The 70,425-nt window shown below is 56.1% G+C and overlaps 1 protein-coding gene across 10 annotated transcripts; it reads right to left on the bottom strand.

The window, feature by feature from the left end:
* Window positions 1-1,259: 1,259 nt before the first annotated feature.
* On the bottom strand, window positions 1,260-46,257 carry KCNJ12 (potassium inwardly rectifying channel subfamily J member 12). 10 transcript variants are annotated; one of them, XM_077892280.1, is made up of 5 exons: window positions 25,487-25,628; window positions 18,440-18,613; window positions 17,645-17,809; window positions 13,058-13,179; window positions 1,260-6,551 (listed from the first exon to the last, which is right to left on the bottom strand). In XM_077892280.1, the coding sequence occupies exon 5, from the start codon at window positions 6,493-6,495 to the stop codon at window positions 5,173-5,175; it is 1,323 nt and encodes a 440-aa protein (XP_077748406.1). In that variant the 5' UTR covers window positions 6,496-6,551; window positions 13,058-13,179; window positions 17,645-17,809; window positions 18,440-18,613; window positions 25,487-25,628; the 3' UTR covers window positions 1,260-5,172. The 10 variants fall into 10 exon arrangements, with proteins under 10 accessions (XP_077748406.1, XP_077748405.1, XP_077748401.1 ...); XM_077892279.1 differs by lacking the exons at window positions 17,645-17,809; window positions 25,487-25,628 and adding an exon at window positions 45,223-45,310; XM_077892275.1 differs by lacking the exon at window positions 17,645-17,809.
* Between the last annotated feature and the right edge of the window lie 24,168 nt (window positions 46,258-70,425).

Here is a 70,425-nt window from a genome sequence, read left to right on the forward strand (position 1 = left end):
AGAGAGTGGCCTGGGTCTGAGTGAGGGTCACAGCCAGGACGGAGCATAACTGAACTGAAGACTCCTGAACTCCAGTGCCACCAAGTTTGGGTCACAGGTATGTATCAAGCGCTGACAGGGGCCCCGTAGCTATCTGTGGGAACTCGTGCTTGGGGGTGGGGAAGCCAGAGTTTGGTGGCCCCAACTGGCTTAGATTCTAGTACTAGGGTACTGAGGAGGGCTCCGGGGCTAGGGGAGTCCCACCCACACCCCCGAGCCAACCACCTTTAGGGCCTGTCCTTTCTCCAGGTTCAACCCATAGGACCAACCTCCAAGAAGCCTTCGTGACCTGCCCCCCGTCCCTCCTGACCTCCTGTCCTTCATCATTGCCTGTCACCACTACCCTTGCTTCTAATCCTGTGGTGTGGAATCATCATCTGAATCCCACAGAATGAAGGTTCCGGCTCCTTCAATGATGCAGAGAAGACCTCCAAGTATGGAACTAGTTTGGGCAAAGGAAAGAATTTTCTCCCAGTGGGCCTCTCCCGGATGGCCACTGAAATCCCAGAGACTGGGCCCTTGGTACAGAGAAAATTCTGCTTTCCCCAGAATGGGCCTTGCCTGTCTTCCTCCCTGCCTGTGCTCCTCCCCCTGCCGGTGGCACCTATCTGCCCTCTGGCCCTTGTCATCCCAACCTCACTGAGCAGGACACCCCTCCAATTCCTGTCACCAGGCCAGGCTGGCGTAGGGCTCTTAGGGCTGCCCTACCCACCCGAGCTTCGTCTGCTGTCACCGTGGTGAGAACCAGGGCTGCTGGTTCTGTTCTCTTGCAGGGGTTCCCCCACTACCAAGTCCCAGGAAAGAGTAGCTGCCCTCCTCCCCTCAGCACATGCCCATGTGGGCATGCGCTCACCAAATCCTTGCAGAAGGGATGAGCAGTGGGCAGGTGTGCCCCCAGGGAGGCCAGGGCAGCGGCTCTGGGTCACACGGCTGGGGAAGTGTAGAATCCAGCTGCAGTGGGTGGTACAGCGCACCCGGAGGCCCGTGCGGGAGAGGGTGTGTGGTCCCAGGTTGTGAGGGTGTGTGCGCCAGCTGGAAGAGCACCCTGGCCTGCAAGCACGGGGTGTTCTGTGCTTTCTCCCAGAGCTCCTGTGCTGACCCACCCCCACCCCTGCCCCCCAGGCCCCTGGGGAGTCCCATGGCCCCAGGCTACGGTGGGCTGAGTGAATCCCAGAAGGCCAGGCAGGGATTTTCAAACACACATCTCCACACGGTGGCACTCAAAGAGATCAAAATGCATTTAATGTGGTCTAGTCTCGTGGCCTATGTCTTTAGATACCGCTATGTATTGAAAATAACATGAAAATTCTCCAGTTTCACCATTTAAAATAGATTTGACATTCTATGACCTCACGCAGGGCAGACACCCCTGTGCAGGGCCTCCTTCCCATCAGGCCCGCTCCCGCCCCCGGCCCCTCCCAGGACCCTCGGGCAGGCAGGGACCGGGCAGCACAGCACCAGCAGGCACGGGGGGGGGCGGCCACCGTGTTCGAGGCAGCACGCGCAGGCGTGCACACGGACACACCGTTTCCACTGAAGTTTCTGTGTACACAGCCCTGGGACCTGCACACGCTCGTGCACTCCCATACACACTGCCCCCAGCAGGCAGGCACCAGCCCTACTCACAGAATCCGGCACAACTGCCACACACAAACGCACCACACGCACGACGTCTTCACTGGGCCAAACACACACACACATACGCCATCCATATGCAAGCACTCACCTCGGATGCCATGTGCTCACACACACGGGAAGATATTACCTCATGCCCAAGTACACAAAAGCCTCACACTGGCACACACATTCCATGCATTCCCATATGGATGTAATCCGGGCAGAGGGCAGTGGGGCTACTGGGTTCCGCTGTGCCGATGTCCCCAGCCGGCATCCATCCTGAGTGGTGTGTGCCCAGCCTTGCAGCCTGGCAAACATTTAAACCAATGCCCGCGTGTAAAACACACACTCACAAACATACCTGTGGGTAAATATACATACAACTCTGAGTCTGTGTGTATATGCACACACGGACATCCCACGTGTGTACATCATCAGCCCAGATTCACACACATATGGAGATCATTGTGGGCACACATTGGTACAGCATGCCCACGAACGGTGAATCCACACGCTCATGCACTCAGGCAAAGCCACAATTGCACATATTTCCTTGAACAGTGATGAGATGATTGCCCATGCAAATGCACGCACTTGGGTGTTCACACACTCACACTCACACACACGCTGCCAGCACGGCCCCTTTCCCACATAAGCAGTTCCATGTCTCAGGGAGGAGGGCACCCAGGCCACCTTGGCTGGCTCCAACAGCCACACCTCTCGGTTCAGGTTGTTAAACTTCCTGGAAATCCCATTGCCTGAAAGGGCGAGGGTGGGAGTAGATTGGAACACACACCTGCACAGCACACAGACCACACTCCATGTACACACAGATGCACACGCAACCAAACACACACCACACACTCAAGTGCACAAATGCTCCCTACTCGCCTGTGCTCGGCACACGCACCGCACGTGGCATGTGGCACACTCAGAGGGCTAACATGCACACACACACACACACACACACACACGGGCACCCCCCCCCCCCCCCCCGGCACACACTCCCCAGGGACGACGTAATCCTTGCTCTGCGAGCACACACGGCTCCTCCCATCCACCCTCCCGTTTCAAGTGCACTAAAGAGGGAGACTATTTTGGTCTTTAGCACAAGCAATAAATAAATAAATAAATACAGGGAAGGGAAAAAAAAAGGGCAGAAGAGTCTGAAAACGCAGCATCTGCCTTTGGCGAGAGATGAAAGGCAGCCCAGGGCTGCTCTCCCGCAGGGTCTGGGGCTAAACCATCCAGCCTGGGCCTGAGAGGAGGTGCACCAAGTCACCCAACGTCCCTGGGCTCTGCTCTGCATGGTGGCAGTGGAAGCCTGGCTCACAAGCCCTGGAAGGATCTCCAGCTGCTGGGCAGAGCAGGACACAGGCCCCTCTGCCAGCCTCAAGTGACTGGGGTCCCCTCATCCCTCCCTGGCTCAGCCTGACAATCTAGGGGGTGGGCAGGGAAGCCGTCCCACATCAACTCTACCCTTGCCCCTCCCACCCCCCCAGAGCTAAGATGGAGAAAGGCAGCCAGGCTCAGGGCTGGGAAGCCAGGCCCCGGGCTGGGAAGGACTAAGGCCCCTCCAGCAGATCCTGAGAGGAAAGAGCTGACTCCACTGCTGGAATTCCCCCAGCCAGAAATGAGGGTGGAGTCTGAGGCTAGGGCACAATGCTGAGAGTCTGACACCACTCAGGGCACGGTCCCAGGGCGCCTGTGTGTGTGTGGAGGGGGGGCGGGACTGATGGCTCATGCCCAGACCCTCGAGGTCCTCTGGCCTCAGACCAGGTCTCCAGCTGCCCTGGGGGTTGGTGGAGGAGGAGGGGAGAGGTAACAGCCCCCACCCCAGGCCCCTGGCTTCTCCCTGCCTCCCAAGACCCACCACTCACTTCGTGACCTTGAAGTCTCCTTCCATTTCCCCGTTTGTGCGAGAGTCCTTGGTGCCTAGCTGTCTCAGAGAGGGCACAGGTTGGAGTGGCCTAGGCAGGCAGGCTGAGGAGACACGTATGGGCTTTCTAATTAAGGACTTCCTTACAGGCCTGGTCATTGGAGAAGACAGAAATCTTAGCTGTCCTGGGAAAGGCCTGGCCAGCTCCACCCCTGCCAGCTGTGTCCTCTGCCAAGAACAAGCCCATGTTGGGCAGTTCCTGGTCCAGGGCCCTGCTTTGGGGCCAGCAGAGCCAACAGCTCCGAACTTCCTCCTGACGAGGGGGCCTGGAAGCAAGTGCCACTCCCAGTCATCTCAGCTGACAATTCCACACCTCTTCTAAGATCCTCTGCCATTCAACAGCGGAGAAGAGCCTGGCTGGGACCTACCTGGGCTCCCTTGTGCTGTCCCAGGTGCAAGGAGGATAGCCCAGCCTCTGCAGACAGACAGGCTGGTGGGGACTTCATGGTGGAATCGGGGGCAGCTGGGAGGACGAGCGAGTCCGATAACAACAGAAACAGCTGGAGCTGGCCCACCTGAGGTCTCTAAGGCACGACTCACACTGGGGTCCCGTGGGAATGGGGCTGATCTGCTTCCTTGTCGTCCGGGAACCGGCCCTCCCTTCCCACGGAGCCATCTACTCCAACATTTTCCAAGTGTCCCTCACTATGGAAGGGTGGAGGCTATGAGGCAGAAAAGGAGAGAGAAGTAAAACAGGAAAATCTGGTGGATGGGGGGAGAGCGGGCCCTCCACGGCAGGCAGGTCCCATTTCCAGCCCTGAGACGCACCTCTAAGGTACAAAAGTCAAACCCGAAAAGCTCAAAGTAGTTTTTTCCCAGCCCCCACCCCCCACCTCTATGACTCTGGAAAGCTTTTATGATGATCATTAACATGGTCTTGGTTTTTCTAGCGCAAATATCACCTGATCCGCCGTGAGCATAAGGAACCACGGATGAGCACCGTGCTTGCGCTTGCGGACTGTGCCACCTGGCACGCGCGCGGCCTCCACAGAGGAGAGGCCTGTCCAGCCTCGGGGAGCCTCGTGGGGCCTCCATCTACCTGCCTGCATCTCGGAAGACCAACGGAATTCTAACTGTCCTTTTTTTTTTATAACCCCCACAAATCAAATTGTTTTAAATCACATGTTAAATTTTTTTTTTTTTTTTTTTTTTGTAAACAGTCTTACTCAAGCTAAGGTTGAGAAAGCCAAAACTGGTGTTTCTCCCCAAGTTAAAAACCAGTGAGGTGCACTGCAGCCTGCCAGCATTGACCCACAGAGGCTGGATGGCTGTCCAGCCACTTCTGGGCAGGCTGCTGTTCTGTCATCAGGCAGAAGCCCCTGGCTCCTGGCCCGGACCCCCAGAGGTCACCTCTCTGCCCCTGCACCTGCTCCGGCCTCTGAGGCCAGGGGCGGCCCACTTTGGCCACCCACTCTCCCGCCAACCTTTCCAGGCCACTGTGAAGGAACATAAAACATCTAAAACGCTACTGAGTCTGCAACCGGGGCACCAGGCCCATTCTGCTCAAACCCAGGGCCCTCGTGGGACGCCGGGCCTCTCCCTGGCGGGGCGGATGCTGCACCTTGGCCCATGGTGGCTCAGATCTCTGACTCCCGTCTGTAAGGCCGCTGCTCAAGGACACCGACACCACCACCACCACCACCACCGCCACTACCACCACCACTGGCCTGGGGTCTGTCAAAGTCATGCCGAGCCTGGGGGCTACGGCCATCCTGGCCTCCATCGGCCTCGTCTTCCTCATCGCGGCTCAGGAAGGCTAGCTCGTTCTCATAACAGAAGGAGTTGGCACTGGGCAGCAGGAATTTGTTCTCCACCAGGTCCTTGGCGCTACAGCGGGGTGTGGAGGGCACCTCGTAGGTCTTGTGGAAGTGGGAGTAGTCGATCTTGTACTGGTTCTTCTCCTCGAAGAGGACAGGCTCGAAGCGATGGCCCCACAGGATCTCGTTGGCCAGGTAGGAGCTGCGGGCCTGCGTGGTCATGGCCGTGGCCTCCACCATGCCCTCCAGGATGACCACGATCTCGAAGTCGTCGGTCTCCAGGTCCTGCCGGCTGATGCCAAACAGCGGGCTGGCCTCATCAATCTCATGCAGGATGGTGATGGGGGACACGAGGAAGATGCGATCGAGGCCCTTGTCGAAGCCAACGTCGATGTCGATCTGGTCCAGTGGGATGTACTCGCCCTCCTCGGTGACCCTCGGCTTGATGAGCTGGGCACGCACGTGGGCCTCCACAATGTGGCTCTTCCTCAGGTTGCCCACTCGCCACATGAGGCAGAGCTTGCCGTCGCGCAGCGCCACCACGGCGTTGTGGCTGAACAGCAGGGTCTGCGCCCGCTTCTTGGGCCGGGCCATCTTGGCCATGATGGCGCCGATCATGAAGGAGTCGATGATGCAGCCCACTATGGACTGCGCCACCACCATGAAGACGGCCACCGGGCACTCCTCTGTCACGCAGCGCAGCCCGTAGCCGATGGTGGTCTGCGTCTCAATGGAGAAGAGGAAGGCGGCCATGAAGCCGTGGACCTGCATCACGCAGGGCGTGCGGCCGCGGCCCTCGGCCGGCTCCAGGTCGCCGTGGGCCACCGCGATCACCCAGAAGATGATGCCGAACAGGAGCCAGGAGGCGAGGAAGGCCAGCGAGAAGATGAGCAGCATGTAGCGCCAGCGGATGTCCACGCAGGTGGTGAACATGTCGGCCAGGTAGCGCTGCGACTTCTCGTCCATGTTGGCAAACTCGATGTTGCACTGGCCGTTCTTCTTGACGAAGCGGTTTCGGCATCGGCGCCGCGTGTGCACCTTGCCGTTGCCGAAGCCGTTGGCACCCGACATGGTGACCAGGTGCAGCCCGTCCTCCTCCGATGACACGATACTGTAGGGGTTGGCCCTGCCGGCCGAGGTCATCCCGGGGCTGAGGGGGCCCTGGCTCGCCCCCGGGCCGGCTCTGCGGGGGGCGGCTCCTGCAACAGGGACGACAGCGGGGCTGGCAAAGCAGGACACAGGCCCCCGCCTCCGCCCCCACCCAGAGCCCTCCGACGTCTTCACCCTAACTCGCCCCCCACCGAGCTCTCCATCTTCCCTCCCCAGCCAGCAACTCACCCTCCTTCTCGGTGCGGAAAAGTGACACTCGGTCCCCCCGGGAGCTCTGGCCGCGAAACCCCAAAAGCTCTGCTTTCAAAGTACATTTAGGATCCTACCTCTTCTCCCACTGTCACTGCCTGAGTCCCCGTCATCACCCACCTGGACCAGCGTGGCGGCCACCTCGCCAACCACTATGCTCCCGCCCCAACCCCGGTCCAGAGGCAGCCAGGGGGAGCCTGCCATCCTCGGCTCGAGGCCAGAGTCCCTGCTGGCACCCACGAGGCCTGCATGAGTGGAGTCCAGGCCCCTCAGATCTCAGTTCCCAGGCTCTTCCTCACTCGTGCTGTTGCAGCCCACCGTCTCCACGCTGTTCCTCCAGCCTGTCCTGCATGCTCCCCACCCAGATGTCCTCCCATTGCCTCACCTCCCTCAGTCCTTGGCCACAAGGCCCCAAAAGCATCTCCAGAGGCCTTCCTGCACCTTCCGGAGACTAACCCCTCACCCAGTTCCTCACCCCAAATCATCGACTTCTGACCTAATAATAGGAATAGGAATGACATGTACTGGGCGGGTTGCGCTTACCCACCACTCCCACCATGAGACACACCACTGGCTACCTGAGCATAGTGAGTTTGCTGTTTTGTTCACTGCAGTCTCATCCCCAGAGCCTAGAACACCAAGGACACCCTCCTAATGTTCATGTGCTATGCTCCGAGGCACCCAACTCTCGGCACTCATACACCATGCCCTCTGCCTCCCCATCAGAAGCTAGGAGGCCGTCCACAAATCAGCATCCAGAAGGATCACTGACTAACTGCAGCCCAGGGGCCTTCCCCATGCCTGCCTTTCTCAGCTCTACAGGACAGAGCATAGGGAGCACTCAGAAGCGTCACTATCCTCGGCCCACTCAGGGGAGCACTTGGTTGGCTTGCTGCACACACGTATACACACACTCATGCACACCAAGAAGTCTCAGGCACGCCCCAGGGCATAACACCCATAGTTGGACAAACACTGCTCTCGTGGCCACTAGCACACATTCAGCCCTCAGAGAGGCTGGCAGCTGCCCCTCCCCCACTGCCCCACTGGCTCTGGGCTGGCCTGTCGGTGCCAGGCTGAGGCATCTACTGTGGGCGCTGAGGCCATCTGGCCATTAGCATTAGGGCTGCAAGTGCTCAGGCCCTCAGCCTGGCTCAGCCGGGGCTGGGCTGGAAGGAGGGGGAGAACCCTGGCTAGCTGCCCTGGCTAGCGTGTTGAGGAGTTAGGCATATTCCTCCCCACCAATGGGGACCCCATCCACCCCCAGTGCCCACCTGGTCATACTAGGACAAGGTGACAAGGCAGGGAGCCCTAGAGTACCCAGAAGACAGTAGGCCTCAGTTAAGAAGGTCCCAGGACAGCCTGGCCACAAGCAGACAGGCAGGTGGCTGGGCACCCACCAGAGACCCAGAAACTGGAAGTGACATGGCCAGGAAGAAGCAACACCGATTTAGCCCTGGTCTGTGTAACCGGGTGCAGCTAGAGCCTCAGAGGGAGCGTGACATCTGACTTCTGCTTCAAACACCTGGGAGACAGGTGAGGGAGAAGCCCACATGACCAGCCAGCCTGCAGACCCCTCCTAGAATCTGTCTCTGTTGCCATGGGCTTCTGGATCCCCAGAGCGGGCACGTATACAACTCTCATGGCTATTCCTGCCCACTCCTCAAGCTGCAGAGAGAGCAGGCCAGACATATTAGCAAATGGTCTTAGCTTATCCTCTCAAAACCCCAAGAAGGGGGGATCCCTGGGTGGCTCAGCGGTTTGGCGCCTGCCTTTGGCCCAGGGCGCGATCCTGGAGTCCTGGGATCAAGTCCCGCATCGGGCTCCCGACATGGAGCCTGCTTCTCCCTCTGCCTGTGTCTCTGCCTCTCTCTCTATGTCTATCATGAATAAATAAATAAATAAATAAATCTTAAAAAAAAAAAAACAACAAGAAGGTGACTGCTATTGTTATTTCTACTCTGAATGGAGATTCAGAGAGGTTAGGTGACTTCCCCAAAGCCACACAGCCAATAAGCAGGAGAGCTGATATTCGAACCAGTTCATCTAATGCGAGGTCTCCTGCTGTGGGGCCTTCAGGCTCTGCGGGGGCCTCTTCTCACCCTGCCATCCTCCCCCTAGGGCTACTCCAGCTGACCACCTCACCACGGGTCTAAGGAGCTGAGGCCCGGGGCTGTAACGGTGGACGCTGCTTCCGCCCAGGCCAGGAGGCAGGGAGCTGGTGGCTGTGGGGACCCCAGGTACTGTGCCGAGAAGATGGCTCAGCCCCAGATTCCTGGACCCTCGGGAAAGAAGTGTTCAGGGCTGGGGTACTTAGATGCTGGCGGGAGGCCACCAGACCGCAGGGGGCAGGTTTATGTGACCTGGAGGCCTTGAGGGATGTCCAGCGGGTCATGGCTGCTCCAACTGGAGCTCTAAGCAGCTGGAGGCCTGCAAGGGACAGAATTGGAAGAATCAAAGGCCGGAGAGCCCAGCCTGGCACGTTGCTCCCATCCGCTGGGGAGCCTCGCACCCGGCCAGATTCCAGGCAGGTGAGGGAGCTGCAGTGATTCCTGGTGTCTGTGCCTGGGCTGGGCAACTGGGACCCACCCAGACCGTGTCACACAGGCTTGGGAACCCCCTCTTCCATTGGTGTTCCTCCTCAAACCACACAGAAAATCAACAAAGTCACGTTCACACTCTGCTCTGCTGTTTCTCAGCTAGAAACTGAGAATATGAGCAGTCATTGTCCAAAGGCACCCAGAAACTAAGGATTACAGCGACTTGGCAGTTCCCTGTGTAGGTCCAGTCCTCAGCTTCCTGTGGCCCCACTCTGCCGTGTGTGTGTGTGTGTGTGTGTGTGTGCGCGCGCGCGCGTGTGTGTGTGCGTGTGTGTGTGTGCGTGTGTGTGTGTGTGTGTGCGTGTGTGTGGGTGTGGGTGTGGGTGTGTTGCTAGGGGTATGAGGAACCCCTCCCAGGCTCTTGGTGAGTGCAGCACCACAAAGAAATACCCAGAAGAGGGCCCATAAGTAGAAACCCCAGCACTACAAACTTGCCAAACGTCCCAAGGACACTCCATGCACACAAACGCAGATGTGGCAGGAAGTTCACACAGCTGTGGAATCTTTAAAGACTCGGTTTAAGAAATGTGGGACAACATCCTCAACCAGGGGCATGCAGGCCTCTTTGGCTCTTGCTCAATGGATGCATACGGTTAGATCAGGTAAGAAATATTGTTAGATTTGTTTTGCTAGAAGAGGCCTCAGCAAGTTAGGAGGCCAACTTCCCATTTCCTAGATCTGAGAACTATGGCTGAGACTTGTCCCAGGTCACACAGCAGCTCATGGGCTTGGATAAGACATTAAAGATGACAGCTAGGATCACTGTTGGCAGATGCCTGGCTTGGCCAGAGGGGATCCCAGGCCTTCTCTGGAAGGGAACAGGAGAGGCGCCCCAGGGTCTGCTACCTGAACTAGACGATGTGACTTCCGCACTGGAGATAGGGAGCGAAGTGAGTCCGGCAGGCAGAGAAGGGGTGGTGAAGAGCGTGGACCCAGATACCTCTGAGTGATGGAGAAGCTGTCCCCAGCCTGGCTGTCCCTTGAGCCCACTGCCCTGTTGGCCACGGCATCTGTGGACACCGACTCCGAGCCACCAGGGTGTTCAGAGCACGACACAGCCTGGGCTGGGAGCTTTTAGAGAGGCAGCTCCCACATGACCCAAGGTGGGGCCCAAGAATCACCAGGAGGTGCCTCCGGATGGAGCAGAACACCCCATGCCCTGTCCCCTGAGGCTCTGGGCACCTCAGGTTTCAGTGACATCCGGGAGGGAATGAGGGCCAGGCCTGGGCCCACATTCTCAGATGTCAAGAAGCACTAACTGGAAGAGCCAATGGAGGGAGCCCAGAGCAGGAGGGGCTTAAGCACCCTAGGTCCCGGGCCTTTCAGTTGGCCAGAGTACGTTGAGAGGCAGGAGTGTAGTGATCAATACAGACCAAGTGCTCACTACAGGCCAGGTCAGCTTCTAAGAGCTCTAATTATCTCCCTTAATCCCTTCGACAACGTTATGACTATGAGCTCCATTTTCCAGATGAAGAAACTGAAGCTCAGAAACACTGAGTCACTTGCCCAGGATCACATGGCCATGAAGCAGCAAGTTTCCAGACTAGAGGGTGGGAGAGAAGCCAATCCCCACCACCCCCAGGGCCAGACTGTAGGCGGGACATGAATTCCCATCGCAGGCCTCCAGGCCCTTGCCACACCGCGTGGTGAGAAGACACACAAGCAGCCCCCAGCCTCGGCACTAGAAGCAGACGGAAGCCTGTCAGCAGCAGCCCTGACCCCGGGCCACTCTGCCCTCGCTTCGAATGTCCAGGGATGGGGCACTCACCGCCTCCTGCTCAAAGCTGATGACCAGAACGAATCCCTGGAGATCACCTGGCTCAGGGAAAGCCAGCGTGTGACCCACATGCACTTGGCACCTCCTCGTCTAGCCCGTCCGTGCCCGTGGCAGACGTCGCTAACCCGCCAGAGAACCTCTCGCATGTCCTGGGAAGGCCTCCGAGCCTGTCCTCATCTAGTACATACCCAGCAGGTTTCGCAAAAGCGCCTGAAGGCTCCCATCTTTACTTTGTAGACAGGAAGAAGGGCTCCCCCGTTAGGTCACATAGCAGGACATGAGAGGCAGGCCCGGCCCGGAGAGCGCACCGCAGCAGGGCAAGCACCTCACCGGCAGTGGGGAGCCCCGAATCCCCCTCCCCTCCCCAATGCACAGACCACTTTTGCCCACAGCACACCGCACAGCCTACACGCATTCGGGGTCAGCACCGCACAGCTTTTCTGTGCCAAACCCATGCTAGGTGCAAGGACAGAAACAGTCACAATAAGTTAGCGTGACGCCGGACGTGGTGGGTGTGCCGCCCGCGGCCCAGGCCTTCCCCACTCCTGGGTGCTCATTTCCAGCCACTACTATCCCTAGTCTCTGCCCGAAAGCTCTCTCTGGCCACTGGTATACACTCTGCTCATGCACTGGACAGGCAGGGAACTAATGCCCCCAGAACAACCTTCCTGGAGGGGGCAGCTCCCTGCCCCTGACAGCCATACTCTGGGGTGCCTGTTCTATCCTACCTCCCCAGACCCTAGCCTTGCCTCCGGGATGTCCCACAGCACCATGTGGCCAACATGGCTCCTCTTCTCCCAAGCCTTTTCACCTCCCCCTCCTTCCCCTCATCCTCGCCTTTCTCACTCTCTTCTTCCTTTCTTCCTTGTCCCTCCTTCCATCCCCCTCCTCTGACCTCCTCCTCCCCCTTTCCCTCCTCATAGAGTCTTTTGGTAACCTGTCACTTCCCCAGTTGCCTGAGCTGCCAGAAACCTGGTCTTCTCTCTCTCCTTCAGCCTTCATATCCACTCCGTCACCAGGTCCTGCCTGTGTGGTTTGTCTCCTGAACTGCCAAAGCTGTCCACCATTTGCTCGCCCACATCCTCCTTCCAGTTCAGGCCACTCCTGTCTGGACATACCAACAGGCCTCTAAGGGCTTGTGCTGTGGCAACCCTCTGCCGCATGTGGTCCAACTCCCAAATCATACCTAAAATGAATGCTTAGAATCCTCCCACTTGTCAGGGATCATCTGAAGGCCACCATTGCCACAGAGCCCTTTTGGATCCTCTGGCCCTGGGCTTTTCCTGTTATGACCAGAAGGCCCTTCTACCTGGTATAAGAGTTGACCTTGCCCAGGCCGCATTTCTGGCCAACCTCAGAGGCCTACACGGCTGATACAGGCCTAGCCCAGAGGGGACACCCAGGAAACGCTCATTGTCCAGATAAAAGGCTGAGGGAATATGCAGCGGAATAGCAGATGGATGAGGAGCACGATGGAACAGTGCATGAGGTGACACATATAAATACAGATGGGTGGTGGTACACATGATGAAGACATGGCAGATGGATGAGTGGATGGGTGGGAACCAGAAAGATGAATGGCTTAAGTCGACAGAAAATCATTCGATGGTTTGGGTGCATGAAGAGATGGATAGATAGATGGACAGGTGGGTGGGCAGACAGATGGATGACTAGATGGATGGCTGGGGGAGGGAAGGACAGATGGGTACTTGGGTGCATGGATGAATGGCTGGGATGGTGAGTGAATGGTTGGGAAATGCGTGAATATGTGGAAGTGAAGATGGCTAGGTGGGTTGGGGAAATGAGTGGACAGGTAGATGGCAGACACATGGGAGGATATGTGGAACTAGTGGACGGACAATGGGTGAATGAGAGGCTGGGGAGGTAAATGGACAGAGGAGTATTTAGTTGAGTGGATGGCTAGATGGGTAGTAGATGGGTAGATGCACATCAGTGACCTTCATCTTACCTCTTGAATCCTATCTTCTAAGTAACGGTGCTGAGCAGGCAAGTGGCTGTCTTCAAGGCTGTGTCAGCAGCAGCTTCCATTTCCTGCACCCCAGCTGGAGAGGAATCGGTCACTAGAAGACCCTAAAGTCAACAGAACAAAGCCAAATTACTATAGATGGTACTGCTCTCCTCAAAAGCAAGGGTTCAAAAGTCTGAAATTTCCAGCTGAACCCCCACTTCTGCAGCTTCCCTCAGGGTCCCATGGGAGGTAGAAGAGGCCTCCAGCCCACACCTCTGATACCCACACCTTCGCAACTTGGAGTACCTACCAATTGTCAGCCACTGTGGTGGGTGTTTTACAGAGATTAGCTCACGTCATCTTCACAAAAACCCCACTTGGTTGGAACTATTGTTGGTCTCATTCCAGAGAGGTGGGTAATGCGGCAGAGGAACTCAGGTCTCTATCATACCATACTCCTAGCCACCACCTGCAGAGCCCTCCCAATGCAAACCCCAGGGTTCAAGTGTGGATGGACAGAAGGACAGACAGACAGATGGATGAATTATGGATGGATGGGGTGGGTGGATTATGGGTAGGGGAGTGGGTGTGTGGTTGGGTGAGTGGGTGGATTACCAATGGGTGGGTGGGTGGATTATGGATGGATGGATGATGGATGGATGGGTGGGTGGGTATGTGGATGGATGGGTGATGGATAGTGGGTAGAGAAATGAGCAGGTAAATGGATGGATGGATGAAGTGGTTGAGTGAGCGGGAGAGATGAATAGACAGATGAGTGGACAGGTGGGTAAATGGCTATATGGATGAGTGCATGTCAGTAGCTTCTCAGAGACTTGCCTTGAGCATTCGTGCATCCTGGGTGGTCCCAGCAACCCACAAACGTCATTTTCCCACTGTCAAAGGAGCCCCCTACTTTTCCCCCAGTATGCTGTGTGGCGGGAAGGGGCTCCATGAATTCCCAGAGGCAAGCCAACTTGCCTGGCCCTTCTCACCTTCCCCCACCTCCCAGCCACTGAGGTCACGGGCCCCACCCCGTCACAGCTGAGCTGGCTGTAATCCACAGTCGCACTGGCTTTTCTGGCTGGGATCAAGGAACTGTGGGTGAGTCAGCCCCACATCATAAGCCTCCTGGGGCAGGTGACAGCAGTGGGTTTAGAGGCACACAGACCTAGGTTCAAGTCCACTGCCTGTCACAAGCTGTGTGACCTTGGCTGACTCACTTCTCCCTTCTGGGCGTCTGCTTACTCCATAAGGGAATGTCCTGCTGGTCCTTCTTCACCTTCCAGACTCTCATCTCAACTGGGACAGAGTCCCCGTTCTCAGCCCCCCACTTCCCTGTCCCTCATCATGCCCTGAGCAGATGCCATAGGTCTGCAGGGTGCATCTCTTAGCCCTCATAATTTTAAAGTGGTGGGGAGATTGAGCCTTAGGGCAGCTCCACTGTAGAAGCACGTCACACAGCTGGGAATCTCCATGGCTAGGACCTGTGCCCAAGTCCTTGATCTTATGCCCTGCCCCTGGAATGGGCTTACACCGTGCCCAGCCCTGAGGGCTTAGCTCCTGGCTTCGTTTATTCCAGCCCTCACAGCCCCACTTTGAAGGAGCGATGCCTCTCCTGGCTGGCCACACAGGGAAATTGGGGCTCAGGGAAGCTAAGTCACTTGCCCTGGGTCACCCTGAGCTGGAATTCCTAAAAAGGAGATGTCATAGGGAGATGGGAGCCAAAGAAGTTTATAGGGAGAAGGAAGTGAGACAGCCTGCCCTCCCCACTTCCTGTTGGTCACCTGTCACCTGACCTGCCCCAGGCTCTCTTCCCCTTGCTCCTGATGCCCTAGCTCCTAAAGGGGCCTCTCCAGACCACAAATCCAGCCACATTTGTTCTCACCTGCGAGGTGGGCAAAATCAGCTCCACTCTACAAGGAAACAGAGGCTCAGAGCAGAGGAGTGACTTGCCCAAGGTCACAAAGCTGCACTGGAGTGAGTGGCAGCTGGGACACAAGAACCCAGGTCTCTGGACACCCCGTCCAATGCTGCCCCCCCCACCCCGGGATGGCCACAGCAGCCCATGATGTGAATTCAAACCCCTGAAGATCACCAAATGCCTTCCTGGGGCACGGGGCACAGTCCTGCCTGGGAGAGGTGGGGTGGGGGCTCGAGGCTGCCACATAACGCGGGAGCGGCCGAGCCCAGACAGGCCAGACTGGCCCTCAGACTCCCGGCAAGCGAGGGCAGGGCCGGCGGACACCGAGGCTCCCGACCAGCCCTGCCGGTGCCCGACCGTCAGCCAGCGCCGGGCCGACACCGCCGGGGCCAGGGCCAGGCATTTCCCCTTCCTGAGGCCCCGCTTCCTCCTCCACAAAGCGGCGGATGCGGAGGCTCAGGCTCTGGGCACAGGGCCTGGACCCGAAGGGCCCTGCGGGGGGGCAGCCGGCGCGCACAGGCCTCCTGGAGGGGGCTCCGAGGGGGGCAGCGAGCCCCGAGCCCTCGTCAAGGGCCGGGCTGACCCCGCGCACGAAGGGCCCTTCCCGGGCCTCAGCCTCGTTTCCAAGGTCCGAAGAGCCCGCGACCTCGGGGAGCCCGCCCGGGAGTGAAGGCAGGGCCCGCCCGCGCGGCCGGGGCGATGCCGGGCCTCTGGGCGTCCCCGGGCGGCTTCTCCCCGGTTCGGAGCGCCCAAGTGGGGCTCCGGCAGGACTGAAACGCGGCACACACCCCTGCGGGCCCCCGCGGCCCACGTGATCCTCCCGAACGCCTCCCAACAGGCCCCGAAGGGGAGCGGGGAGCGCGGCCCTGGCGCACACGGAGCGGAGCCTGCCGCCGCTCCTCTGGCCTGGGGTGCCCGGGGCGGGCTGACAGCCACTGACGGGCCGGGACACACGGCTCCCGGGCACAGGCTGTGCCACATGCCCAGGAAGAGTGCACATCTGCCTTCTGGGCCCCAAGGTGAAGCTGGGGCAGGAGGTTCTGGCCCCCAGGACGGACGACAGTTCGTGCCAGGCACTGGGGAATGTTTCAGAGGGTATTTTTATCTTGAGAACATCCTTCTACAGCAGGTGAGGACTGGAGGGAGACAGGGTGTCCTTGGCCCCGAGCCCCTAGGAGCAGCAGAGGACAGAGGCCCCTGGGCACTCTCTCCTAGAGTGGCCATTATAGACACTGCTCCATCTCCAGTGTCCCGTCCCAGGGGCATGCAGAACCTAGAAGGTCTTAGGGGCTTCACAGGCCCCCAGCTCTGCTCCCACCCACTGTGTGACCTGGGGCAGGTGTCTGGCCCTCTCTGGGCCTCCCTTTTGCCACCAATCTTTGCTGAGGGCCTGCCACAGGCAGAGTCCTTGGACCCCAGGGGAGAGTCAACCCAGTCAGGGTGCAGGGGGGCTTCCTAGAGGAAGCAGCAGGAGAAATCCCGGGGGGAGCACTGAAGAGTCCCACTGAGGCTCTGCTCCTTACACACTGCGGTTTGGACAAGGCTCTCTCCATCTCTGAGCCTCCCCGTTCCTATCTAAAACCCCGGGGGCCAGCCCTTCCTAACCCAACACTCCAGATCCTGTGTGACTGAGATGTTGGGGCCATACTGTGACACAGAAGAAGACACGGAGGACCTGAGAGGTGCCAGGTATCATATTAACGACCTTGAACTAGATCTGAGGGCAATGAGGTGCCAGAAGGATATGTGAAAGTATGAGCTCTGGGGAAATATGGCCTGGGTTCAAATCCTATCTCTGTGCCTTCCTGTGTGACCTGGGGCAAGTCCTATAACCTCTCTGAGCCCATTTTCTCACCTGTAAAATGGTGGTAGTAGTTTCCACCTCATACAAGTATTCAGCAAGTGAATATAGGGAGGCTGCCCAGCTGGAAATTTCCTGGTCCCCCACCCCACCCCCACTGCCATCATCACATTATCTGAGCCCCAACTCACTTTAGAGAGGGGGCATAGGCTCCAGGCAGGCAAGAAGGAATAGAGGGAAAGAATGGGAAGGAACCCCAGGGGGAGGATCCCAGTGAGCAAAGGCACCATGGCCTCTATTCTTATAGCTGTAATTTTTCAACTTTCAACTTAATTGGACTCTCAGAGTATTCTTTTTTAAATTTTTATAAAGTTTTTTTTAAATTTTTATTTACTTGAGAGAGAAAGTGGGTGAGAGAGACAACGTAAGGGGAGAAGCAGAGGGAAAGGGAGAAGCAGACTCCCCGCTGAGCAGGGGGCCCTATGCGAGACTCCATCCCAGGATCCTGGGATCATGACCTGAGCCAAAGGCAGATGCTCAACCACTGAGCCACCCAGGCATCCCTTAGACATTGCTTAAGCACTCAGCATATGACAAGAAACAGCCTGGGACAAAGAAGACCACGAAAGAAAAGGCAGAAAATTCACCAACACAAACATATTTATGATGTTGCTTATCAAAACCTATCACAAGCAAAAAGGTAAATGAAAATGTGTTATAAAAAGGACTGTTGTGCTTAATATAGAAAGAGTTCTTATAAATCAACAAGAGAAAAGGGCGCGATAGGAATATTAGAGTGTAGAGTTGGGCTCTCCGCTGAGGATCATGTGACCCCCGGTGACTGATGACTCAGGAATGTGCATACCTCACAACCTCAATGTGAGATGGCCCCTCCCAGTGGAATGCCTTGAGCTGCCTTCCAGAACTCAATGCATCCTTCAAGCTCCAAGGATACTTCCTCTATAAAGCCTTCCAAGATTTCCCCGGGGTCCCCTGTTGCTCCTTGCTGAGTCTTCCAATGTCACGGGCCCTGGAACAGAGTGCCTGACTTTGGCTGAATACCTGGCATCGCATTAGAGAATGTTCCAGGTGGAATAACACAAACATTTTTGACAGAGGAGTAAATAAGGCACAGAGAGAGCATGGCCATGTCCAAGGTTACCATCCACGAGCTGAGCCAGGTGTCTTGCCTCTGGTCCCTCTGTGCTCCAGCCACCTCTTCCCTGATGAGCCCTCCAGACCTGCCTTGTCCCCATCAGGGAAAAGGCTCCACCTTGGGAGCCATATTTCTTCCTAACAGGCTGAGCCCCATGTGACGCCTGTCCAGGATAAAGCTGGGCAAATCAGAGCCTGAGACCCTGGCCTCAGTCCCCCAGTGACCCTAACGATCTGCTGAGGGGCACACAGAGACAGTTGTCTTTCTTCCCTCTTTTTTGCCTCCTTATTTGGTAAATGTAGTTTTATTTGGGGAATAGAAAATGCCCTGGGGGCGGGGGTGCTGATAGACCTCTGAGGGGCCTGGGGTTCCTTCTGGCATGGGCAGGAGGCTGAGCTCTAAGAGGAGGAGTCCAGAAAATAGAGGGCTTTCTAGAGGGACCAGCATTTCACACCAGCTTAGGCCTGGGAGCACTACCAAGGCCCCAGGCCTTCACATGCTCACCACAATGGCGCTTAACAGTTATGCACTCAGTCAGTCGGCAGGTATCTGCTGAGCCTCTGCGAGATGCAGATAGGGTGCCTGGGGCAACCCCCAGTGATTCCAGAGGCAGGGTGGGCAGTATCCTGGAGGTTTTTCAGCTTGCCTGAAGGACAACTGTGACACTTGACTTGAGACCTGCAGAAGGAGAGCATCTGTGAACTCCTGGAAGTGGGAAGAGCAACTGTGAAGACACGTAGTCTGGAATGTTGCTCCACGTGTTCAAGGACCCAGAGGGAGAGTGGCAGGGCTGGATTGAGTGTGCCAGGGAGAGGGCAGGAAGTAAGAGGGGACAGGATCAACTCAGAAAGAGAGAGCACCTGGTGGGGACACATAGCCCTCTGGATGCATGAGAGCCCCTGGGCCCCTTCTTCCTCACTGCCAGTGGCAGTAATAGCCCATGTCCCAGAAATGGTGCACAGAGGAAATGCTTCCCACCTCCTTGCCTTGCCACATGCCAGACCCTCTGCCCAATGTCTTCTCTTCCTTACCTTCCCTCAAACTCCTACACATCCTTCAACACTCACTTCAAAGTCTCTACCCCTTGTGCTTCCCTCTATCTTCAATCAGACCATGCTGGATGGCAATTACATACCCCTCTCAGTCTCCCCCACCAGGCCAGGGGCCCCCTGAGGCCAGGGCCCGGGTCTGACTGCCCCGAGCATGGGGCCAGGTTCTGGAAAAGACTAAGGAGGGCAATGGGGACTGAGCCTCAGGAGGCCCCTCCTGAATCTGCCACTGTGACCCAGGAGTACCCTTGAGCCAGCACTGCAAGACAGCAGGCAATATCTGCAGTCCATCCCAAGACCACTTCCGTCGGAACTTGTCATGGGATATTGCCCGGTCTGGCCTCAGTTTCCCCATCTGCCAAACGAGAGGTTCTTCTGGGTCTTATTCATTTTGTCTCAGGGAGAAGGCTGTGGCCTGAATGGGAGTCGCCCACCTCCTTCCCCATTAACTGCTCCAAGCAGTGCGGCCCTGCAGGGAGCAGGTGTCTGGCTGTCATCATCAGAGCCCCCTCTGAGCTCCAGGCAAGCCAACAGAACAGGAAATAGCAGCTCTCTGCCATGTCAGCATGGGGGCTCCAGGCCAAGCCTTGGGGTGCTGGGGGGTCCTCCCACCCCTCATGAGACCCTGCTGGGAAACATCACAATGCCTGCCTCCCCAGAACAGCCAGGTAGGTGGGGCTGAAGATGCAGGGACCCCTTTCTCTCTGCCACGGCCACGTAAACTGAAGCAGAGATCACAACATAGGCCACCTGTGTTGCTCCCCAAACCCTCATGAGGCCTGCCCAAGGACATGAGAAACAAAACAAATGACGGGAAAGACGGGGGTCGAGGGGTCTGGAGGACTCTGCGGGGAGGGGGCAGGGCTGTGTGGTCCCTGCCACACCAAGCACATTCTGGTAAGTTCCATGTTGTGGCCCCAAACTGAAATCCAGGGCTCTCCGAACTTGATGGGAGAAACACTTTTCCCCTTTTCTCTCTGCAAAGTGTACGGCTCCCTCTGTGACAAGTGGAGGCAGCAGAGCACAGCTGCCTGGCGCCCTGCGCAGGGGGTACTCGGGTCTCCCTCCGCTAGGTCTTGCTATCCAAGGTGTTATTAGGCAACAGCATGCTAGTTGCTGTAGCACCCGTTCCAACATCACGCGTCAATCAATAGTTCAGGTTTCGGGTTTCCTCTGTGGTCCTGTGTGGGTTCGCTCATGCATACAAATATATTATCCTGAGCGAGTGGGCGTCAAGGCACCCCGAGACAGCCAGACCGTGACTGGGGCCTCATCTGGAAATGGTGGGGTTGCCTGGGCCATCTCGTTCATTCGTTCGTTCATTCATCCCTTCCACCAGCATGTCCTCAGCGAGCACCAACTCCAGAGACGCCCTGGACAAGGTGTGGTGTGAACAGGGTGAAAACTCTGGACCCCCTGGGTGTTCATAACAAGCAGGAGGAGAGACAGACATTCCAGAAGCAAAGGAACAAATGAAGAAGATTCGGGCTGCACTTGAGGGCTGTCCAGCCACCTGGGGAGGTGCGGTCTGGCCACCAGGGAGGAGGAAGCCAGGGCTTGTGAAATGGGGCCCCAGCAGGGAAGGCAAGTGCACAGGCCAGAGGCAAGGAGGGCTGGGCGCCTGCCTGAGGGAGGAGGGCCAGCAAGAGGAAGGGGGGCAAAATGAAGTATGAGAGGGCATGTGCGGAGCCTCCGCCTATGAGCCACCTAGGATGGCCCTGGTCAAACCCAGAGTTGCTGGGGAGTCCTTCCCAGGCCAGGAGCATGAACCTGAGGAATTTGAGGAATTCTCTGGAACACAGGGAACAGTACGGACAGCATCTTCTTCCATGCATTTTCTCACCTAGTCCTGGGTGAGGTACAGCTTGGCCCAATGTCACAATGAGACTGAAGCTCAAGATGGGAAGGGACCCATAAGCTAGAGGGCAACGGACAACGTTTTAACCCCACGGCTGCCTCATCCTGATCTCACCATCACACACGCTTTTGCAACCCCAACAAACTGAACTGCACACCCACCGTGCATCAGGCACGCCCAACACTGTGACATACGCTACTATAATGCATCGGGTCAGTCCTCTTGACAGAGGCCAGAGATGGGCTCAAAGAGGGCAAGCACCTTGCCCACGGCCACACAGCTGGCCCGAGCAGAGGGGATGGGAATCCAGGATTTCCAGGGACATGGGAACAGAGAGTCTGGACTTGACCACACCAGCCTGGCCCTAAAGTCTCTAGGAGAAACCACAGTGTCCCAAGGGTCTCAGGACCGCCTCCCACAGTGAAACTTCCCTGGCTGTGTGCTGCTGTCTGCCTCTCCCTCATAGCCAACTAGTGCTGCGGGGAGGCAGGGGCTGCGGGGAGGCAGGGCTGCTGGGGCAGGGGACTGGTGCCCAACCCATTCGGCTCTGGCTGTGCTATGTGACCTTGAGCCACTGGTCCTCTCCTCGCCTGTGTCCAAGAGGATAAAGTATGTTTGCGGGCATTTGTCTTGGAGCAGGATGTGTGAACATCAGGTTTCTGTCCAAGGGCAGGTGGGACAGCCACTGAGAACTCCAGGAAAAGCTTTCTCATATCTGAAGCTTTTATTTAGCACCTACTGTATGTGCCTCTCAACACTACTTGGAGACACTGCCTGGATCAGGCAGAAGAATCAGAGTCAGCACACCAAAGCCACAGGCCAGCCATTCCTGGAAGGCTGTCTCCTCCTCAGGCTAGGTATCCTGGAGAGGTCATGTGTATCCAGTGGGGGAGGTGGGGTATGTGGCCAGAAGCAAGGAGGATGATGAAGCTACTTCGTACCTCCATTCTCACGTCAGCATCTGACAGCTGGAGGGAGATTTTGGGGGGCTATAGATTCTTCCCACACTCTGCCCCTGCCCGTTCCAGCTTGCCCTGCCTCCAGCTTTAAGATACATAATTATAGGATTAATCCTTGCCTCCATTTCCATATCAGTTAAACAGGCCTAATTTTACTGCCTGCCTGATACAACTGGTGGGGAATTAATAGAGTTAAACTGTGCACAGGGCCCAGATCAGGGGTCCAGCACCCAGTAGGTGCTCACATGAGGCACATCCTTACATGGACATAAGGTTTGGGGTATGGGTGCATGTTTTTCTAGAAGGATCAGTGATGTGTAGGCACCTGACCTCCCTTTACATTTCCCCTTGAGTGAAGGATTTGGGAGCAGGAAATTTATTTGGGAAGTGATCCTGGGAGTGAGGAAACACAGGGGAAGGACGGCAGCAAGTCGGAGGGGTGCTGATGAACGAGTCCCTGCCAAGGGAACCCAGGCTCCAGCCCGCTGGTGCCTTGGCTATCCCCCCCAGGGGGCAAAGATGATCCCAGAGGGGTCTGTAGTGTTGTGGGAAGGAGGAGTTGCAGTGGCCTGACGGTGTCTACCCCACCAAGGGGTACAGGGCCTGGGAGGCAAGGGGGGCTGGGGGAGGAGTGACTAGGAGGTGTTAATTCCCAGGGCTGCAACTGCAGGCAGCTCTGGTGACCAGAGGAGGCACTCCTGCAGAGTTAGCGTGTGCACAGAAGAGGGAGATAGGAAGTGGACAGTCCCGGGAGCTTGTGTCTCACGCACGGCACAGCACACATGCGTGTAGTGTGCACGGCTCTGTGTGCCCCTGCTCCTCTGCAGGGGCACACGGGTCCCTGTGCAGTCTACTGTGTGTCGTGCACTGCACACACACACACGGGGCTGTGCTTTCCCAAGGACAGATCTGTGCTGCTGTTTGTGCTGGGGTTGGACACCACAGTATAGGTTCCTGTGTGTCTGCTCTTGCACACAGCTGTTTGTGTGTGTGTGTGTGTGTGTGTATTTTATATATAATGTTTAAGCTTTGTGAGGCATGTCTGCTCAGGGCAGGTGCACATGCACGCACTACAGTCCGTCACCCAACCCTGGTTGGCAGTGGTCATGGGATGGCAGAGATGGCCTGGTCACCTTGGCAACAGGGCAGGAGCCTGCTAAGCTGGGACAGCTTTGGTTCAAAGGAAAAAAAAAAAAAAAAAACCCAAACCCCTGAACACAAAGAGGCTGGGGGAAAGAAAAGGAGGTGGAGGGCTGGGAGGGGGCAACGCTCAGCCCCTACCCCCTGGCTCTGCTCACGGCCCCCCCACCCCCACTGGGTGGTCCAGGGTCCCGTCGCTGAGCTAGCTGAGCGCTGCCGGGAGCCGAGGCGCAGGTCCACGGTCCCATACGTGGCCCAGCTTGCTAAGTATCCCCCATGTAGGGCCCGTTTAGAATCCCAAGAGCCTCCCCCACCCCAGGAAGCAAGCAGGGACCAGGTGGGGCCATAGGCCCTGAGGGCCAGAAATGGGAGCCCACGCCCAGATTCACCGAGCCCCGGAAGAGGGCGCCCGAGGGAGACACTAGGCACTTTGCAAACCGGGGGACGCTGGGCCGGGCCCACACACAAGTCACCCTCTCTGGACAATTAGTGCGCTATCTGCACGCGCTGCCCCCGGCCAGGCCATTAGCCCAGATCCTGCGATGACTTATTCATGAGCCCCTCGCTGCGGCCCCGCCCCGCCCCGCCCCGCCCCGCCCCGCCAAGCGCCGCTGCCCGCGGCTATAAATACCCCCAGAAGCCGCGCCCATCTGCTCCGCCGCCCCCAGGCCCAACCGAACCCCCACAGCGGCGGCCAACGGGGCCCTCAGGCAGGGCAAGTCCCACGTCCCCTTCACCCCGCCTTGTGAGCCCGGGCAGGACGGGGCTTTATCCTGCCCCCCCGCTGTGTCCTCACCAGGCCTCACCGGAAAGAGCCGCTCTTATCCTCATGTGACCGGTGAGGAAAGGGACAGTGAAGTCGCTTACCTGGGCCACACTCTGTCGGAGGCACAGGGGGGCCCCCCACTGGCAGGCAGCCCCGGCCCGACCTTTGGCCTCCCTGGGTCCAGAGCACCCCTGAGCAGCCTGTGCCGAGACCTCGGGCGGGGGACCCAGCACTCTGCACCTCGGCAGACCCTGACACAAGCGACCCTTACGAACCTACACAGAAGCCAGTAGGCATAAACCACATCTTCTTTATCAGAAAGGGAGACAGAACGTAAAGACTGCTAACTCTGGGAAACGAACTAGGGGTGGTAGAAGGGGAGGAGGGCGGGGGGTGGGAGTGAATGGGTGACGGGCACTGGGTGTTATTCTGTATGTTAGTAAATTGAACACCAATAAAAAAATAAATAAATAAAATAAAATAAAATTAAAAAAAAAAGAAATTTATATAAATTTCATGTCATGAAAAAAAAAAAAAAAAAAAGAAGCCAGTAGGCGAGTTAGGTAGCATGAGCCCTGTTCTACACATAAGGACACGGGGCTCAGAGAAGTGACGCGACTTGCTCAGGGTCAATGGCCGGGAATGGAAGCCAGGTGACCTTGAATGATCACGGGCTCTAATCCAGGCCTTGGGTGAGCCCACTGAGGTGTCTGGGGAGCAGCCCCTGGGAAAATGAGGATGGCCCAGTACAGTCAGTGCCCACTGCGATCTGAAGCCACAGCCATGCAGGGTCCCCTCACCTGCCAGGGGGTGGCCCTACCTCAACGCCCAGAAGCCAAGGGGAGGCCTAGGTTGGCTGGCTCTCCTAACTCCAGCTGTCAACACAATGGCAGGTGTGAAGGACACTCGAATCAGAGTGCTACCCTCTGGTCATCGTCCTCATAGAGAAGGAGCCCCCATGCAGCCAGATAGGCCAGGCCTCATCAACGTTGGGCTGGGGAATTCTGGAAACCCCCTGACCACTCCCAGGGCATCCCCTAACCCCCAGCTTTCCCGGAGACCCGCGGGAGCGGAGCTGGCTAGAATCCCAAATCCTGCCAGACAGATTGGCCCCCTTTTCAGGCCTCTCAGCATCCTCATCTGTAAGATGGGCTCTGATGTGCCTCTGAGGCCTGAAGTGGGCATGTGAGGACTTGGTAGACAGCACAAGGCCCGCCTGCAGTGATCACCCAGCAAGTGGCCACCGTGCATTCACATTATTTGCAAAGCCCAAGGTAGTGCACCTGTTTGAATCCAGACTGCACAAGCTTTCCAGTGGGCCAGCTCTGGGTTCAAATTCCAGCTCTGTGACTCCCTGGCTACGTATCTGGGGCACCTGGCTGCCCCTCTCTGAGCCTCAGTTTCCTGCCTGTCAACTGAGGATGTCACTCCTTCCCCATAGGACCGTGGGCACAAAGCAAGCCCAGGTGTGTACAGCACTCATCTCTGACCTTGGCAAGCACTTGGGAGGCAACCAGCCCCTCACTCCCATTTCAACTCCAAGGCCAGGGCAGCAGGCACCTCCGAGCAACCCCTGGCCATTATCTGCCTGTTAGGGACCCAGTGAGGCCAGCATGCCAGGCTCAGAAGGGACAAAGGACAAAGGACAGCAAGACTGTGGCCCAACTGGGGAGCAGAAGGAGTCCCAGGCTGGCCATGGACATCCAGGGCCCAGAGAGGGCAGGCTGTGTGTGGGCCACACACAGGACAATGCAGGGGTAGCAGGAGAGTCCCACTCACCCTGCCCAAACTGAAGCCAGAACACCCCTGCTCGCTCCCTGGTCCAGTCCATGGCCCCTGCCCGCGCACTGACCATGTTCAAACTGCTCTGTCCCTCAGATGTGGTGAGGCCTTGGCCAGGTGATTCAGCACTCTGGGCCTCAGTTTCCCCCTCTGTAACACAGAGGTAACAAGAGGGGATTGCTGTGATGACAAATGAGTTCATAGAGAAGCATTATTATCACTATCACCATGATTAGCAGCAGCAGCATTTCTGTGCCAGGCACTGGGGGTATGGAGGGAAGAGGCCCATGGACCCCAGCACTGATCACACTGTGTTCATGGCCTCTGTGCCCACTGGCCAGTTCCAGGGGTCCTCAAGCATCTTCAGGCATCCCTTGGCTATGGCCCCAGCAGGGCCAAGAAAGAGTTTCTGGAAACAAAATGACTTGACATTTTCTGACAGTTGATCTCTGGACATAGTGAACCCCCAGCAGGTCCCATCTCCATAGGCCTTTACCCAGGCTGTCCCCCTAACCCTCAGAGTGCCCACCTCCTGGCTGACCTCCGGCTTGTCCCTCAGGCTCCCGGACTGGGTTTGGGGACTCCCCTAACCCTCTGCAGTTCTTGGGTTTCTCTTTGAGATAGCCCTGACCACACCAGGCACCCCTTCCCTTATCCTCAGACTCAAGCTGACCTTCTAGTCCTTGATGCATCTCTGGAACCACCCAGCACAGGGCCAGGCATGGAGCAAGGGCTCCATGTCTGCATTCAGAACAACAATGATCTACAATGAGAGTTCATGTTTACTGAGCATGTACAAACCCCCAGACCCTCTCTGCGTGGACAAGCACAACAGAGTCCTCTGAGGTAGATACTATAATTTTCCAGAAGAGAAACTGAGACCCAGGGAGATGGCCTGGGAACACTGGAGACTTTATGTGGGCCACAGCCCGGATCCAGACTCCCCTCTCTGCTCCAGCCCATGGGGTGGCAAGAGAGACCAGCACTCATGACCAGCAGTGCCCCTTGGTGACCCCTCGGAGACTGCAGAAGCATCCTTCTGCAAAGACGGACCTTTGGCACTCAGTGTGGGGATGGGACAGAGGAGGAGTAGGGCGCACGGGCTGGCCTCAGACCCGAGAGGCCGACCTGTGGAGGCCAGGCCTCTGTGGCCTCATCTGAGACAAGTCTGGTGTGGGAGGCAGAGTAGGCACTTGGCAATCAGCTGGTGAAGGAGAGGGTGGAGGGGCCTCACGGCCTCAGACCTGCTGGCCTCCCTCCACTCCAGCTTCCACCAGCCAGGGGCAGGTCAACCCAGATGGGAGTTCCCAAAGGCAAGGAGCGACTCGGGCTCCTGGACACGAGGCAGGGCAGCATGGGGCGGGGCAAGCAGGCCTGGCCCTGGGAGCAGCCCACAACAAAAGGGTGGGCCGTGTGCACCCTTGACGCTGGGCTTCGGAGGGCTGCTCTGTGAGCCAGGGCCAGACTCTGAGACTGGGGCTCGGAGGAGCACTGGGCACCCCAGAAACTCCCTTCAACCTCTCTGAACCTCACGTCTTCATCCAGAAATGGGGACGACAAGGGTAAGGCATCCTCTGGGGTTATCATGTGAAAGCAGAGTGTCAACACCCGTAAAGCTCTGAGGCAGGAGAAGCTTCTAGGAGACGGCCTTTCCAGAGACCCACGAGCCTGCAGCTTCCCTCCAGCTGCCGGTGGAGGGTGGGCGACAGGTGAGCAGAGAACCCAGGAGGTGGGGCGCTGCGGGTACCAGGACACAGGGAGCAGTGGCAGAGTGATGGCCCGGGGGACAATAACAACCCAGCCCTGGCCTGGAGGCAGCCTCAGCCCCTCTCCAGAAAGCAGGAGGGCTGGGCAAGAGGGGCAGAAGTTATGGAGGGTCAGAGCAGGTGGGATGGGGCCCCAGGCAGGGCCGCGAGCCATGCCCACCCATGCTGTCCCCATGAGGTCACACCCTCTTCACTCATCACAGCACACACATCTCTCACATCTGCTTACAAACCGCAGGCATCCGCCCTCTACGTGCTCAGGGCCCCCACAGCGCATGCACAGCCTTGCACCCCCCATCTCTTACGCCCACAGCCACTGCCCCAAAACTGGCCCCATCACTGTGGGCCACAACCATCTCTACTGTCTGCCACTTGGGCAGTCTGGCCTCGTCGACACAGCTGGTCCCAAGTCCCACGCTCAGAGCCCCTTGCCTGGGATTCATCTCCCGAGGATGACGGGTTGTAAGGAGGGGAAGCAGAGAGGTGGGTAGGGGCCCGTGAAGCCCCCCAATCCCAACAGTCCCAGCAGCCCAAGCCAAGGGGAGCCAGGTGGCTGGGACCCCCTCCAAACCCAGCCTCCAGGCACAGGCCTGGTGGGGGGCTCCTGCCGGATCCTCAGCACTGACAGGCTGATTAAGGGGTGGGAGATCAGCTGGGCCTGTGCCTCCTGCCTCAGCAGCTGCAGCCTGGGGAGGAGGCAGGCAGCCGGAGGGGGCTCCCCCTGGGAGGTGGTCTCCATCTCCTGCCTGCCTCTCCATCCCCACATCGGCAGGCAGAGCCACCCTCCACCAGGGAGCCCTGCTTGCGGGACTAGGCACTGCCGAGCCCTCATGTGTCCCCGACCCCCAAGTGGGCATAGGCTGAGCGCCTACTGTATGCAAGGCCTGTGGGAACTCCTGGACACAGGGCCCTGCTAGGACCTTGAACTTATTGTTCCCATTTTGCACACAGGGTGACTGAGGCTCCAAAAAGTGGCATGCCTGGACTGTTTCCTGCAGAAGGCGCTCTCTCAGGAAGAGAGGGGATGGGCAGCTGCTTCGGGACACGCTCCCCCCCTCCCCATGCAGGCCACACACCTGGCACTCTCCACAAACTGCCCTGGGACACCCTAAGGACAGCCCTGAGGCGAGACCAGCATGCCTGCACCTGTTCACCTCTGATGAGGAGCCCGGACAGTGGCTGAGCCAGGAAGCAGTCCTGCCAGAAGGTGGAGCGGTGGCTGGCCCTCCCCTCCTAAGGCCACCACCAGCCCTGCCTGGAGTTGTGGGGGCTCGTCTGCAGCAGGGTGGGGCAGGGGCAAAGGTTCAGGAGAAGGTAGGAGCTGGATTCTGGGGTTCTGGCTGTGGGGAGTCGGAGGTGCCCACAGACACGCAGGGCAGATGCTGTTGGACAGGGAAGTGGCTGAGCCTGGCCGTGGATGGCAGGCGGGGACTAGAGACAAAACCAGGAGCTGGCTGCAGGGACAGCTGAGGCCCGTGGGGGGAAGGAGAGCGCATCCTAGCAAGTGGACTTCGAGTGCTGGGGTAGGTGTTGAGCCACACAAGCCTTTCCAGGGGGAGTAGGGGCTCTGGACCCAGACGGCACTGATGGTGAGCAGGACAGACTGTGGAGGTACCCATGGGGGACACAGGTGACCTGAACCTGAGTAGTTTTCACTACCATCATAGGTATAAAGATCCGAGATGAAGGCCAAGAGGTAAAGCTGGGGAAAGCAACTGGGGACATAACCTGTGAGGAATTCTAGGGTTATAGAGAGCAGAAAAATGAGCTGAAGCTAGTGTGGTGGGGGTGGAGGGCAATGGCAGTCGAACGAGAGTGTTTTTAATGTTGGAAGATACTACATCCTCAGAAACTTAAACACAGGGTTGCCATCTGACCTAGCAGTTCCGCTCCTAGGTAGGAACTGAAAACCAGTGTTCACACAAGCATGACTGTTCACAGCAGCACTACTCACAATAGCCAAAGGTAGACACAGCCCAAACACCCACCAACCGCTGAAGGACACAAAAACTGTGGTAGATCCATCAATGGAATGTCATTCAGCCATAAAACGAATCAAGTCCCAATCCAAGACACGGATGAGCCTCAGAAACAGTTTGCTAAGTGCACGAAGCCAGACAGAGAAGGCAGCATGCTGTACGATTCTACGTGTATGAGTGTCCAGAGTCAGTACACACGCAGAGAGAGACAGTAGACCCGTGGTCACCAGGGCTGGGAGGCTGGAGAGCAAGTTCATGGGCATGGAGCTTCCTCTTGCCATGAGAATGTTTTGCAACAAGATGAGATACTAGTTGCACAACAGTGTGAAGGTACCAGGTGCCACTGAATGGCTCACTTTAAACGGTTGACTTTAGGTCATGTGAATTCTACTTCAAAAAAAAAAAATTGTCAGGCTTTTAGTTGGGCTCAAGTCTCTTTCGTGTGACTCTTCAAAAACAGAGGCAGGCCTAACTCCTCACACCCACTCAGTGGGGCCACGGCCACGGACCAGAGAGTGGGAAAGAAACACTCACTGTCGTAAGAAAGGAAGAAACAGTACCAGAACTCTGCATGGTCGCCCGGCCACCCACAAGGCCCCCTCACTCATGCTGCTCCAGCCACGCTGGTCCTCGAACCTGGTAAGCATCAGCCACCTTTGGCCTCTCTCTGGGCCCCCTTCCCTCAGATATCCTCCTGGCCCCTCCCTGACTCCAGGAAGGTCCTGATCAGATGTCCCCCTCCTTCTCATATGTTCCATGGCCCATGCTCAGTTGCCCATGGACTTGTGAGGGCAGAGCCTTGGCATCTAAGACTCTTTTCCATGACTATTTTTAAGAGAAGTTTTAGGTTCACAATAAAATTGAGCAGAAGGTACAGAGATTTCCCCATACACCCCGTGTACCCACACATGCACAGTTTCCCCATTACTCACTCACCAGAGTGGGGCATTTGTTATAACTGAGGAACTTCCGCCGACACATCATAATCATCTAAAGTCCACAGTTTACCTAAGGCTAACTCCTGCCACTGTCCTTTCTGCGGGTTTGGACCATGTATAATGGCTTGTATCCATCATCATGGTATCATACGGAATAGTTTCACTGTCCGAAAAATCCTCTGCCCTCTGCCTATTCATCTCCCTTCTCTACCCAGGAGAAGACAACCACTGACCTTTTTACTGTCCCCATGCTTTTGCCTTTTCCAGAATGTCACGTAGTTGGAACCATACAGCACATAGCTTTTTTCAGACTGCCTTCTTTCACTCAGGAATCTGCACTTAAAGTTCCTCCGTAGACATGGCTTGAGAGCTAATTTCTTTTTATTGCTGAGTAGACATGGCTTGAGAGCTAATTTCTTTTTATTGCTGAATAATATTCCATTGTCTGGGTGGACCAGACTTGATTTATCCATTCGCCTACTGAAGAACATCTTGGTCGCTTCCAAGTTTTGGCAATCATGAATAAAGTGATCATGAATAAAACAACGGCATACAAGTTTTTGTGCAGAGTTAGTTTTGAACTTTGGTGGGTAAATACCAGTAAGTGTGGTATGGTGATAGTATGTTTTGTGTTTAAGAAACCATCAAACTGCCTTCCAAAGAGACTGTGCTGGGTTTGCATTCCCACCAGCAATTAAAATTCCTGTTGCTCCTTGTCCTCGCCTGCTTTTGGTGTTGCCAGTGTCCTGGATTTTGGCCATTCTAAGAGGTCTGTAGCGGCATCTCATTGGTTTAATTTGCATGTCCCTAACAACATATAATGTGGAGTGTCTTCTCACATGTTACTTGCCATCCATACATCTTTGCTGAGGTGTCCGTTTGGGTCTTTGGCCCATTTTTTGATTAGGTTGTTTCCTACTGCTGAGTTTTAAGACTTCTTTGTACATTTTGGAGAACAGCCCTTTATCAAATGTGTCTTTTGCCAATATTTTCTCCCAATCCATGGCTTGTCTTCTCATTCTCTGGATAGTCTTTCCCAGAGCATAAGGTTTTCATTTTAATGAAGTCCAGCTTGTCAATCATGGATCGTGTCATGGATGGTGTATCTAAGAAGGCATCACCAGACCCAAAGTCATCTAGGTTTTCTCTTATGTTACTTGCCAGGAGTTTAATAGTTTCGCATTTTACATTTAGATCTATGATCCAATGTGAGTTAATTTTTGTGAAGGGTGTTAAGTGAGGTTGGTGTCTAGATTCATATATATATGTGAATATATAGATTCATACAGCTATGTATCTATATAGCTATATGGATGTCCAGTTCTTCCACTACCATTTATTAAAAAGACTATCTTTGCTCCATCGTATGGCCTTTGTTCCTTTGTCAAAGATGGGTTGACAATATTTATAGGGGACTATTTCTGGGTTCCCTATTCTGTTCCATTGATCCATTCATCTCATCTTGTGTCAATACCACACTCTCTTGATATCTGTAGTTTTACAGATAGTCTTGAAGTCATGTAGTGTCAATCCTCCAACGCTGTTCGTCTTCAATATTATGTGACCTCATCAGGGTCTTTTGCTTCTCCATATAACTTTTTTTTTTAAGATTTTATTTATTCATTCATAGAGATGCAGAGAGAGAGAGAGGCAGAGACACAGGCAGAGGGAGAAGCGGGTTCCATGCAGAGAGCCCGACACGGGACCTGATCCAGGGTCTCCAGGATCATGCCCCGGGCTACAGGCGGCGCTAAACCGCTGAGCCACCGGGGCTGCCCTCCATATAACTTTAATTAGTTTGTTGACATCCATAAATTGACTTGGTATTTTGATTGAGACTGCACTGATTCTATAGATCAGATGGGGGAAGAAATGACATCCTGACAATATTGAGACATAGAATATCTCTCCATTTATGTGGTTCTTTGGTTTCCTTCATCAGGGTGTTGTAGTTCCCCTGGTAAAGAGGTTGTATATATCTTGTTAGACTTATACCTAAGTACTTCATTTTGGGGAGGGCTAATGGCATTGTTGGGGGGATTTTTGTTGTTGCTGTTGTTGTTTTTAGTAGACTCCTCACCCAGCATGGAGTCCAATGCTGGGCTTGAATTCATGACCTTGAGATCAAGACCTGAGCTGGGATCAAGAGTCAGACACTGAACCAACTGAGCAACCTAGGCCCCCTAATGCTGTTGTTGTTGCTTTAAGATTTTATTTGAGAGAGAAAAAGAGAGCAATGGGGAAGGGCAGAGGGAGAGGGAGAAGCAGACTTCCCACTGAGAGGAGAATCTGACACAGGGCTTTATCCCAGGATCACGACCTGAGCCACATGCAGATGCTCAACTGACTGAGCCACCCAGGCACCCAGTTTGTGTTTTTAATCTCAAATTCCACTTGTTCATTGCTGGTATACAAGAAAGCAATTGACATTTGTACATTAACTTTCTATCCTGCAACATTGCTAACATTGCGTATTTGTTCCAGTTTTTTTCCGTTCTTTCAGATTTTCTAAATACACAACCATGTCATCTGTGAACAAAGAGTTTCATCTTTCTTCCCAATTTGTAGATCTTTTATTTCCTTTTCTCACCTAATTGCATTAACAAGGACTTCCAGTATGATGCTAAAAAGCCGTGGTGAAACGGGATATCCTTGCCTTGTACCTGATCTTAGTGGGAAAGCTCAAAGTTTCTCATCGTTAAGTACGATGTTAGCTATAGGGTTTTGTTTTGTTTTGTTTTAGCTAGTCTTTATCAAGTCGAGAAAGCTCCCCTCTATTCCTAGTTTGCTGAGGGTTTTGGTTTTTTTTTTTAAGATTTTATTTATTTATTCATAGAGACAGAGAGAGAGAGGCAGAGACACAGGCAGAGGGAGAAGCAGGCTCCATGCAGAGAGCTTGATGTGGGACTCGATCCAGGGTCTCCAGGATCACGCCCTGGGCTGCAGGCAGCTCTAAACCACTGCGCCACCGGGGCTGCTGAGAATTGTTACCATGAATGGGTGCTGTCAGGAATTTGTTCTGTCCCCGGGAGTGTCCTAGTACTTGGAGAAAGTACTGGCCTATAGTGGGCCAGTCATGACTGCCTTTGGAAGACACAGGTGCAGAGTGTGGAAAAGTGTCTAGCAGAGGGAGATTCACCACAGTAAGAGATCTTGGGTAGGTGAGAGGGGTGGGGGCCCAGTGGACAAGGCAGGATAACGCTCCATCTACAGAAAAGAGAGGAGGGCATGCTAAGGGCCACCGGTGCCAGGACATGGCTAGCTGTGGGGGGGAAGCAAGTAGAAGTTCTCTTCTTAGATGGCTGAAGTTCCAGGACCTCGGAGTGGAAGGCAGGATCCCAGACGGAGAAGAAAGGTTCTGGAACAGAGAGGATGGGGATAGGGCCTAGGAGGCTAATTGGCCACCCCAAGCAACAGAGGGCTGAAACTGGACTCAGGGCTTTGTGTCCTTTCAGTTTTTCTCCCTGTGAGTCTAGAAAGGGTAGGACAGGCCCAAGAGGCAGGTGGCAAGAGACCTCTCTGCCCTTGCCCATGCCTAGGGCCCCAGGGATGTCTCTGAAGGGCTCTCTAAAGTCTCACCGGCTGGAAACTCACCGTGGGAGGCCCTGGTGCCACTGCAGTCTCCTGTGGGGCCTGGAGCTAGAGACCCCTCCCTCGGTGCCTGTTCTGCTCTGTCACCCCCAGCATCCCCATGCTCTGCAGAAACTCCTACTCGGACCACATGGATTAATTTCTCTCTCAATCCACAGTTAAATGAATGAGCAAATGAATGAACGAATGATCGACAGCTCCCTTCATCTGCACAAGTGGCAAACCCGCTGCCATCACCCCCCTGGGGCATCAAACAATATTTATGGCCAGGTCTGCGGACAGCCTGATGCGCCCACCCTCCACATCCACACACGCACAAAACTCAGCCATGGGCAAGGGGCAGGGCTCCAGGGCTATGGGGCCGTGAGCGGATAGAAGTTCCATCTCTGTCTAAAAAATGGATCAAGGGGAGGAACCCCCACCCTGAGATCTTTAGCAATACCTTGACCTAAATCTTTCCCCTGAGTGAGCCTCCCAACACACAGTAGGTGCTCAAACAATGATCTTTTTCCAGTCTCGTGGGGCCTAACAATGGGGGAGACTGGGCCAGCCCCATATTCTGTGGTTGAGGTTACAAGGGATGGACAACAGGTCACTCAGTGTGGGCGTCTGCTCTGGGAGTCCCTCGCCCTCTTTGGGTCTCCATTTCTCCACCTGCAAAATGGACAGAACTCTAGGAACCTTCCATCATCTAGAATTCTGAAATAGTTTTAATATGTGGCACACACATTCATAGTTTAAGTGGGGTAGACTTTGCCCCATTTCTCAGAGTAAGGGGCTGAAGCTCAGAGAGGTGAAGCTGCTTGCCTCGAGACACACAGGGGGATGGGCGCATGTGAATTCAGGCTAACCTGGCTCATGCCCAGCCCAGCATTTCCCAGATCCTTGGCCCAGGGCATCTCCGCCCCCTCAGGGGAACCCGGGAGGGCCTGTGCCACTCCTAAAGGACTTCATGCCTTTGGAGAGAAACTGAGGCCCACTCATAGGACTTCTCAGTCGGGCTCAGATGCTGTTTGGCCATGCACCACGTCCGTGGCCCATCTCTCAAGCCCTCCTCCCACCGCCTGGCCAGGACATTTTGAGAATTAAATGAGATAATGTTCGGGAAAGCACTGAGCACAGCGCCTGGCACCAGAAGACACTGGGTAAACAGTCATTTTCATTATTATTTTTGGGTGCCAAGTCTCAGTGAAACGTCATGCCACTTCCTGAGAAATAAAGGCACCCAGTAACACCATGGGCTGCTGCTTCCACCACCACGGCAGGCGTTTTGCTAAAGCCCCTCCAGATATCCTGAGGGCCACCAGAAACCAAGGGAGGGGGCCGAGGACACCCAGGCTCTCCAGGCCACGAGGCATCGGGCCAGGACATTGCAGCGGTTCGTCCATGCCCTGGCCATCTCCACAGGGACACCGGCTAGTGGCCTGCCATGGCGGGTAGGGAGGGAGAGTGGCAGGACTAAAATGCAGTCCCCTCTCTCTCCGGGGACTTCAAGCTCTCAGGGAAAACCGGACCCCTGAGAAGCCCTCCCCTGGGGCTCGGCTGCAGCCTGGGCTGTCAGAGCCACAATGGGCTGCCCCACAGCCTCTCCCAGCCTCAATTCTGGCATCTGTGAAATAAGGCAGCTGCTTTCCATCCCTGGGGTTAGCTGTGAGGAGCCCCTGGGCTGAGAAAGGGCTCCCCGTGTGGCAGGAGCACTCCCCCTGACTCCCAGAGCCCTCAACCTGGGGGCAGAATGAAGGTCAGGAATATAACCTCTTGGCAGGAGCTGGGAGCAGCAGGAAAACCTACAAGAAGGTGTTCTGACGTGGAAAGCTGCTCCACCTAACTCCAGAACAAGCAAAAGATAAACGGAGCATCTGAAGTGGAAGCCCCGCTCCTCACGTCCAAGACTGGCAGGGTCTGGGTGATAGGTGACACTGGTGGCCGTGGGCACGGGGGGGGGGGTGGGCAGGCGCACCTAACTCTGCTGAGAGGTGGGCACAATGGGATGACCCGTGGAGGGCCCAGCACCAACTGTTCTCAAAGTCACGGAGACACGGGCCCTCTCTGGAACTTTCTGCTTGGACAACCCAGGCATAAGGACCTAGGTACCTGGGTATTTGGTTGGGTGGAGACAGACGTGCATCAGAATGAAGCAGGCTAACTGAAGGGAAAATCAGCCTCATGTGGGAAATGCCAGTTAGATTTCCAAACCATTTCACTGATTGATATACTAACAAAGGGTGTCATCTTCCATGCCCACCCCATCTTCAGGCTGCGTGTCTCCCCTCATTGTTCCCAACAGCCTGATGGGAGGGAGGACCATGAATATCCCCATTTTGCAGATGGACAAACTGAGACACAGAATGGTCGAATAAAATTCATCCATGGACACACGGCTGGGATGTAGCAGAGACAAAGCATGTAACCCCAATGCTCTCTGTCTCCAAAGTACACTGCTAAAAGAGAGTATTTTTCTTAAAGAAAAAAAAAAATGTTAAGATACAGGACAGCAAACCCCGGTTGACGGTGTGCAGCGGGTCAAACAAATGACAGCCCCCATCAAAAACGTGTCCACTTAGAACCTGTGAATGTGACCTTCTTTAGATAATTTTTGCAAATATAATTAAATTACGGATCCAGAAATGAGATCATTCTAGATTAGGATGGGCCCTAAATCCAATGACAAGTGTCTCTAGAAAAGAAGACATGACAAGACCAGACACAGGCAGAGATTGGAGGGATGTGTCGATAAGGCAAAGAACACCGAGGTTTGCCAGCAGCTCCAGAAGCCGGGAGAGACATGGAACATTTCTCCCTCAGAGGCTCCAGAAGGAAGCAACTCGGCCGACATCTTGATTTCAGACTTCTGGCCTCCAAAATTGGGATATAATAAATCGGTGTCATTTTAAGCTGCTCTGCTTTGTGGTAATTTGTTATGGCAGCTATGGGAAACTAATACTGGGTGCAATTTGCTCCCCACTGTCCCTGCGTCCATTTTCTTTTCTGGACGTGGCTGACTGTCCCCCCGGGCTGCTGCCCCTGTGCTCCTTCCACAGCTCCAGTGTGATTCCAAGTGTACAGATTCAGTCAACCCATTTTCCCTACTGTTCCCATTTCACAGATAAGGAAACTGAGACCACCAGCTTGGGTCATAGTTCCAGAGGACCCTTGGAGCCCACTGGGCCACAGCTAGTCCTGTGACCATCGGGAAGGCAGCCGGGTCAGGACAGGGCCCAAAGCCTGGTCACTTGGCCCTGGAGCTTCAGGGCTCAGACACTCTGCTCCAGGACAAGGGCCAGGCCCCATGGGTACCTGTGAGGCTGTGGCTGGCAGGGCCAGCAGAGGAAAGGAAGAGGGCTGCCAGGGTGTCCTCATCACACAGCCCCTAGGGAGGGGTGAGACCACTCTGCAGCTTCCCCATGGACTGCTGGGGCACCCCCTCCAGTGGTCCTGAAGGCTCCCAGGGCCCAACAGGGGGCCTGGCCGCCCCAGGCAGGCAGGTGCTGCCGACAGCTTGAAGCTCAGCAGGCCAAGAAAATGGGCATAGCTGAGCCTCCGGCCCGAATGGCAAAGGGCGGGGGAGCAGAGAAAGAGAGGGCTGCCCTGCCCTGCCCTGCCGTGACCGCAGTGCCGAAGCCAAGAGGGGATGAAGAAGTGGAGGCCTAGATGCAGGCACAGTATTCCTGTCCATTCTGTGAATGAGGAAACTGAGTCTTGGGGTGGAAGAGCAGCAAGGGTGATCCACACTTCTCTCAGACTCAGACTAGCAGATCCTCTCCAGCAGGGGCCCTCAGGAACAAGGCGGCCACTCTCCTTCAGATTCGGCTCAAACCAAGTGACAGGAAGGACAGGGCTGGCCCAGCAGGTGGGGGACCCTGAGATGGACAAGCTCAGAGATGACTCGGCGGGGCGGGGCAGGGTGGGGGTACCAGTTTCCAGAACAGAGGCCCTTCCCCTCAACCCCAAACCCCATAGTACTGTGAAGAAGCCAGTGATGGCAGGGAACACCTTCCCCGTGATGCTCAGGCTGTGCTGAGTGAGAGCTGGGTTGATGCAGAGGGGGTGGGATCCGGCCCTGGGGCTGCACCATTGGGAAGACTGCAAAATGCAGATCCCAGGCTCTGCCCCAGATCCTCCAAACCAGAATTTCTGGGGATGGAGCCAGGAGATCTGGATTCTCCCAATGCTCCCAGAGAGTTCTGAGGAAGGAGGTACCCCATTGAGGATTCGGCACCTCTTCCAGGGCTCAAATGTGCCAATTCTGCAATTCTAGGTTCTCTGTCTCAAAGAGGCTACAACTTCACAACTCAAAGAATCCATGACCTGTGCACTTGGGTGGCTCTGTACATTCAAAGACTCCACAGCTAAGATCTGGAGACTCTGTGACTCAGCCCTCAACCCAGTGCCCATCAAAGGAGAGAGGACGACATCCCTGGGTCTGGAGCACCAGGGCACCAGCAGGGACAGGAGGCGTGTTTATATAACTACATTCCCGAGTTTGCGTAAGCACTCAGACAATCCAGAAAGTTCTCTAATAATGGTCACATCAAGAACATAAAGCTTTGGGGCGGGATGAGGTGGAGACAGGGTTTGAGGAGGAGCAGCTCACTTTCCACCCTTACGCTGGTTTCATACTTTACCACGAGCATATAACACTCAGGTAGTTAAAAACTAGAATTGAGTAATGCAAAAATATGACGCAGTCGATGCTGACTTCCGTGTTCGTTCACTTATTCTTTTCATCCCCTTCCACCCCCCAGACGTCGGCCACCAGCACAGGTACAGGGCACAGTGCCCGACTCGGGAGCCAGAGGTGGCAAGCATGAATGGCACCCACACTCCGACTGGCCGGAGCCTGTGCGCTACCATCCTGCCCGGCTCCGAGACCTGTCGGAGAGGTGCAGGCAGAAGAGATGCCAGCAGCTGGTCCAAAGGTGTCATGTTGAGGGGGTTCCCAGGCCCTGTCCGTGCCCTGCCTCCACAAGGCCACAGCCAAGGCCTCTGCGAAGCCCTGCACCCTGGGCACCCCCAACGGCACATTCGCCTCTGGCTGTAACGTGACCCAGGTGACCCGGACGGCCCCGTGCTCTCCGGGCCTCGCCGAGTACTAGTCCCGGGAAGGGACAGGGCCAGGTCCCCTCAGGCCTCTCCGGTCCTCCTCAGGCCCCCCACAGGCCTGGTCTTGGCCTGGAACCAAGAGACCAGAGGCGCAGGGTCGGGGGCAGGAGGGAGGCGGCCGCTACCACCCAGAACGGCAGCTGCTGGCAGTGATTTATTTTTGCTTTAAGTGCCGGAGAATTGCAGGGCTGGAGCAGCCAGCTCAGGGGGCTCAGGCTGCAGCTGGGAGGAGAGGGAGGTGGGCAGGAGGTGCGGGCTGCCCAGCCCCTCCCTGACCTCTCTTGTCCCCGGCCTCTGAGCCTCCCCATAACACACACACACACACACACACACACACACACACACACACAGCTCTCTACCCGCTCCCTCCTCCTGGCCCCAGTTCTCCTAAGTGAGTCTCCAAACAGCTGCAAGGAGCTCTTGCGGGACAGTCTCGACCACTACCCCTCCCCCACCTTGCTTCTAAGTCGCTGTAGCACCTCCAGCTGGAGTCCTCTCTCTCTGGGCATCAGCCTGCCTGCTCCCACGGGTGGAATGTCAGGTCGCCCCCTTTGCCTAGGACACCCACTCGCAGAGCAGGGGCGGGTCAGAGGTGGAGGACGGTCGCAGACACTCTGGCGAGAGCTCTGATTCTCATTACGAGACATGTTCCCTTTTCTGCCCCAGAGGAGAGCCTCCGGAGCCAGTGCCCCGCCCTGGCACATCTGGCCAAACAGCCTGGCCCCCCCACATCCCCACCCCACCGCCACCCCAGTGCTGAAGCTCAGCAGCCCTGGCCGAGGCCCAGCGCCTTGTAACCTGTCCACTCATCCACAGAAGAGGTGTAAGGCCGAGCTTGTCAGAGGTGACGGGATGATCGCGGGGAATGGAAGGGGCGGTGCTTTGCCAAGTAGAATGCTTGTAGGTTCTTTTTACAACTGGGAAGCTGTTAAAGTTGATAATGGCAAATCTTGAAACAAAAAAATTTTAAAACCTGGGTGTTATACTCAAGAACAGAGACTGGGCAAAGGAGGTGAAACACACTGACAAAACACGAATGGCCAATGGGCATGTGAAAATGCTTAACTGGGCAAGAAATGGAGACACTGTTCCTTCCACCACCCGAACCCCTGTATCCCGGCCTCCCCACATTTTATTGAAGGAAAGCAGAGATTTACCAACGAGAAGAGAAGCGCTGAGGACTGAAGGGCCCTGACTCTCTGCACCTCAGTTTGCTTAGATCTGCAATGAGAATGGCTCCTGCCCCCCTCCCAGGGTTGGGGTGGGAGATATCCTAGGCTGGAAGCAGGCCAAGGGGCAGGGATGTGGCAAGGTTCAGAGCTCGAAGCAGGTGAGGTCAGGCAAAAAGAGCTCAGAGTCGGGGCCTGAAATAAATGCCAACTCCCTCCTTCTCACATAGAAAGATGGCAGACCAAGGGCTCAGAGGAAAGGTCTAAAAGCTGGCTCTGCCCCCCATGAACCCCACAATTCCAGGATAGTGATGTCATCTCTCTGAGGCCTGGTTTTCTCATCTGCAGAATGGGACAGTAATTCTGGCTACCGCTGCTATGAAGCCCTGACCAGATATCAAGGACAATGCATGGATGACCCTACCCACCCATTCCCCACGTGTTTGCTGAGCACCGCTGTAGGCACTGAGGACATAGCTGTGAACAAACTGGACCAAAACCTCTGCACTTCAGGAGCTTCCATTCCAGCAGGAGAGACAGGCAATACACAAGATAAGCAAATTAAACATCATGAGGCAGCTGGCTTTACATTCTACAGTGGAAAAAAAGCAGGAGAGGGGACCCTGGGAAAAGGTATGGCCATGGTATGATCCAGGAGCGGCCTCACAGAGGAAGTGGCATTTGGACAAGACTTGAAGGTGGTGAGGGAGGAAGCTGTGTGGACATCGGGGAGGAGTGTTTTGAGCAGAGGGAGCAGCAAGTGCAAAGGCCCGGGGGCAGGAGGAGGCCACCTATGTTGGAGACACAGCAAGGACAGAGGCAGGAAGGCAGCAGTAGAAAGAGAGGGCAGTCGTGGAGACCAGACTGTGTGGGGCCCTGTGGACCACAGTGAGGACTGTGGCTTTTACTCTGAGTTGGGGCAGGAAAGAAAAGGACCCCAGGAAGATCCTGAGCCCAAGGCTGAGATGAAAGGACACAGACTATGTCAGGTACACAGTAGGTGTTTAAGCAGCCATGCCACTCTGAAGGCTTTATTTTGTGCTCCCTGGGCCCTCGCCAAGCCTGAGTCCTCCAGAGAGATCCAGACCTCAGTCCAAGATGATTGAGAGGGACAGGTCCCCAGCAGGAGCCAAGAGGCTGGGCCCACTGATCCTAGGACAGCATTAAGGCACAGCCAGGGCAGACCTGCTCCCTGGGAGCGATGAGAGAGGGGCTCCTGTTCCTATCTGGCCATGCAGACAGTACTCCATCTGGTGTGGAGGACTGAAAGCCATTAGGGGGCTGGCCCAGGGGTCCCCAAGGTGTCCTCAGCTTCATGCTGCCTCTGCAGGTGCCACTCAAGCACCTGCGCAGGAAGATCTGAGTTGTGGCACATCAGTGAGGGTGGATGGAGAGAAGGGAGGAGGGGTACAGAGGACACAGTGGGAGCAGGAGGCCTGCATCTGAGGCCATCTCCTTCTGCGGCCCTCCATGGGCCTCAGTTTCCCCACGTGTCCCAGGGAAAGCTACCCTGGAATGACAGATTTCAAGGCTCTAGCACCACAAATGCTCACATTCCCCTCCTTCGTGGTTTCCCTTTCCAAGCCGCCATTTCTATACAGATCCCCCCTCCATCCAGAAGCTCCCTCTTCTACTCTCCCCTCACAGGTCTTCTCAGGGGCCTCCCCAGCAGAGGCTTTGATCCCACTTCACAGATGACAGGCTAAATAGTAAGAGAAGTGACTCAGCCACAGTCACACCACAGGCCTCACTCGCCTTGGCCATCTGCCCCAGAGCCTCCTCCCAAACAGTGAGATGCTCGAGGGAAGGGGCCGGGTCTCCACCTATTCCACCGCAGTTTATTAAGCACCTTCTGTATGCCAGACACAGCACATGGTGCCAGGGTCTCTGCCCCCAGAGCTGGCAGCCTGCCATAGATCACGGCACCCCACAGAGGAAGGAGCCCCCATCGACGCTTCCACGGCCACACAGAGCGGCCCAGACACAGGCCCACCAAACATCTCCCGAGCACTGACGGCAGGCCCAGGCCTTCGCGAGGGGCACGTGGCAGGGCACTCGGAGGGCACTCAGGCACAGCGCGGCCGGCCTGGCACACAAAGGCAGCCAGGCCGAGTGTCTGCGGTGTGAAGGAAGGTGCGGCTCTGGCCCTGGGGCGGCACCAGGGCTTGGCATCGGAGGGACACAGGTTCCAGTCCTCCCAGGGCCTCCCTGGGCCTCAGATCTCCTGTCTGTACAATGGAGCTAGTGCCACCCTCCGTACTGGCAGACCATTAGGAAATTAAATCAGGTGGCGGAGTGCTGGGCCCTCAGCCAGTGCCCAGTGAGGGCTCCAGCCCTGCCTGCGGCCCCAGCTCCTCTGGAAAATCCGCCTGCCTCAGCCTGGCACCCCACCATGCCACCCCCACCCCCAACGGCTCCTCTGAAGCCTCCAACCTCCCTGCCCTGCCCGCGGCCCAGTTTCCAGCCGGCTGTCTTTCTTTCATCTTCGGCCTTGGCTGTCTTCCTATCACGCAGCCAATTCCCCTGGTGCAGCCAGCTCGTGAGAAGGAGCCCACGCCCACCACACCTTCGAGTGGCCGGCCCAGCCTCCACCCCTCCTGCTGCCCCTGCGCTGCCTCCCTCTCGGCCTCTTTTCCCTGCCAGCCCGTGGCAGGGCTCCAGCTGCAGGCCCCAGGGGAGGGGCAGGTGTGCCCATGTGTCACTCACAGCAAAGCCCTGGAGGGGGGCCCAGTGGCACATACCAGGTGCACCTGTCAGAAGGCAGGCCCGGCCCAGAGCCAGGCCTGGGAGCAGCGAGAGAAGGGTGGACATCAGGTGGGCTCTGGGGGGCACCAGCAGCCCGCAGCCCTGGGGCTCGGCAAGGGCCACAGAGGTTGCCGGGAGTGACGACGCAGTTGCTTCTGCCCCAGGCGTGTGCCAAGGCATCTGGGTGCCATGCCCGGTGCCACCGACTGTGGCCCAGGGCACTGGAGGGCTGGCTGGCCCAGAGGAAAGTGCCTGCAAGCAGAGTCCGCCCCAGCACCGCAAAACCGCAGGGCAATGCTGATGTTATTACTATTACTCCTCTCGTCGCTGCTGTCAGTACCAGTCCCCTGCCTCAGGGCCACCAGTGCTACCTTGGTCTGCTTCAGGAAAGCTGTGGCCCCAGGACAAGAAGCCTGACAGGGGCAGCCTCCCCGGCTCAGGAAGACCGAGATGGAGGAGTCTGCTCAAACCCCTGACTCGCTGTCTGGCTTTGGGCAAGATCTTGCCCCTCTCTGGGCATATCCTTCTCCCAGCACAGCACAGCTCACTGAACATCCCTCCTCCACCAGGCACCGACCTGCACCTTCCTGAGCAACTGGAAGCCGTACGGCAGTCTGGTGTGGCATGTGGGCATGGTGGGGAGGGGGCTCCAGGGAAAGGCCAATAAAGTCAGAGCTGTGCCAACTCCTAGCCTTTACACGGTACCCTCTATATGCATTCAGTGGTGCACTAGGGGAGAAGGGGGGGTCCTTCCTGTTGTCTGGCACACCGGTGCACCCGATGCCATCCCCAGGAATGTGCAAGCAGCTCTCTCCTCCCGAAGGAGTCTTGGCCCCACCTGAAGGGAGTCCTTCCAAGGTCCCCTTCTTGGAGATGCCAACCTCCGGTCCCCTGGCTGTAGGGAAGGGACCAACAGAAAGCTGAGGGCAGACTACTGAGGATTCTCTTTGGGGTCCCAGCGGGAGGAGAGGGGTGATTTTCTCAGAACAGAGGAGAGTGCATTCTACAAAAAAAGACCATAGGCCTCCAGTGGCCCCAGGGCAGGGAACTCCTCCCTGACCCTCTCTGACCCTCACTGGCTACCTGGCAGCGGCCCAGGGAGGAGGCCACATCCTGGGGTCACAAAGGAGCAACCTAGCACAAAGTGAGCTTGGAGTCTGAGGCAAGGTAGCGGGAATGGCCGTCCTTCGGAACCTAAGGGAGGAGTGAGGGGTAGGCCGGAGGCTAACGCCTTCTGGGTTCTACCTTCGAGGAGGCGGCTGCTGCTTTCAGCGGCGAGTGGGCGCCTCCACGCTCCTGGGAGACAGAGCCTGTGAACCTGGTTTCCGGGTGATAGGTATGGGGGACAGGAGGTGCCCAGCACTTTGTCCCAGGGCTCCCATCTGGGTACAGGGAGCATAGGATAAAGTAGAAACCATCACGGGCCGCACAGTGCTCCTAGATGGGTACACCCCCTAGGAAATGGGAAACAGGATGGCTCCAAGTCCCAGCAAGTCCAAGCTCTGAGGAGGGAGGAGAACCTCCCAGAACAGACCACATCCAAAGAAACACTTTCCAGTGACCTCACATGCCAAACACAGGTTTTAAAATATTCACATGACTGGTGCACACTCAAACAGAACAGGCAGCACAGACATGCGCTCCGGCCTCAACTCACATCCGAAGCGCCCCCACCGCCCCCAGCAGCTCCCCACCCCAGGTGTCACTCCACAGAGCCCCCCGGTTCCGGTTCCGACCCAGGTTCCTCACAGGGCATCCAGAGCAGAGCTGAGCACATAGGGAGGACTCCTATCCTGAAACCCTGGGGGCTTCTCAGCTGAGGGGTCATCCTCTCCGGATCAAGGCTGACTTCTAAAAGCAAAAAGGTGCGGCTGGAGTTGCCCACTCGCTGGCTAGCAGAAAACACCATTTCCAGAATGTTTTTACTCCATTAAAGCGCAGGAGGTGGGAAAGAGAAACGACTCCAAGGACCCCGAGGTCTGGGGCCTGAGGGCATCTTCAGGCCGCTCCTAGATTGTGTCCCCCTCTGCACCCCCACTCCCATCCCGGGGTCTCCGGGAAGGTCACGCGTAGGACTGATGCCGCACGCGAAAGTGCCTCCCCACGCTCCCTCCCGAGCCCCCGTGTGCAAGTCGGCCAGAGGGGGGCCGAGGGTGCCTCAAAGTTTCCCGGAGCGCCCCCAGGACGAAGGTTAGCAAGGAACAAAGTTCCCTGGTGGCATCAGCCGGAGACATGGCAGGGGAAGAAAAGCTCGCAGTCAGCATTTCCTCCGATGGCTCACCAAGGGAGGAAAAAAAAAAAAAAAGGGAGGAAGAAAAAACCCTCGCGCCCCACCTTCCCTGTTGCAGCACCACCTCGTGCTCGCTCCGGGCCGGGGAGAGGCCTCCGGGGAGCTGGAGTCGGGCCCGCGGGGGTCCGGGCGCCCGGCGGCCGCGCACTTACCTGGGTCAGCGCCCCGGGCGCGGCGCGCTCCGCGTCCTCCGAGCTCCGGGCGGCCGTTCCTGGCCCTGGCAGCCGCCGCGCTGGCTGCATCGCGGCCGCTGCCTCAGGGCAGCCCCCGGGGGCGCTCCATGCCGAGGCGCGCGTGGGTCTGGGGCGCCGATCCCCCAGGTCGGCCGCGGGGCGGGGGCGCGCGCCTGGACGGCGCCCCCGGCCGCGGGGCGCTCGCTCTGGGCGGCGCGGCGGGCGGGCGTCCCTCGGTCCGGCTGGGAGCGCGGCCGGCCCACCCCCTCCCCCGCCGGCTGTTATCTGATCCCGGGCAGGGCCGGGCGCGCTCCCCTCTACGCCCCGGCGCCCCGCGCCTCCCCGCCCCTCCGGCCGCGCCAGCCCCTCGCCCCCGGCTACCGTTCCCAGGGAGGCGGTGGCAGCGGCGAGGCCCGGGGAAGGCGGGGAGAGAGGAATGGAGGGCGAGGAGGCGGCTGGAGCAGAAGCTCGGCGCGCACCCAGCTCCGCGCCCGCTGCCACCCGAGCCCGGCTCGGCAACTCCTCTAACTCTCCGCCGAGAGCACGCCCGCCCCGCGTCGCACCGCCGCTGCCCCCGCCCACCCGGGTCCTAGCCTGGCACAGAGCGCCCCCAGCCCCGGGCGGCCCCCGACACACACCGCCAGCCACTTGCGCAACGGGGCGCGCGCGCGCACACATAGACACACACACAGAGGCATGTCCTCCAGGGACACGCGCACACACAGGTGCATGGCCGGCGCACACGCAGGCAGGGAAATCTTGCACACACGCGGGCACACGGCGGGTACAGCAGCTCAGGCGTCGGCATGCAAGCACGCAAAACACACGCCCTGACATGCATGATGGTGCAGGTGCACAGGTGCATCCACACTCAGACGTGTGAGTGCAGAGTGGTATCTGCACGTGTGCATATGTGCGCACAGATCCGGGCTTGTACATCATTCCCATGGAATCCTTTCTCTTTGCACCCCAGACATGCACACTCGTATACATACATCATTTCCCCCTCTGTCATAGCATCTCTCCTCCCCATCTTGTGGTGTTTGGCTTCTCTCATCTCCTGCTTTCTCCTCAGTGCTCCTCCCCCCTACTCTCTTTCTCTTTCTCTCTCTCTTTCTCTCTCTCTTTCTCTCTCTCTGCTGACTTGACCCCCATGTGACCCTCTTCTCTAGCCACCCCTGCAAGGCTCAGGCTTTCTTCCTAGCCTGTCCCCACTCGCCCTACCCTCCCAGCCTCCTGGGGCCTATTGTCTGAGCTTCAGATCTCTCAGCCTCCCGCCAGGCCCAGGCCTTTCATCCTGGCAGACAGACCTGCCCAGCTGGGCCTTGGCCCAGGAAGACCCCATTTTATCACCAGTCTGACCCCTTGCTCAGCCTTGGGGCCACAGAATTGGGCCAAGGAGGCAGGTCTGTGCCCGGAGCACAAGCCTCAAAGGGCTCCCTGGCCCCTTTGGCTTCCAGCTTCCCCTTTAATGTGAAATATAATTATGTGTCTGCACAGCAGGGCGACTGGCTGCAGGATTCTAACCAAGGAGGATGGCTCTCTGGCCACCGCCCAGATTGCTGGCGGCTCAGACAGAGAGGTCTGCAGGCCCCACCAGCCCTAGGCTCCCAGCCCCAGGCTCCGGGCCCCTGGCAGCTGGTAGGTACCACCTGGCCCAAGCCACCCAGAGAACTCACTCACCTCAGGCCGTCCAGGGTTTGAATTCCACCAGTCCCATTGACCAGCTGTGGAGGCAGGTCATTTCACTTCTCTGGGCCTCCCTATCCTCACATCGTCAAATGCGAAGAGTAACAATTCCTACCTCATGGAGCCGCAGTGAGGATTAAATGGATAGGAAGCATACCTAAGGCACTTAGTACAGCTTCTGGCTGGGGAACAGCTACACTGGTTGCACACTCGAGATGCCTGAGGCTCTCTTTGCTGAGGACCCCGCTGGGATTATTTCTGCATCACTACAATGATGGGCTACATCCGCTCACTGGCCCCATTTTGCAGGTAAAGAAGCTGAGACACAGAGCTGTTGAAGGTAGAGCCAGGACTCAGAGCCAGGCCTGTCCCCAGAACAAGAGCCCTTGCCCCCTCTCCTTGACAGCTGCTAAGGGCTGCAGTGGAGAGAAGGGGCATCGCAGGAGATCCCAGCCCTACGCCCCACTCTGCCCCTGACTCGTACACAGTGTCCTGGTTTCTGTTTCCTCCTCAGAGACCAGTCTCCCAGAGGACCAAAAACTCTCAGGAAACTTCCTCCTTCTCCCTGGAAGTGACCCAGCTTCCCACTGTCCCCTGCCCAGTTTCACCGAAGATAGAGGCCACAGTTCCACCCCACGAGGAATGGGCCCCAAGGCACTCCTCCCAGGAGGCTCCTCCGTGGGTCACCAAAGGAGCCAGGATGCCCCTCAGCTGGAAGACAGTCCCAGCAAAAGGTCCTGGCGAGGGACTGGACCGGAACACCTTGGGGGGATCTCTGTGTCTAGGATTCTGACAGTTCCTGGGACAAGGGTTACCAGCAGGGCATCCTCAATCCTAGAATGCTCCCTACCCACCTAGATGTTCATCAAGCAGGGTCTTGTCCCTGGGCCTCAAGTTTTCCCAAGAGCTGCTATCGGATCCATTTCACAGAGACAGCAAGTGTCTTTTGCCCAGGGTCATCCAGGAAAGAATGTCCAGCAAAGGCGAAAGCCTGACCCCCCAGGCCACTGCTTTTGGGGTCTATATCGCACCCTCCCCACCAACCTCCTGGAATGGAACTCAGTTCTCAATCATATCCTAGAAGCAGCTGTCCTGCACCTGACCCAGGCATTTGCTGGGCAATGTGGGGCAGCAGCCTCCTTAGGGCATATACAACCATGATCCAGGTGCAGGGACTGAGACACAGAGGAACAGGCGTGCGGGGGAGTGTGTCTCCAACCAGCTCCCACACCTGCCCCAGAGCTTCCTTCTGTATGAGCAGAGCGGCTCCTGGCTCTAGGAGGCACCGCCCCCCCCGTAGCTGAGGGGGGGTGGGTATTGGGGGGGTGTGGATCATGCCATGCCTCCCTCTAGTGTTGAAGGGAGCCAGGCAGAGCTACGGAGAGGGACTCTGGACTCCTCCCTTGCTGAGGTCTTTATCAAATCACCCCCTTTCAAGTGGCCGTGAGAGAAGCCAATGAGACGAATGGAGACTGGTGCCCCGCACACAGTAGGAGTTCTAGCAGCGTGCGTAACACCCTGTGCGTGTGCCCTGCTTGCCTTATTCTGAAGGTCTGTGTTTCCGGTGGGTGGGGCAGCCCCTGCCAGCCCTGGGCGTGCCACATAGTAACTGCTCAACAAATATTTGCTTATCTGGGCATCCGAGGAGCCTCAGGCCAGGAGGCCAAAGAAACCCTTGGCCCATTTGGAATCACTCCTACGTTTGACGAAAGTGAGGCGCACAGAGGCGAGGTTGATTCCGAGGCCACAGAGCTGTGGGAGGGGTGGTGGCAGCAGGAGGCCCCCCACTGGCTGGGTTTTACTGGTCTGAGTGGGCAGCAGGCTCAGAACTGCCAGCTCTTGTAATATTCACGTCTTAATATAACAACGTTGATGCATTTGCGTCAGGCATAAATTGATCATTGATTGAGATGTGAAAACCAGACTGTCCCTCAGCAGTGCAGCTGCACCAGCGCTCCCCAGAATCCTCTGAGCATCTTTGCCTTTTGAGGGCTGCCTCCTCCCAGGAGCCTGCCCAGCTTTCTCCTACTACACCTAGACCTCCGCCCTGCCCCAACCCTCAAGTCCAGAGACCCTTGAAACGTGAAATGGACATACTGCATGCACAGTTTAAGCCCTTCCGGGGCAACTGTGAGGACAGAAGCCTAGAGGCCCAGGACCTGCCACCTTCATCTCACCCACGCCCCTCAGCCTCCTTGTTCCAGACAATGTCTGCCTGGCATGTTCATAGCCCAGGGCCTGGCACAGAGTGGGTGTGCAGTAAATGTCTGCAAAATGAGAATGAATGGACAAGAATGGAGAGACCCAGATGATCACAGGCTGGCTTTCAGCAGTAAGCCTTGCCTCCTCCTCCAGGCAGGTGGCCAGGGTCCGGGGCTCATCCTGCCTCTCACTCCAACCTCTGAGAAGGGTGAGAGACCTGGGCCCAGCAGGTCTAGGATCTGCGTTTCTTATGGGATAGATAAGGCCCTGCTGGAGGTCAAGAGCCACAAGATTGCATCCTGATGGAGCCAACGGAGAAGGAGAGGCCCCCGACCACCTAGGCAGTGAGCAGCAGGGCAGGACCAGGACCTGGGCAGGACCAGGACCTGGGAGTCCTGCCTTCAGCTCAGTCTCTTCCCTCAGTGCCAGTTTCCCTATGACATCACTGTACTAATGACAATGATGGTGACAATGGCTGCCACTGATTATACTCTTGGCATGTGCCATGCTTTGGGTTAAATGCCCATGTGCATGGACATTTAACCCTAGTTGTGGGGCATATGGATGCCACCCCAGTCGGTGGATGCAGAAATGATGCCCAGATAAGTCAGAAGGAGGGACTGCCTGGGGTGGCCGTGAGCTGCTCATGCTGGAGGTGTGTAGGCCAATGCTGGTGTCAGGGGTTCTGGGGAGGGGTGGAGGTGCCTGCCAGAGAGGTTGAGAAGTGAGTGCCCTGTGCCCTCACAGCCACACGGCCCTCCCAGTCCCCAGGCACCTGCAGGCCCTGGGCTGACCCTGCAGCATTGATTTGAGGAAAACAGAACTTCAGGAACGGATGGCAGCCCTGGAAACAGGACACTGAGTCGCTCCCACCCGTCAGGAAGCAGGCATTGATCCACTCAGCCTGGCTGACTTATTCCCCTCTTGCACAGGCTCTGATACTCGCCTTGGCCACCTCAGCCACCTCAGCCGGCCCCTCCCCTCTGCCTCCCATGGAGCTGCAGCTGTCAGGAGGATGCACTAATGAAGGCCAGGGAGATAGGGCCAGTGACTCTGGCCCTGCTCACCCAGCATCTTCTGGGCATGAGGCTGTTTGGGTCCTGGCCACGAGACTTTAGAGGCCTCCTTGGCCCACACCGTGGTCCACACCCACCCATGATTTGGGTCCCTCTCCTGGGAACCTTGTTCTTGGGGGACCCAGCCACCCATGCCCCATATTCTCTTCCCGGTGCTTCTGAGAGGCCCAAGGGTAGCAAGGGACCTGGCCCTGGCTGGGAGCTTTACTATGATTGGTTGAGGACAGACATGTGATAGAAGTCAACCAATGAGAACTGGCCCTAGGATTTTGGCAGGATAAGCTGGAGAAAGAGCTCTACTTCCCAGGGGCTCCTTGGGATGACTTTGCCAGAAGTGGGTGAGCCACCTGAAAGGAGACCCACCCAGAGGAAAGCAGAGGTGAGATACTGACAGGGAAAAGATTCCAGACATGCCCCTTTGGGGCCCTTAGATCCACCCCTGGACTTCTGAGTTCTGAACTGTTTTTGAAATAATCCTTTTTCTAATTAGGGAGATTTTTGAGGTAGATTCTAATACTCCTCTCCATGCCCTCAAGGGGGGCCGCTAGTGGAGGTGGTGGGTTGAAAGACCAGCAATGCCTCCTAAATGTCCTCCAACTTTCTAACCCTCTTTCCTCATCTCTAGCGTGGGGTGCTTGAGAGCCACCTGATAGAAGCACGTGGGGGTTAGGCATGCAGGTGCAGGCCGCGTGTTTTCTCCCTCCCTTCCTGTTCACTGTCTCCCTTGCCTGAAAGGGATGGGAGGGCGGACGAGGCCTGCAGGCCCCAGTATGGCAAGAATAAAGGGCAATAAAGGGAGGGAGGGAAGTCGCTTCAGCCTCTCAGAATTAAAAATAGCTTCCTCCAAGGAGGCCTCCCTGCTGGGATAATCCGGCCAATTACTGGCCCCCTCCACCCTGGTGGGCTCAGCCTGCCTCTTCCCTATGTGCCCCCCCCAACCATCACCATCCCCACGGGGCCATCACTTCCCACCCCCATGACCAGCCGCCTTGCCCTCAGCAAGGGAGCAGGGCCTGAGTCCCCGGGAGTCAGTTTCCTTTTCTCTGAATAGGGCCTGACTCCGAAACCGAAAGAGATCTGTAGGGGCCGACAATGGAGAACTTATTGGCCACGACGTACTGTCTCCCCTCGCCACCATGTCAGGGAAGGAATCAAGAGGCAGTAGAGGGTCTAGTACATGATCCTATTTATGTCAAAAAAAAAAAAAAAACCTACAGATATTTTTGCGTTCACAAAGCAAACAATCTGGAAGCTTGGAGGTAAAACTGCTGGCAGGGTGCCCTCCTAGGAGAGGGCTGTGTTCCTCATTCACTGTCATGTGGAGGCAAATGTCTGTATCTCCTTCCTAAGGGCTCTGCACTCAGGCCCACCTGGAGGGGTCCCTGACTCAGCAGGAGCTCAGCCTCCATTCTGAGGAATGAGAATAGTTTGCACGCCTGGGACATGTGGGCTATTGTACAACATCAGGTCTATTTGGTTCAAATTTTGTACAGAAAACACTGATTACTTGAACCATTTTTTTTTTAAGTTAAATTATCTGTCAGTGTAATAAAGCCTGACTACTCAGCAACAGGGAGGACAACCTTCCTGGTGTCCTGAGGTCCATTCCCGGGAATCAGCTAGGCCAGACGCTCCGATTTAAAGAGTATCCACAACCTGGGCCATTCTCAGGGACGGGGCGGGAAGTGAGAGTGGATTCCTGGAGCCTCAGCTCCTGCCTCCTCCTCCCGAGCCACAGTTTCCTCAGCTGTAGAATAGGCAGGACGTTCCCCTAGTACCGTGCCCAGCAGTGTACCTAGGAGGTACCCTGGTTATTCATTGGATAAGTGATGTACATCTCCAAGAGGATAACTCCCGAGAAGGGTCCAGCACTGCAATAGACACGCAGCAAGTGCTCAGTGAAAAGACCTCCTCCCCGATGCCCCAGCCTGTGAGGCCAGGCCCCATGCCAACTCTAGGCACCCACAGCCTCCCAGGCTTCCCTGTCACAGCTCTCCTGCACCCTTAGGCCCCACCAGGCCTGCTTCTCCCTCCAACAGGGGACTTCTTGAAGGCAGAAGGGGCTTCTCTCCTCTCCTTCCCCAGGCACATCCCACCTCTGGTCCCCAAGTCTCTCTATCAGCATCAGCACCACATCCTTAAACCCTGAGATTTCAACCACCACCTGGTGATAACTGGCCAAGTTAAGAAGATCCATCCCTTTATCCCAGGAATTTCATGTCTAAAAATTTATCCCCACTGATATGCTTGCACTGGGGTACCAAGATGTATTTCCACAGTTCCTCACCGGGTGACAGTGACAGGCTGCATGACATCCTCACGGAGGGAAAACACAACATGGCATGGCAGTGTGGCAGAGCAGTGCACAACTACGGGAAAGCCAGGCCCCAGCCCCACGAGGACACACAAGAGCACTTAGCTCAAGAAATATTTGCCCAATGGATCTAATGGGAAAAGGTCTTTAAAACAGAGTGGAAAGCATGATATAGAAGAGAGAGGATGGATGACATTGCTGGGAATTTTATTTTTATAAGTAGATATATACACACATACACACACACACACACACACAGGTGTTTGGTAGAATGTTCTGGAAAGAGATACCAGAAACTGGTGATTGGGAGGAGAACTAGGGGCTGGTGAGGGGGCAGGAAGGAGGTGAACAGTTCTCTTCAAGTCTGCTGTATCATGTTCAAGGATTTTATGTGCCTCCCCAGAGTAATGAATTTTTAAAATAGCCCAAAGCTGAGGGGAAAGGGACACTTCCCCCTTCTGGGACTCCCCATTGCTCTGGGAGGCTGGTCCAGAAGGCTGTCCTGAACAACAACTCCCTTCCTTTTTTCTATGATGACGAGCTCCTTCCGGCTCCGGACTCCCCATGGAGCTGCCCGACCCCATCCTGTCTGCAGTGATTAATAAACACTCTGTGATGACCTGAATCTCACAGAAGCTCCTCGGGGACAGCCTTGCCTTGTGCCCGTGGGCCCGGAGGACTTGCAGGGATGCGACGTTTGCCTGGATCCCCCCCAGAGGTGCGTAGGGTCCTGCCACCACACCCACACTGTTTCTTCGGCCCGGATTGCCCTCCCTGCTTCCATGGTGGCCCATTTCAATCCTCGCCCCAGGTTTGGTGCTGTTTGATGTTAAGGAATGTGGTCCTAGAGCTGGAGGGAACCCTCCCCCCAGGCAGGCCCATCCACAGCACGGGGGCAATTAGTATCGACTCCATTTAAAATCCATTAACCTGCCTAGGGATAGGGATGATAAATATAGAACCAACTGGAAGTCCAGGGAGCCCAGCCTAGCCCCAGGGAGCAACCCTCCTGATCACAGAGGATTCAGCAACCACCCTTCCAATGAGCCAAACATCTGTTAACCCCCAAGTGTTTGCCAGGCAGTCTTCTGGCTGGCAGGGTGGACAGCCTGGAGGGGGAGACAGACTGGGGTTCAAATCCTGACACCAGCACTCACGAGCTGTGTGACTCTGAGCAAACCCCTTAGCTTCTTTGTGTGTCACTGTATTCCCTGCACACTGGGGACTTGCTGGTACCTGCCTTGCGGGTGATAAGGATCAGACATGCGGAAGGTCTTCACCCAGTGTGTAGCACAGAGCAAGGCCTCCCCGAAGAGCACTCGTCGCCCTTTGTCACCGCTATTCGTGGACCGAAGCTGCTGTCATCTTTCCTGGTGGAATGCAGGAGCAGGTGAGATGAGGGGGTCACCCCGTCCAGGCATTGGAATTGGGGGAAAGTATCACTACTTTTAAGAACGTCCAGCTGAAATTTAGTGTGTCCTTTAACTATACATCGAGCCAGCAAACCCTGGTATCACCAGCAGGGCCTGGGATTTTTATCCTCAGGGAAAGTCTCAGATGTTTTCAAATCCCTCTCTCAGTCTTGCAGACCTTTCCAAATATCATGTATGCTCATTTCTGGCCTGAAAGTATGGTTGGGATTTAACTAGTCATTCAACTTTATCATCCATGCATTCATAAAGAAACAAGCATTTACTGAGTGAAATAAGTCAATCGGAGAAGGACAGACATTATATGGTCTCATTCACTTGGGGAATATAAATAATAGTGAAAGGGAATAAGGGGAAAGGAGAAAAAATAAGTGGGAAATATCAGAAAGGGAGACAGAACATGGAAGACTCCTAACTCTGGGAAACGAACTAGGGGTGGTGGAAGGGGAGGAGGGCAGGGCGTGGGGGTGACTGAGTGTCGGGCACTGAGGTGGGCACTTGAGGGTATGAGCCCTGGGTGTTATTCTGTATGTTGGCAAATTGAACACCAATAAAAAATAAATTTATTATTAAAAAAAAAAGAAGCGTGCATTTACCATACCACAAAACTGCTTTTAATATTTATTTATTTATTTATTTATTTATTTATTTATGACACACAGAAAGAGGCAGAGGGAGAAGCAGGCTCCCTGCGAGGAGCCCACTGCGGGACTCAACCCCAGGACCCAGGATTACGACCTGAGCCAAAGTTACACGCTTCACCAACCGAGCCCCCAGGGGCCCTTGATGCACAGAAGGCCAGAATTCTGAGGTAGGGCCCAGGCACAGAAAAGGGCCAGAGGCCCCAGGGTAATGACACCGTGGTGGTGGTAGACCCAGCGACCTGTGGCCCCTCCGGCAAGACCCTATGACCCCCACCTGGACCTATCAGCACATGCCGTGGGTCCCCACACCAGCTCTTCTTCATTCTGGGTCGTGCATGTCCATCTGCACAAACTCTGGTGTCTTACAACCCCTTAGGGGGATCAGACCAAGAAGGGGATATCTGAGCTCAGGGCCAGGGATCTGAAAAAGAGTGTTGTAGTTGGGGGTGCCTCCACTCCTGTGTGCCCTGAGAGGCCTCATATGTTCACAGCCGGAGGCTTGATTCGCAAATCTGCCTAGAGAGCCCAGCCACTGCGATCTGCAGGCCTCAATCCCTCCCTAGAACCCAGGCTGGGTCTTCTGCAGTCTCTGACCTCTGAAAATGGCCCTCAGAAGATGGGGAGGAGGTGACAAGAAGAACTGGCTGGGGTCAGCACTCTCCCAACCAGGAGGCTGGAAGGGCAGGGTGGGGCAGCGAGGGGTCATCTACAACAAGGGGCTCTCACATGGGGAAGTAGGTCGCAGGAGAAAGCAGCCATTCCTCGCATCCCCAAAGCTGGGAGCTTTGCTGAACTTGGTGGCAGGAACCCCCAGCTCTTCAGGGTGGATCAACAACCTCAGGGACCAATGCACTGCAGGCTCCAGGCCTCTTTTCTGTCCACACCTCCATGCCCATTAGAGCATTTTTGCCATTTTACAGATGAAGGAACAGAGTCACAGAACGCTTTAGTCTGAGGTCACTTAGCCATGGAGTGGCTGACCCTGGAGTAGATGCTCATAACTGCGGCACTGTGCTCCCTTCACTTTTGCTGCCTGAGGATCCAGCATTACAGTAAGCAGGGAGCAGGGAGGACAAAGCGCTGGTGGTCGGACCCAGGGCTGCGTGTGGCCAGGGCGACCCAGGTTCCTTGGAGGCCAAAGCTCAGCCTCTCTCTGCACTGACGCAGAAGAAAAAAATAACTTTTCCTACCATCCCAGCAGCTCAAAGCCAAACCCAGCTGCTCTGGGAGGTAGGGAGCACCGCATCACAAGAGGTGTCCAAGTACCAGAATGCTTCTGTCCCCCGGTCGCAGGCCTGGGATGTCTGGGCAGGGGCTCTGGTCAGCTTGTCCTGTGTGTGAGGTTGGGGGTGGGGGGCCAGAGATCAGGCCCGTCCAGCCATTGGCCCTGAGGTCAGTGCCCAGAGCTGGGCCACCATTGTCCCCGGATCCCTCCCGGGCCTTCGGCCTAGCCAGGGCTTAGGCACAAAATGGGTGCAGTGAGGGAAGCAAGATGGGGAATTCGGGGCTTTGTGTCAGCACATAGCTCATGCTGGGAGAGGCAGGCGCTGCCCCTCCTGCCCCCTGTCCCTGGGTGGGGCCCCTTTCAGCCTCTCCAGTCTCAGGGACTCTGAAGGTTAGATGCACTGCCATCCCCAGCATTATTTGGGGAACAGGGGGAGACTGAGGAAGGATTTTTATCATTTTGCTTTTGCAACAATTTCAGTGTATGACAGGGTATGCTGTGCACATCCTTAGGGGCTCCTGCCTTGGGGAACATGTGGACCACAACCTGCCTCCAATTGGAAAAGATCAAGCTTCTAAAAGTGATGTGGGCAGTGCTGTGGGCGTGGTGCTGAGTTCAGTGGAGCCGCTTTCTGGCACATGCCTTGGTACCCACATTCAGTAGCCCTCTTCCTTTTGGAACTGGGAGCCTGGGTTTGGGATCTCAGGTCCCAAGCTGGGTGTCAATGAGGGAGCTGTCTACCTGCTTGAGCCTCACGTGCTCTTGGGGGTCTAATGCCAGCTCCTGCCCGGGTCCCAGGAGAAGGAAGTCACTGGCTCCCTGCAGTCTCCACAGGGGCAACCAGGCGGCAGGATGGAGTGGGGGCTCTGGGGGGCTAGGGCTCAGCCACTAAAGGACCCAGGAGAGGCTCTGCTCTGGGGATGAAACCATATGTGCCCCTTCCTTACACAGCACAGTTTGGGGAGCCCCCCAAACCTTCCCAAGCCCCCCAGCTGAGCCACAGCTTCAAGGCTCCCCCTTGCCCTTCACCTTATCTCCTATCCTCCTCAGCCTCCTTGCTGTGCCTCAAACACACCAGGTCCTGCCCACCCCGGGTGCCTGCACTTGCCTCTCCCTTCACCAGAATGCTCTTCCTCTAGATCTCTGCAAGGCTCACTTTTTCACTAACGTTGGGTCTTTGTTCAAAGATCTCTTCTCAGAAATATCCTTTTCTGAATAGCTTATTTTAAATTGTGCCCTTCTCTCATGCATCGTCCTTTTCCCAGATTTACTTTTCTCTCTACAGTTATCCTCACTTGATAGGGTCTGTAATTTACGTATTTGTTATGTTAATTGTCCCTCCCAGAAGACAGGACTGTTTGTCTGTTTCACCCACTGCCGACTCCCTATCATATAGAAAGGTGCCCGTGGAAATAAATCTTTGTTTAAAGAATAGAATCTTCTTAGCAAAGCTGCAAGGTAGACATCTGCTTTGCCATTTCAAAGAGAAGGGAACTGGGGTGCCTGGGTGGCTCAGTTGGTTAGGCTTCCAACTCTCCATCTCAGCTCAGGTCTTGATCTTGGGGTTGTGAATTTGGGCCCTGGGTTGGGCTCCAGGCTGGGAGTAGAGCCTACTTAAAGAGAAGAGAACCAAGGCTCAGAGCAGTGACCTGCCTAGGATCCCCTGTAAGGACATGCCAGAGCTGATTGGAATCCTCATCAGTAGAAGCTACCTACCCTGCCATGTGCCAAGCACTTTGCATTCATCATCCCACTCGGATGAGGACACCCGGTTTCCCCTATTAGACACCAAGGCTCTAAGCAACAAGGCCTGGGTCTTCAGGGCAGGCTGGGGCATAGGCCTGGGGTTCATGGTGCTGGCTGGATTGGGCTCTCTTTGTGTGAAATGAGTCATGCCAACCCACATCCCACCCATACCCCCTGCCCCATAGCAGGGCTGCCGGGTGCCAGTGGCATGTGGAGGACTGTGGCTGAGCTGCTCTGGTCCTCACTTCTCTGCTCTGGTCCTCACTTCTCTGGAGCCAAATGTATCTATAAACATCAGGTTGGACCTAACAGAGCTTCATGGATACCTCCTTCTCCAGAGGTGAGCTGGTGGGATCATCAGAAATGCCCAGATGGGTTGCCTGCCCCCAGAGGGTGCCCATGCATATGGTGGGCACCTCATCCTGCATGACAAGGGTGCCCTGAAGGCTAAGCTGACCTGGGTACAAATCTGGCTTCAACCCCTCCTCAGCTGTGAGGACTTAGTAAGTCATTTCAAGTCCCTGAAACTCAATTCCCATCTGTAAAATGGAGACACAAATGCTCCTCTCATAAGGTGGTAAAAGGAATGAAATGAGATTGGCTACGGATGTGTAGGTAGAGCATGCCAGAAGCACTCAGTAAATAATGGTGGTTTATCATCAGTAGCAGCAACTCCATCGTGCTAGCCATCCACCCACCACTGGCTGATCCATCCATCGATTCGTTTGCCCATACGTCCATTCATGCACCAATTCATTTGCCCATCTACCCATCCATCTGTCCATTTATCCACCCGCTCATCCATCATCCTTCCATCCATCTGCTCCTCATTCATCCTCCTACCCAACTGTTTCCTTTCTTCACTATTTATAGAATCAACATTCTCCCTCTTCTCTCACCTCCAGAGATTTTTCTAGCATCTAATCCCAACCTGCCCAGTACAAACTCTCTATCCACCTCCCACCACTGACAGAGTCAGACCCAAACTTCAAACTTAGCTGGGTCTTCACCCTCTACATCGGACCCAGCAGAGTCCTTGGGGCTTGTGTGCTGGAAGAAGAGGGCAGCTGCCCACTCTCACCCCTTCCCACTCCTCTCCAGCCAAGCCTAGACTGGCAACATTGGAGCAGGGTGCCCTGCAGGCAACTGATCATGCATTCATTCATTCATTCATTCAGGCAATACGTGTTGGGCACCCACTGAGTGCCAATCACTGCATCAGCTGTGGAGACAGAGCAGTCAACAAAACAGAATCTTTGGGATCCCTGAGTGGCTCAGTGGTTGAGCGCCTATCTTTGGCCTAGGGCATGATCCTGGAGTCCTGAGATCGAGTTCCACATCGGGTTCCCTGTGTGGAGCCTGCCTCTCCCTCTGCCTAGGTCTCTGCCTCTCTCTGTGTGTCTCTCATGAATAAATAAAGTCTTAAAAAAAAAAAACCACAGAATCCTTGCCCTTGTACAGCTGGGGCCCTAATGCAGAAGATTGAATAAACAAGCTAAGTGAGGAATTAGAATATTGGGTGTCATGGAGAAAAATAAACCAGGGCGAAGGGATGGGGTGCAGGAGTGCCATTTTTGGTTGGACCACAAAAGTTTCACTGAGAAAACACCTGAGGGAGGTGAAGAAGGAGCCATGAGGCTATCTGGAGAAAGTGTGGTCCAGGCAGTGACAATAGCATGTGCAAAAGCCCTGAGGTAGTAGGACTTATCTAGTGAGTTCCAGGAGAAGCCCATGTAGTTGAGCAGAGAAAGCAAAAGCAAGACACGAGGAGGCTCGTGTCAGGGGGTCATGGTGAGCCTTGAGGTCTTTGGAAGACTTTGCCTTTGTTTCTAGATAGGGAGAGCCATGGGAAGGTTTTGAGCAGGGGGTGCGGTGACCTGAGCTGACTTAGGTTTCAAAAGGGAAGCAGGAGAGGCTTCTGGAGCAAATAAGTGAGCCTGACCAGCAAGCTCCTTTTGCTCCTCCCCCAAGACCGTGGGGTGGCTGGTGGTTGTAATTGTGGATTAATCCTGAGGTATCCCTGGGTGGCGCAGCGGTTTGGCGCCTGCCTTTGGCCCAGGGCGCGATCCTGGAGACCCAGGATCGAGTCCCACGTTGGGCTCCCGGTGCATGGAGCCTGCTTCTCCCTCTGCCTGTGTCTCTGCCTCTCTCTCTCTCTCTCTCTCTCTCTCTCTCTCTGTGACTATCATAAAAAAAAAAAAAATCCTGGACAGTGTTTGCCTCCCTGACCTGACTGAAGGGGCCTAAGGACAAAGCCTGTGTCTCCGGTCATCCTAGCACTCAACGTGAGGTCTCGTGCACAGTAGGAGCTGGGGAAACATTTACCAACATCAAGAAGGGAAGGAGGGAGGAAGGGGTGATGTGAACAGTAATAAATGAACTTGGGAATGAATGAATGAGTGAGTGAGTGAGTGAGTGAGTGAGTGAGTGAATACCCAAGGACAGAGGCTGGGGGCTCTGCTCCTCCTCTTCCTCTCATTCTCCTGTTTCTTGACCTCTGAGGCCCCCACTGCCCACTTATAAAAAGGGGGCAGTGCCCTCAACCCAGGGCTGCAGGCTGGGGCCCCTGGCAGCCTCAAGCTGTAGCCCTTGGCTTTCACCACCTCTGAGGATGGCACACCTTTCCTCTGCTGACTCCTGTTCCTGCTCCTTTCCTGCCACTCCAGAAGCTGCCTCCAGATTCCCGATCCTGGTCCAGGGAGGGATGTTGGGAAGAACTCCAGGGAACCCATCCTTGCCTGCGAGAAACTGCACTGTATGCACGCATGCGCACATGCACACACCCCTCCACTGGCCCTTCCAGGCATTTTCAGCATCCCTGAGACTCTGTAACAGCAGCTCAGCTCCCTGGGGTCCTTGGCTCCAGGACCACGAGGGCATGTCCATTTCACAGATGGGGAAGTGGAGCTCCTGGAGCCAGCTCCCGAGACCTCTCAGCAATGATTTGGCCTCAGGTTCCCATTTCCCAGCCCCTGTTCCATTCCCAGACATACTTGTGAAGGCAAAAAAAAATTTTTTAAGTAGCTTGCAATTAAATTTTTTTAAACATAAAATGGACACAGTAGTATCTGCTGTGTGTCACTCGCCCTGACCACCTGCCAAGGGCCAGGCGTTGCTGGGGACAGAGTCCCTGCAGGTGTCTGATCTCTGGCCAACTGCTGTGGAAACCTGTTCTGGGACTATAGCTCCTCTCCGGGCACTGCAGATCCTGGTCCCCAGAGTTCAAGCATTTCAGAATCCCAAAGTTTCAGTCCCACACCCCCATTGGATAGATGAGTTAACCGAGGCTCTGGCAGCGGCTGGTTTGCCCAAGGACAGAGAAGGGACTGACTGCTAGCCAGACAGGCGGAGAAAACACCCAAGAGGGTCACTGAGGAGAAAGCAGTTGAGGCACACCTTGAAAGATGACGTAGGTTTTGCAGCTCTGGACACTAGGAGGGCGGAGGATCCAGGCAGCAGGCAGGGCAAAAGGCGTGGAGGCAGACAGCTCCCAGGCCCAGTTAGGGGGCAGCCTCTGATGGGGGCCCAGGCCACGGGAGCTGGGACCCGCTCAGGAGAGCAGCGGAAGGAGCCCACCCAGACCCCAGACAGACAGACTTGCCGTCCTTCCCTGTGTGCACCGGCCCAGCTCCCCACGTCTACCCCCTTTTCTACCCAGGACAAGAGGGGGCCCGGCAGCGGCTCCTGGATCCCCAGCAGGTCTGAAGTCCTCCGTGGGTGGCTCCTTGTGGAGGGAGCGAGCAGTGGGGCAGGGGGACCTCCCTGGGCCACGGGGTGACTCCTCTCCACCCGGAGAAAGAGCTCCCCTCCGCCCCCAGCATCAGCACCCCCCCTCCCTACTGCAGCTTTGCAAATGTTTGTGGCTCTCTCTTCACACTGGCGGGCTTATTATAAAATAATTGAGCACTTGTAACAGTTTTTCTCCTCGAGGATCCCAATTAAGACATCACTTTACGCTCTTCCTCCCTTGAAGACCGGCTCAGTTCCCCTCCCCTTGCAGGCAGGGCAGGCAGCTGGCTAAAAATACTCTGCCAGGCTGCTCTCTCTGCCTGCCTTCCCGCCCTCCTCTCCCACCCTGTCCCCCCAGACTTGGGCCCTGAGGGCATGCAAGATCCATCACTGGGCCTCAGTTTCTTCATCTACAAAATGGGAACGACAATGCCATGCGTCTCATCAGGTCCCCGTGAGAAGCAGACAGAGTATTATTGTGAAGGACTTAGCACAGGACAGGCTGGCTCACGGGGCCTCCCTTGCTTCGAGGGATGCTGGGTGACACAGTCTTTTTTTTTTTTTTTTTTTTTTGACACAGTCTTTAGCAGCTGGCTCATTAGGGCCACCAAGGCATCTGGTGCGGGGTGGGGTGGCAGGAGCAGGTTAGTTTTGGGGGCAGCTCGGCTGAGATTGTCAAAGCTGGAGCTCAGAGAGGGGCTGTTTTGGAAGGGGGGTACTGAGGCTGCACAAGAGCGATCAGGTCCCCGTGAGCTTCCTGCCAGCTTCTAATGCCAAGATTCTATGAGGCTCCTAATTCTTGTTCTATTTAGGAGAGTCTAATTCTAAGATTCATGAGGCTTCTAATTCCTGGTGACTCAGACTGCCAGCAGCTCCGCGGCCATCCCTCCACTGTCCCCGCCCGCCCCAGGCCCAGTCAGAACTCACCGGGACACCACACAGGAGCGGCTCTGCTGCCCTGCACACAGCCAGAGCACCCTCTGAAATTCGAGCCAGATCATGTCCCTCCCTGTCCTGGATCCTCCAACAGCTGTCCTTTGCAAAATAAGAAGAATCCAAACTGCTAGAGTCCCCTTATTACCTCTCCTTGCTCCCCCATCTCTCCTCCAGCCCCGCTGGCTTCCTCTTCCTCACCACAGGAACTTTGCCTGTGCGGTTCCCACTGCCTAGACTGTCTTCACCTCACTCTCTACCCACCAGGCTCCTTCTCACCATCTGCACCCCAGGGCAAAGGCCCCTTTGTCAGGGAGGCCCCCCAAATCCTCAGACTACAGTGGCCGTCCCAACCTTGTCTCCCAGGACACCATGTTTTGTCTCCCCTGTGGCCCTTTCCTTCTCTAAGTGGTCCCATTTGTTCCTGCACGTGTTCACTTTCCATCTCCTCCACTGGAATGTTTGTCTCCTTCACTGCTGCATCTCAGGCCTTGGCACACAGTGGGGGCTCAACCAGTATTTGTTGGTGAGTGAATGCATTCTATAACGTGGAGAGTCTAAGTCTTTGCCTTCCTGCCCAAGGTCTGATGCTTTGTGAGCTTAACAGACATTTGTTGATTGACTGACTGACCTGATACAGCTCCTCCTGGGTAAAAGTCTCTTCACATATGTTGGGCGGAGGTAGGGGGAAGCAGAAAAAGAGCTCAGAACTCTCATTTGACAAAGGGGCAGAAGACTTTGTGATACGTGGTTGGGCCCATGGCCCACACTTCTAAGGGGCCATCCCCACCTGCTCTATGGGTGCAGCCACCAGCTTCCACCTGCTGGGCTCTCCCTTGCCTTGGACCCCCACTGCAAGGGCCAGCCACCACCTTGCCCAGGCTGACCAGGCCTTGACTGTGGATGGGGCCTCTGAGACCTGTTGGTGTGAAGGGCCAGAAGCTCTGCCAGAAAGCACAAGGCTGGAGTGGGGGGCTTGGGGGTGAGGGGAGATGGAGCTAATGGGCTGCTAATGGCCTCACAGAGGGAACCCAGTGATCCCTGGCTCCCCAAGGGCTATTAACAGTGCTAATGGGGGCGAGATGCTCCCTCCCACAGCAGGCCCTCCCTCCTGGTCCCAGGTCTTTAGGGCTGTTAAGTGGATAAGTGGCAGGGAGGAAAGGGAAAAGCAAGCTCCCCCCCTCCACCTGGCACTCTGGCAGCTTAGGGAGCTGAGAGACCAGCTCAGCATGCAGGGGAAGGACGTCACAGGTAGGCAAACTAAGACCTAGTACACAATTCGGCTCCCGTTTATCCCTCTTACTTCAGCCCCCATGATCGTGGCTTGCCTCTTCTCCTCTGGGCTGCAGAGCCCCAGTCACAGATCCTCGGAATCAGCCTTCAACCTACAGCAGAGGGACATGGCTGGGACAGCTCACTCCCATTCCTATGGTCCCCAAGCTGCCAGTATCAATGGTGGGAGCAGTGAGTGGAGAGATGAGATAGGTTGGCAGGGTCTGGAAGCCCAGCTGAGTTTGAAGTTTGGGTTGGATCTGTCATCCCTGCTGGGAATTGGAGTCAGATGCTAGAGAAGTCTCTGGAGACAAGAGATGAGTGCAGAGACTGATGCAGTAAGTAATGAAGAATGAAAACAGATAGACGTGGACAGATGGACAGAGGACTGGTGGTTAGATGTGGTTAGCAGGTGGATCAAGAGGGCTGGCTGGGCGGGTGGCTGGGCGGCTGGGTGGGTGGCTGGGTGGGTGGCTGGGTAGACAGGTGAGTGGGTGGATGAATCAACAGAGAGTAGATAGGTGGACTGGTGGACTCGGATGGATAGAAGCACACGTGGATAAACAGGTGAATGGATAATGAGCAGATTAGTATTCAGCTTTAGATCCATGCGGTCAGAATATAATTTTTATTATTTTTCATGGAGGAAGGAATTCATGGAGGCAAAGGTACCCATGGTGCTTGAAAGTCACAATGTGGCGCTGGGGAAGGCCTGATGACCTACCAGGGGTCCTGTTTTCCCACTCTCCTCCCTCCAGCCTGGCTCAGCCTCTAGGAGGTTTCACGTTCTCTACCTCCAGGTCCATGTGTCAGGGATACTCCAGAACCCACACTGCCCACAGTATCTTCCTCCAGGAAGTCTTTCAGGGTTGGCTTACGGCCTCGTCATCTGCCCATGTGGACCAGAGCCCTAGGGAACTGGGGAAACAGCTCCAGCATTCCTGATATTTCCCAGGCCTTGCCCAAGAGCCAGGTCCCTCGTTACGGTTTCTTACCATCCTTGGGAAGAAGACACTGACACGGTACCCACTCTCCTGTTGAGGAGACAGAGACACAACCAGATGATCAGCTTCAGCTCAGTAAGTGGCTGGACCCTTACCCGGCCTCTGGATCCCTGCTCAGAGGGAGTGGGCCTGAGGTCCTGGGCAGCAAAGGAGCAGAGGGGAAGGGTTTTGAAGGCAGGACCCAGGGACAATAATAAAAGAGTAACAGAAAGAAAGATGCAGCTTCTACAATCACATCTGCTCTATCCCTTCCTCACTCTGTGGCCTTGGTGAACTTGCTTCACCTCTCTAAGCTTGTTTGTTCACCTGGAAAATAAACCCCAGAGGGCCAGGGGAGTCATGATTAATGGACGTCTGGGTGCTTATGGGACCCTTCCTAATTATCATCACCATGTCCCCCAAGTGGCCTTCTTGGTTCCTCCCAAGTTTGGGCGGCAGAGTTGGTGGGAGACTCCCAGGTTGAACCCACCCAGTGTTAGTCTTGGCTGCGGCACTTGGCAGCCATGTGGCCTTGGGCAGACAGATGGACATATTTGTAGTGAGTGTGAGAGTGGAGATGGGGAAGGGGAGACAGTGGAGAGACGGGCCATCTGAGGCCAGAGAAAGGCCTTGAATGTCATGCCAAATGGGGTGGCCTTCATTCAGGGGGAAGCGGACCCACGAGGGGTACAGGCAGGACAGGATGCCACCACTCCTTCACCAAATGCGGAAACAGTGGAGTTCAGCAGACAGCTCATTGGAGGTATTGGAGGCAGGGTGGCTGAAAACACCAGGAATGGTCCTACCTCAGGGCCTTTGCTCTTGCTGTTCCTTCTGCCATGAACACGCTTCCCCAAATGGGTTCTTATTTGATCCTTCACTGTGTCAAGTCTTTGCTCAGCTATTCTCATAGAGGCCTTCCTGGACCACCGTAATACTGCAGTCCCTCCCCGCCAGATCCTAGCAGTCTGGGCCCCTCTCTACTGCCTTATTTTTCCAAGGCACCACTGCCAACTGATATGTGTCAATCCCCAAACTTGAATGTCAACTCCACAGGGCAGAACCATAGTTTTGTCACCACTGGGTCCCTTGCAGAGGAACTGGCACACAGTAGGTACCCAGGAAGTACCATAGAATAGAAAGAATTGACAGGGGATGGGTTTAGGGGGCTGAAAGTCAGGGAGTGGGGAACTGGCAATCATTCATTCATCAAATCCACCCATTTAATGTGTTTAATGTGCCTACTATGTGCCAGGCACTGTTCTGGGCACAGGGGCGGGGGGTGAGCAGGTCAGACAGCATTCCTTTGTCTTGGAGGTGACATTCTAACAGGGAAGACCAGTGCATCTGCAAAAGACAGGCCCACTCAGGCAGTGCTCGCAGCCAGGAAGAGAAGAAGCAGGGCACAGGGTGCCTGCTACCCCCTGATCCCACACCAGCTTTGAGTACATGCTCCCTTCACAGACAGAGGTTTCGAGGCAGGGAACCCCCCCCCCCCCTCGTCTAGAGCCTCACAGCTTTCCGGGGCAGAGGCTCAGGATTGGTGCGGACCTCCTGCCTCCCAGACTGGCCCCAGTGACCTCTCACTCTTTCCTGGTCAGTGCAAGCAGTGGAGACTATGACCTCGTCCATTCGCCGCTCCCAAGCAGTAGGGGCGATCTGCTCACGCATGTGCAGGGCCTGTGGGTTCCTCTGTCCAGAGTACACCCAGATTTCTCAACAGCTCCTGCGAGACCTCCTCCAGTCCTTAGTGCCCAGAGAGGGTAGGCCTGCTTGCAGGCACACAGGGAGGATGGTTCGGGCATGAGGCATAGCCTAGGCCCAAGGACGGTCAGGGAGGCATAGCAGCCACTCCCCCAGCTTGGTCTCTTATTTGTTTGGCCCTCAGACCACCACCTTACTTCCTGAGCTTCAGTTTCCTCATTTTTAAATGTGGCTATGAGGCTGAGCTGCAGAGGGTTGGGATTGCAGGGTTGGGCAGCCCCTGAAGGGCCCAGAGTGGACTTCGGAGTCTCCTGGACCTGGCCTCGAGCACCCCAGTTGGAAAACTTTGGATCAGATCTTGTCCTCTGTGCTCACATCTGGCAAATGGAGATAATAAGTTTCCCTGCCATGAGGTTGCTGTGAACAGGGGTGAGAGCCCAAGTGGCAGCATGGGCACCTCTGTGGCCACAGAAGCTTGGAACAGTACATGGTTAAGGGAGGGAGCAGGTGCATGGAGGGACCAGCCATGAACAAATGTATAGATACACTCTTTAGCTTTCGAGACCTCACTGGCACTAGGCTAGTTGTGACCAAAGGGCTTAGAACAGAGCTAGACCCTGAAACATGTGGCTTGTCTTCTTTGTGCTCCCCATCAGCAGAGGTGTGCAAGTACAGACGTGACAACAGACCGCTGGGGGCCCCAAAGCAATCCAGGCATCAGATGGAGCAGGATTTTCCCTTCTACATCCAATCTTAGAGAAGGGGCTAAGACATCAGATGGTACCTGAACATCCAAGAGGATCTCCACAGAAGTGGGGGTGGGGGGCAAGTTGTTGTAGTGATGGGAGGGGGCCCAGGTCGCTGGCCAAGACAGTTCCAGCACCAGGTAGGCAGGGGTCAGGGAAGAGATGGTTGGGTGGAGGCTGAGGCTTCCAGCCAGGACAGCGCAAGCAATGTGAGCCTTCCCAGTGTGAGCCCATCAGCAGGGCCCTGGCTGATGGAATGCCGAAGAGTGACACGTGTGCCCAACACAGCCCCTCACACCAGTCAGTGCCCCAGCTCCCCTTTAAAGATGAAGAAACAGGTTCAGAGAAGCCACCCAACAGCTGCCAGGTGGCAGAGCCAAAGCAATGAGCCAGACCTGACTCCAGCTCCTACCTCTGGCTGGCCGGTTGCTTCATGACCTTCCAGAGCAGGAGCTGGGTGGGCGGGTCACAGGACTGCTCCTTTCTGCTCTCCACAGCCCTGAGGGCCAGACCAAAGGCAAGCCAACACAAGGAATGAGCCAGGGCGCAGGAAGAGAGGGTGCTTGGATGAGGGGCATGGAGGCAGGGGCATCCCCTGAGGTCCTTCCCTGAAACCCTTTAGAGAGGGTTTTCATGGCTGCAGCAGAGAGAAAGTTGCACCCCCATTGTCCCATGCACACTCTGGGTCTCTTCCAGGGTTCTGGGATGGAAGGTAGGAAGGAGCCCACTGGGTACCCCGTGTGGCAGGAGGCAGGAGGCAGCTTTGGTGCTACTCACCCAAAGGAAACAGTGACCTAGGGACGCCCAGGTGGCTCAGCAGTTGGGTGTCTGCCTTTGGCTTAGGGCGTGATCCTGGAGTCCTGGGATCCAGTCCCGTGTTGGGGTCCCTACATGAAGCCTGCTTCTCCCTCTGCCTGTGTCTCTGCCTCTCTCATGAATAAATAAAGTCTTAAAAAATGAAAAAAGAAAGAAGAAAGAAAGAAAGAAGAAAGAAAAGAAAGAAAGAAAGAAAGAAGAAAGAAAGAAAGAAAGGAAGGAAGGAAGGAAGGAAGGAAGGAAGGAAGGAAGGAAGGAAGAAAGAAAGAAAGAAAGAAAGAAAGAAAGAAAGAAAGAAAGAAAGAAAGAAAGAAAGAGAAGAAAGAAAGGAAGAGTGACTTATCCTCGTAGAACAAGTTCAGGAGCCTGGGGTCAAGGTCTCCAGCCTGCTCCCACCACCTCAGCATGACCATGAGGACCAGTGGAAGCCAGACCCTGCCTGCCCTCCACCTGGGATCACACAGGTGTGCAAGTGGGGGCCTGGTGACAAGACCTCCCCCCTCCCCCGCCATCTGGCCCCAAGTCCTGTGGCCTCACAGTCCCTGCTGGTCATCCACTCGGCTCCAGCCACACACCTAACTCCTAAAGCACCAGGACGAGACACAGCTCCCGGGCCAACGAGACACATCAGACATGTTGCCATCTCAGTAAGATCTTGCCGTAGAGAGCTGACCATGGAGCCCCACAGTTCAAGCCTCCAGCTTCGCCTCACAGACATGGGGCCATCATCACAGGGCCCACACCTGGTGCATCGCAAGCACACCAGCCACCCCGGGCACCCGGGGGAACCCTGCTTTGAGAAACCAATCGGCCCCAGCCATGCAGCGGCTTCACAGACTCCTGCTGCTCTGCCGCTCGTTTCACCTCCAAGCATCAGGCAGGGACGGTGGCCACCAAGTGGCACAGCGCTTGGACCCTTGCTTTTCCCAGCTTCCCTCGCCCCTGGGCTTGGGGGCTGGGGTGCCCTGGTCTGGGGGAAGGAGCCCTCGGCGGTGCCCTCAGGGCAGTGAAAGACCCCCTGAGGGCTGCTCAGGCTCCTCACTGAGACCTGGTGGAGCTGCTCTGAGGATTATCGGAGGTGCAGCAAGTCCAACAGCCTGAGCGCCACCCACCCAGAATGATACAACCTCAGTACGGGCTCCCCCACTTTGCCCACCCTCCCCAGGTGCCATGCCGCGTCTTTGCTGGCCTTCCCCTCCGAGATTGGGTCTTCTACTCAGTCCTCTGCCAGGATCCCTGAGGTTCTGGGATTTAGGGGCTCCTCCCGTCCCTGTGGACCCCCTCTACTGTGCTGATTGTGTTGAGCGGAGATGGAGGAGGGGGATGTTCTCAGGCCCCAGCCCCAGTGCTTGACATGGACAAGCGTGGACTGAATGAGGGGCGGCACTGGAGTTGGACTCTGGTCGGGGCCCCAAAGCCTGTTTCCCTGAAGCTGGTTGGCGGCTGCAAAGAGCCTGGGAGAAGTGATGAGAGGTGAAAGCAGCTCCGGCTTTGGCCTGCTCTGAACTCACCCCTACCTGGTGCCCACGGTCCTCCACTTCCCTTCGGTCAGATGGGAAGAATAATCTTCCTCACTTCCTTGGCGTGGGATGCTGATGGTGCCCTTGCCCGTCTCTGAACCTCAGTTTATCCAAATGCTCAGCAAGAATGGACCTGTGGCTTCTGGCGTGTCATTCAGAGCCTGGACCAGCACCCACCCCCGCACCCAGGCAGCGAAGGGGCCTTGATGATGGGGGAGGCGAGGCCAAGCCCCAGCCCAAAATAGCCTGGGATGGCAGGATGATGGAGGCGGTGCCGGGCCGGGTGGCAGGAGCTGGTAATTGATGGCTCTGCGCCGGCCATGAATAAAACATCAGCCTCTGCTCCGTTCTGGGTTCATTATTTGCTAAGGGGGACAGGCTTCGTTTGTTAGGGTCGCCCTTGCCCACCTCCTCCTGGGTCCTCCCTTCTCCGTCTCCTGACTTGGCTCCCCAGTGCCTGGAGGACAAACTGAGGCCCTGGAGGCCATGGCCTACCCTCTCCCCGGCTGCTGAGCCAGCTGCCCCACTGCCGCCTGCCCCTGCCCTGACTTCCATCCCTCCGGGCCTGGGCCTGTGCTCACTCACCGGCCTGGGTGCCTTTCCCGGCTCTCCCGCCAGAGGGAATCCTCCAGGCATCACCAGGCCCAGCTATAGTAAATCCTCCAGGAAGTTTTGTCTGTCCTTGACAGGTGCCCTGGACACCCAAGGACCCTTGCGCACCCTGAGCACGGACAGTGCTGTCCTACCTGTGTGAATTTCAAGCTACCTGGAGGTGCCCTTGTCGCCATCAGATCGGCAAAGACTTCAACATAGTGCAGGAACATGGGCACCAGATTCCTCGTGGCTGGAAAGCCACCTTAGAGAGCCATTTAGGCAAGCTTGCCAGAAATCACTGGCCCCAGGCCCACTAAAGTCTTAGCTCACGGGTGTCCTCCCACATGTGTGAAGCAAGGCTGCTTACTATAGCCTGTTGGCAAGAGCACAAGACCAGACACCAGGACGCCCAGCATGGGGCACCGATGTGATAAATATCAGTGACATCAAACCATAGAATGTTATAGAGCAGAGAACAAGGTGGCGTGATTGTCCCTGACATGGGACACGTCTATGATATATCATGTTAAAAGAGAAGTGAGGTGCAGAGCAGCGTTCA

The sequence above is a fragment of the Canis aureus genome, chromosome 3 (genome assembly GCF_053574225.1).
Source record: "Canis aureus isolate CA01 chromosome 3, VMU_Caureus_v.1.0, whole genome shotgun sequence".
NCBI lineage: Eukaryota > Metazoa > Chordata > Mammalia > Carnivora > Canidae > Canis > Canis aureus.

What these genes read in the sequence shown, in the direction of transcription:
- KCNJ12 (XM_077892283.1), bottom strand. Translation starts at nt 6,495, where the DNA reads ATGACCTCGGCCGGCAGGGCCAACCCCTACAGTATCGTGTCATCGGAG.